Source organism: Triticum aestivum, chromosome 5D, assembly GCF_018294505.1.
Source record: "Triticum aestivum cultivar Chinese Spring chromosome 5D, IWGSC CS RefSeq v2.1, whole genome shotgun sequence".
In the NCBI taxonomy this organism is placed as follows: domain Eukaryota; kingdom Viridiplantae; phylum Streptophyta; class Magnoliopsida; order Poales; family Poaceae; genus Triticum; species Triticum aestivum.
The window spans coordinates 466,954,887-467,022,901 of record NC_057808.1 but is presented as its reverse complement, the minus strand read 5'-3'; the positions used below and the strand labels follow the sequence as shown (position 1 = coordinate 467,022,901).

Here is a 68,015-nt window from a genome sequence, read left to right as displayed (position 1 = left end):
AGGGCCCACCAGTGAAGGCCAGGCCCACGGGGGTATAGTCGGCGGCCCGGTCCATCAAAGCAGCACGCAGAGGCCAAGAAGAAGAGCACGGATTGCCCATTGACCACTGCTCGCTCGGCTCGGCCTCATTCCACAGGCGGAAGCCAAGAGGGAATCCTCCTCCAAGCAACCCGTCGCCGGCCGGGGATGTCTTCCAGCAGGTTCTCGCCGGCGCTGCAGGCGTCGGACCTCAACGACTTCATCGCCCCCTCGCAGGACTGCGTCGTCTCCCTCAACAAGAACTCCGCCGCCAGCCGCCTCCCGGTACCCTGCCCTGCCGCCCCTTCTCCCCCCTTTTTTTTGGCCTTTGCCCTAGTATTTGGCTCTGGGGCTGGAGCTTTTGCCCCGCCCTGCTCTTCGTACCCGCCCCGCGCCATCCGCCTGCGGCTGCAGAGCACGCGGTCTGAGTTCCTTTTTGCTTTCGGATGGTGATGCGCCATTAATCCCCGCGGTATGATAATAAGACTACTAGAAAGGATGAGAAACGATGAGCGGGATTGAGCTTTCTGTCCTGCTGTTTGGTTATCTTCGGAATTGAGCTTAGGGCTTGTTCGGATATATTCCCATCGGATTCAGTTGGAATTCCAGTTCTAATCCCCTCCAGCCTGAAGGGGATTGAGTCGGGTTATACAAACATGCCCGTATTCATTCATAGCCTTGCCAGTCAGTGGTACCCTTCCATGGAAACTACTAGAATAATTAGGTCTTGAGTTCCACACCAAAGAGCCATGGTATTTTATTTTACTTCATTCATTCATTCACAGCAAGCTCGTTTGAACCAAGCTAAAAGTTCAGCATGAGCTATTAGGCACAAACAGAATGGAAGACAAAGTGTGCATTGGTGCTCAACAAGATCATTGGTTTCTCCCAGCTTGTGGCATTGTGTAACAATCTTCAATAGCATCACTTCTTCAAATCATCAGCTAGGCAAATATGCTATGTGTGATGTTGGACATTGATCCTGGTGCTTCACTTGATGAAGTCCTGGTGCTTACGATTTCGTTCTTATTTACAACTTCCTGTGAGCTCAGCTTAGTATCAGGCGCCACACTTGTGTTGACTTATTAATCTGTCCTGTAAGGAAAGGGTACTATTGTACCTCAATGACCGGAACGATCTACCTGCTAAGTTTGACAACTTGGTCAAACCTCTGCCGAAGTTATAGATGCATTTCTGCATAACTAAACTAATCAATTGACTTCACATTAGCACAAACAGAACTTCGTAAATTCATCTTTCTTGCACCTCACCTAACCCATTTCCCTTCCACATGCAATTCCCATATATTCCTGACATTTCCATTTTACAGATTAAAAAAAAGCAAGTTGTGGTGAGTACAAAACCTCCAGAAGAATCGGTCAAGATTTCTCTCAAGGACTGTTTGGCTTGCAGGTTATTACCAATTTTGTTGCTCTCGCCTCAACTGTAAAAGTAGTGACCTGCCCAAATGTAAATAATGCTGACGGCTTCCTTTGATCTCATAGTGGTTGCATAACATCAGCAGAGACAGTTATGCTTGAGAAGCAAAGCTTGGATGACTTCGTTACTCGCATCAACTCTGGCAAAACCGTCATCGTATCTGTATCTCCCCAGTCAAGAGCATCATTAGCTGCATTATTTGGTCTTTCTCAGTCACAGGTATTTGTTTGTGCTTCACTTGACCACTACATAATCAAAATTGTCACCATAAACGGTGTTTTGTAATGTTTTCCGTAAATTAATGTCTTTCTGCTTTAGCTGAATGACAAGTGCTCTGTAAATAATGATAACAAAAGCAAAATGTAATTTTTGTTATCTTCAGGTTTTCCGAAAACTAACTGCCCTGTTCAAGTCGATGGGCGTGAAGGCAGTGTATGACACAAGTAGTAGTCGAGATCTGGCCCTAATTGAAGCATGCAATGAATTTGTTTCACGCTATAAGCTGAGTCAATTATCTAGTGACAAAGAAGTTGGAACCAGTCTTCCTGTGCTTTCATCTGCATGTCCAGGTAAAAACATTTACACAAAATATGTGTCACTTTTGCTACTATGCAGTTTCCTATATACCACTGATATTCCCTTACTAGTTAGTTAGCTATTTATATATCTTCTATAAATATATGTGAATCTCTTCCTCCTTACAGGCTGGATATGCTATGCTGAAAAGACCCTTGGTTCATATATTTTGCCCTACATCTCATCTGTAAAGAGTCCCCAACAAGTGATTGGTGCAGCTATCAAGCATCACATGGTTGAAAAACTTGGTCTCAAGTGAGTGATTTTCCCTAGTTCTAGATCTGAATATGTTATTTTCAGATCTTTGATCAGGCATGAGAAATTAGTACTTCCTCTTGTCCGAAATTGGAATCCTTTTTTACTTCACAAAGTTTTATCTTGTAGAAGTATAAGATCATGCAAGTATATTTCATGACAAACCGGGATATACAATTTTCTGGTGACCAGTCCAAATTATCTTGAGAGAGGCTTACAATTTTTTACGCTTTCTTGTGACCAAGTGTCTATGACATTAGATTTTTCCTGGTCTTTGCAATGTAATATCTCCATTTGCTGAATTGGATGACTATTTCAAATAAAAACCACGCTTATTATGAACTATCATTTTGTGATATTTTTGTTTGTAATCATACTTGAATGTATTATGTAGGCCGTATGATGTTTATCATGTTACTGTGATGCCCTGTTATGATAAAAAACTTGAAGCTGTCCGGGGCGACTTTGTTTTCTCAGTGGAAGAAAAGGAAGTTACAGAGGTGGACTCGGTATTGACAACCGGTGAAGTGTTGGACTTGATACAGGTTACTAATTTATTTCCTGCAGTTGCTTGCATGTTTTGAAAAACTGCAAGACGCTTATATCACTTTCATGGTTGTGCAGTCCAAATCTGTCGACTTCAAGACAATGGAGGAATCTCCTTTGGACAGATTGTAAGCACCTTGTATGCATGATGTTCCGTCCCGCTGGATAAAATTCGGACGAAATTCAATGCGGAAATATATATTTATATGTTCTGTTCAACTAGTAAATCTAGAATTTAGCGAAGCTTTGATTTAGTTGACTGTCGAGAAAAAGAAAGATAAAAGTAATTTTATATGGTTACATTTATGCTTCATCTCCTCTGAGAATTCACGTGTACTTTCACTGCAACACAGATTAACAAATGTTGATGATGATGGTCATCTATATGGGGTTTCTGGTGGCTCGGGTGGTTATGCGGAAGCCATCTTTCGTTATGCAGCACGTGTGCTCTTTAATAGGGAAATAGAAGGCCCACTTGATTTCAAAGTCTTGCGAAATTCAGATTTCCGTGAAGTTACGTTGGAGGTAATTCATTGCCCCCATCCATCCCTAATTGGCCTCGAAAGCCACTCTTGCTGTGGCCTTCGCATCATTGTGTATACATGTTTATGCTAACAGGTGGAGGGCAGACCTGTTTTGAAGTTTGCCCTTTGTTACGGGTTCAGAAACCTACAGAACATTGTTCGGAAGGTTAAGATGGGAAAATGTGAATACCAGTTTATTGAAGTTATGGCTTGCCCTTCAGGTATTTCATTTATGACACTGCTGCACGGTCGCTTTCAATAACTTCTTTCTGAGCTTTAGGATCTAGATACCCTCTACTATACACTGATTATCGCTGTGCAGGTTGTCTGAATGGGGGAGGCCAAATAAAACCTGCTAAAGGCCAATCTCCCAAGGATCTCATTCAACAACTAGAGGGTGTATACATGCAAGATGTAAGTTCTAGCATGCTCACTACATTTCATGTTGGTTGTAGGGCCTTGCTTCTGTTCGCGATTTTAATTTTATATCCCTACTGACCCATTCAAGTTTTATGCCCCAATTCTCTGCTATACTTCTGCAGCTGAGCTGCAGGTTGTGTCCATTTTGGGCCCAGCATGCTACTGACACAGTACTTTTTACCATTCAAGAAAAAGAGAAAAGGATGTTGAACTCTTAGTGCCTATTAAACCTTCTCATTGTAGTTTTGGGAAGCCGTGCGTAATTTCTGAACTCACTAGCCATTGATTTTTTTCTATTATCCTGCTCCAGTTTGCTGACATTGTACATTCCCCTTAATTAAGTGGAAAACAATTACTCGAGTTGGTTCCTACTACCTCTGTGAACTAATATAAGACGTTTTATAGATCACTAACGTCTTATATTAGTTAGTAGTGATCTAAAACGTCTTATTTTAGTTAGTAGTGATCTAAATCGTCTTATATTAGTTTACAGAGGGAGTACTTCATAACTGTCACTTACCACAGAATCTTGCTGCCATCACCACAAGGTCGTTTTTACTTGATGCCAGTCATTATATGCTGCCACTAACTTTAGACCTTGTGAACCAGGTATCAATATCCAACCCCTTCGATAACCCGATCGCGAAAAGATTATACGATGATTGGCTCGTCCAACCCGGTTCAGACAATGCAAAGAGGTACTTGCACACGCAGTACCACCCCGTGGTGAAAAGCGTGACTTCGCAGCTGCAGAACTGGTGATGCTGGCGAAGATCGGTTCATCGTGTCGAGAATTCAGTCATATGGTCTCCTAAGAAACCAAGAGGGCACACTGCCGAAACATCGGCAACACAGAAGATACAGGCATCATCATGAAGGGATGTTTTGCCCGAGGGCGAAATGAGTTTTGCTAGGCCATAGGTTTTCCACCTGCTTATCTTGGTGATCTTGTGTAATGTTGCCTCACACGAGAGATAAACAAACAGCGACAGATAGTAAATTGTACTAGTAACATGTAAAGATGAACAAAATAGGTGGCGATCTTTTTCCCGCGTCAGGAAAACAGCAGTTGATCTCTGGTGATTTCATGCCGCGTTGTCCTGTGATGTCTTGTTCCTTGTTTGACACAATCGTCTGGCAGTACCATCTAACTTTTCAACGGCTTGCAACTACTACTTCCTCCGTTCCAAAATAGATGACTCAACTTTGTACTAACTTAGTATTATTGTGGGATTATTCATTTCCTGAAGGACAGCGAGAGCACTGCATTGCCTAGAGCACCACAATCATTGGTTGGTTATGAATCTTGGACACACCTGGCGTTGGCATTTATCTGATGGGACGAAGGCATCAAATTGGACTTTGCAGAGCGGATTAAGAATTATATTCAAAATCAAAAATAAAAAGGATGTACAGCAGACGAATTCCTCCCCATTGTGTCTCTGTTACGTGCGTGCAACGGGGATAGTGAGATCAGCTGGTTTCCAATCCAATATGATAAAATGCATCGGTCAAAATTATTTTTTTAGAGAAACTGTGAGATTAGCTGCATTTTCTTTCTTTTCCTTTTTAGTGTATCTTGATTTAGAGTTAATTTTGTTTAGCAGCGCAAAAAACATGAACGCCGACCGTGGGGATCGAACCCACGGCCACGTGGTTAAAAGCCACGCGCTCTACCACTGAGCTAGGTCGGCTCATTGCAAAAAAGCAGGAGATTATGCCTTTATTCCAGACCCACCACTCCCTTCGATGCTATAATATGGATCGAAGGAAGTAGTATACTAGTTCAAAAAGACATGATATATAATCCGGTGCCACCGCACCGCACGATGACCTTGTAGAAAAATAGATGTCGATAAACAATTAAAATCTTTTCCCTCCGTTTCAAAATACTTGACTTTCATTTGTTCAAAAATGAATGTACCTATATACTAAAACATGCCTAAATACATCTATATTTTGACAAATGAAAGACATGTATTGTGAAACGGAGGGAGTAGTAACATGTAAAGATGAACAAGATAGGTGTCGATGTTTCTTTCATGCCACATTATCTTGTAATGTCTTTCTTCCATTTTTACCGTAAAGAAAAAATCTTCTTCCTTGTCTGGCACATTGTCCTGTGTGGCTGTGTTAGTGTACTATCATTTTAACTTTCCAACTTAATTGCTGCTTTATCGTGGAATTTTTTGTCTAAAGAAGAGCGAGCTCTGCATTACTCGGAACATTAATCATGTCTCATTATCCGACTTGCGCAGGACTGTCGTTGATATTTATGTGTTGGGGGGGTGAAGACACCAACCAAATAGGGCTTTACAAAAGCGCATTAAAACTACCAACATTGTACATGAGACGAATTCCTTCCCCGTCGTGCTAATTTATATTTCCTTTGCAAAGCGTGTTATGTACATGCGACGAGAATTGTGAGATAGCTGATTTCCAATATGAGAAATTGCTTTGGTAAATGCAAAAATTCTATTTTTAGAGCAAATGTGAGATCAGCTGATTTACTCCGTTTTTATGTGGTGGTTTTTTTTAGGCAAAGAAGGATCATGCAAGATCCATACGAGGCCAAAACAAGGCTGAGAGCCTTCACATCTTCGGACTCTAGACAGACTGGCAGTACATATTTTGTCGTAAGAGACACATAAAAGGGAAATTAAAAACAAGCTAAGATGCAGCAAGGACAAAAGGGAAAGCCACCAGGTGAGATGTGGTGTGTTTGTTGGACACTCTATTTTCTGAATTTTCTGAAGTACTCCCTCTGTACATTTTATTTTGCACAGAAAAAAATAAGTACGGCACAACACAAAATGAGCGCCGACCGTGGGGAATGAAACCACGGCCACGTGGTTAAAAGCCACGCGCTCTACCACTAAGCTAGGTCGGCCTTCGAGTGAATTTAAATCAAAATACCGTGGAATTTAGTTTCCATATATAGTTTCAAGAAAACACTGCATGTCGATCCTGTGTTGTAATTCCCTCCGGCCAGTGCTACAAATCAACCGGATGATAATAAGCTAACATAAGCCGCCTCGTCAGCCGTCAGATCGCCCGACGCGTCGCCGTTAGATCGGGTCAACGCAAAAGTCGCACGCAACCGCTCGCCCTCAATCCAACCACGCCTCCTCTGCAGTGATGCTGCTCGCCGTCAATCCCACCTCACCGTGGCGCCTGCACCGGCGACATGATAGCACTGGAGCCACCGCCGGAGCTCCAACGCAGTAGCACCAGAGCCGCCCGCAGATCTCCAACGCGGCAGCACCGGAGCCGATGGAAAAAACAAGTTTCAACTCGACACCGACGATGCCCGTGGAAACTCCACTGTAGCTCCATGGCAGCACCGCGGCGTGAAGAAAAGCTCCATGCAGCACCATCGGCGTCCCGACGAATCTCCGTGCAGCCCCGGCCGCTCTCCATTGTAGCCGCGACGGAGCTCCATTGCAGCCCCGGCTGCCCTCCATTGCAGCAGCGGCGGAGCTCCATTGCAGCTCCAGCCGCGCTCCATTGCAGTCACCGGCGCGCGGCGTTCCGGCGAACCTCCATTGCAGCTCGAGCCGCACTCCATTGCAGCCGAGACCGGGCTCCATTGCAGCCACGGCGGGGCTCCATTGCAGCCGGAAGCGACCATTGCAGCCACCGGCGCGCTCCATTGGAGCCGCGGCGGGGCTCAGTTGCAGCCGGATGCGCTCGTTGCAGCCACCAGTGCGCTCCATTGCAACGCAGCCGACGACGGCGGATCAGCGACGCAGCATGTGGTAGCCATGGCGGGACGCGGGATGTGGCAGCCACGGCGGGAGGCAGCGGTGGTGCCTATCCTCTAGAGCTGAACGAGAAAAGGGGAAAAGAAAGGAACTGGCCGAGGGAGATGATAAGGCGGAGGGAGACGATAAGGTGGGACCGGTGAGACGGCCCCGCTGGAGATAGAGATAAGGAAAGGGAACGAGAGGCGGTGGGTGGGCCACCACGGGACGCGTGGCGCACGTACGAGGAGGTTTACGCGAGAGGAGAATCATCCGGCTTAAAACAAGCATTTTCCATTCCGTCCACGGATCGATCATATAAAAAACAACCAACACGTACACGCAAATAACTTGTAGCCAAGAGCCCTTGTTGTGCCCTTATTTTTGACTCTTTATTGCTTTTCACTTTTCTTCTTCACGATACAATGATCTCGTGTGTACATATATATACACACGACCCAGCCCTATTGCTAACCTTGACCAAACCTATTCGCAAAAAAAAAAAAAACTTGACCAAACCTATTCGGACTGAATATGAAACCACACGACCAGACATAGACGTAGGGAAGTACTACTGCTAACCGAAGCCTAAACTTGTTTTCTACAGTAATGTATAATCACACGGCAACATTGATCCCTTATGAAACTAGACTCAAACACGTAGACCGTTACCCTGTAAAAAAAAGAGCCTCAAACACGTAGACTACTGGGAAAGTGATGAACCAGCCGCCGCATCTCCTCTAGGGTTTAGACTGTCCGTCAACAACCGCCGCAATCTGCGGTGATCCTTCTTCACAAGGGCGGATGACGATTCTCTGCGAAGCCTGCGATATTGGTCAACCTGACGCAAGAACAGAGCACACAACAGATCTCCCTTTGCTTGCGCCCACCGACGAGGACGATGAAGCTAGCAACAAGCAGGCAGCCACTATTGATGGCAAAGAGCAGTCGACGTGCCACGCGGCCGCCCGCGACGCCGAGGACGACGACATCAAGCAGCCGCCGCCGCCGCCTCGTGAGAAAACCTACAGTGAAGGTGACGTGGTCGACTTTTTCAAAGCCCTACGTTTTTGCCGACCCGGGCCCTCGGTGGAGCTACTGGCCGTGTACCCACACTGCTTCCCCTTCGTCGGCGACATCATCGTCGCCGACGAGAACGGCGGCCAGTACGTCTACCACCAGGAGAAGGCGAGCCTCTTCACAACCTCGACCCCGAGGACAATCTGGTGCTCACGGGGCCATTCCAGACCATCTCGGGATTCGGCAGCGCTGTCATGACAATCAAGATCCCCGACCGAGACAGGCCTGGCATTTGCGACACCGCCGACCTATGGTTTGGCCCAAGTAACATGGAGAACGACAAGCACACGAAGACCGCCTCATCACGACACGTTATGGCCGCCACCTCGTCGTGTCATATGTCACGATGAGGGAAGGCCTGGAGATCAATGTTCGGGTCAGCATCCGCCTCTTTGGTGGCGGCGATGATGCATCACGCACCATGGACGTGAACGGTCAGATCACCGCGCATAACCGGGTCTTTGAGGACGACAGTGTGCTCCTCTTCTTCTATGCGGAGGAGGAGAAGGTGCAGCTCACCCCCTCCGCTGGCGGCGATGGCAGTGTGGACCTGCGGCAGATGCAGCGGTACAATGTTACGGTGCCCATCAATCCGCAGCCATTTCTTACGATTAAGGTGAGCTTGAAGGTGACAAGTCCGAGCAACGAGGGGGCTACCATCACCTTCGAGGGCGATGTCGAGTTCCCTCTTGACATGGCCCAACGTGTTCGGGCAATCCGCACGGAGCTCGGCGAGGTTCAAGTCCGTATCTCGTACAATTGAAACATGGAGAAGTGGAAGCATGAACCAAACAAGTATTTTGTGTGAGATGTCTCTTCGAGTTATACTACTACGAATAAGAGTAAAAATTTGTCTTCCTTTGCGAGTTGTGCTTTGTTCCTTTTTATGGTTGTTGTTAACTGATGGAAGCTTTTCTTGTATGTTAAAGTTGTTATAACAATATATGAAAATTTCTAATATCGCTGATTTGTTTGCCAAGAAAGAGAAAAGATCATGTGTTCCCCCTGCTCCTTAGTTCTAGAAATCCTATGATCGAAGGAGCCTCTCGTGCGCTTCATTCTCTCTGTTTGTAATGCTGAATTTTCCGCGTCTTCCAATTATTATTGGTCCAACTCTGCATTTGTGGAATCGTTCGTTTTGGAGAACAACCAACTCCGCATTCAGCTAGAATACCAATCCTTTGTTCATCATCATACAGCTGTCTTGGGACATTTATCTGATGCGGTTAATACACCAAATTTTCAGCTGCCCAAATATCGGTAACGCAGAAGATACTGGCATTGTTTTGCTTGATGAGTTTCAAATAAAATAAGACCAAATCTCATAGGTACCGATGGCTTGCAAGTACACGAGATTTAGTTGTAGCCATTTATAAACAACAGTACTGACCCCACAAGGAGCAAAGGAATTGGACTATCGTCCCTTGTAGGGACTTACAGAAATGTGCCTGCAAGCAAAGCAAAGTGAGGGCGGAAGTATAATGATTTTTAGTAGAGTGCAGATTATAAGTAAATAACGCAAAAGAATGTAAATGAGCGCAGTGGAACAAGTAAAGCGTCGGAACTCGGTAATCCGGAATTCCCATTGGTATGTGCCTATCGCAACATATGCCGTAGCATAGTCATAGCTGGACACTTGAGTCACACTGATGTTTGTGATTGGACAGATCTGAGTATAGAATACGTTCAACTCAAGGTAGACTTTGTACCACACACGCCACTACCATAGTTTCCCCGCATCGGGTTTCTCCGTGGATGCGGACTCGCTAAGTGTTATATGTTATTCCCTAATCAATTGCAAAGGCGCAGAATTGAGGATTTTACTGTCACCTCGAATTACCTAGACATCTTAACCTTTACAACAACAATAATATGCCTCGTTGCCTTACGGCGGAAATATTGAGTGGGGCCCCTTCACAACATTCGTGAAGGATATTAAACCAAACATTCAATAGAGAAACTCATATCCTTATTTAACATTTCATCCCCCATATATACCAAAGTTCATCCATATCCTCGGGAACAAGGGGGGCTACCCGCACATGGATACAACGAAAATTGTATGAATAGTGGTCGTAAACATGAATGGGACAAACGAGTAATACACGTTGTTGGTGTCTAAGAACCTGACATTGGGTTATATGTAGCAACCATTTGTGACTTCGGCCAGGGACTAAACGCGTTAGGTTCCCTAAGTCATCGACCGTTGGGGATGGGCGACAGAAAGCAAGCTACACAGGAGCTACCCAGATTTAGGCCACCATTGTGGTGTAATACCCTACTCCTACCTTAGCATGATATTGCTTTGTTTACTATGGATTGGTTACAGTGCCCCCCTTGTTGGGTTGCATCCCTCCTCTATTTATACCACCCTAGCTCTTCCCTCATCTCCAGGGAGGGTTGCCATTGGCGCAGCATAGACAAAGGAAAAGGTGAGGGCCGTCTGTACCGACCCGATGTGGCACAATTGCCCGTACCGAGATTTGGTAGCTGTCGGCGCTCCTATAGCTGAGTGCCGGGTAGGTGAATTTCAGTTGCCACTCTAGATTTGGGGAATGGCACGCCTCTTCGGAGCCCATAACCAGAAAGGAGGGGCTCGCTGCATCCCATCTTAGCTACTGACGAGGGTAGTAGTGGCAGGGTAGTGCACTTTTAATGCCTCTATTGTAGTCATACCAGGAAGCTATCTCCTTCATCTTGGCCAATAGATCTGTTGGGAAACATAGTAGAAAACAAAAAGAATTCGCGCCTACGATCAACCAAGATAAATATGAAGATGCATAAAGGCTTGGGATCACGATCGTTATCGTCACCGAGTTGCAGCGGAAGAAGAACGTGTTGGTGTAGATCGTACTTGGAGTCCTCGAACCGTCCATGAACGATCCCTTGAACCAAAGACCGGACGAAAGCACAACTGCTCCCTGGGTGATTTTGGTAATTAATGCCAACATATCTCTTGTTGGACTAATAGTTTCACTAGTGTATTTCAGACAAGTCCAACAATGGCGTGGCAAGGACAAGAGGATGTGGAACCCCTTCAAAATGCTAAGGACAAATATTGGCAAAAGCTCAAGACTCTTCATCTTTATTTTAGTGATCCAAGATCACATTGAGTCCATAGGAAAGCCAATACTATTAAAAGGGGATGAGGTGTTGCTTAATGGCTTGCTTGCTCAAATGCTTAGTGATATTGCTCCAAAACCCTCAGCCACTTTCTCCATCCAAATATGTCAAAACCCTAAACCCCAACTCGGCCCCACCGATTCTTTCTACCCTGAACCACCGAGTTCATATGACATAGCCACAGCCAGAAACCCTAACAATTCAGCCTCACCGATACGGATCTCGGTCTCACCAAGATGGCTTTGCCAACTCTCTGTTGCATGTTGCAATTATTTCGGTCTCACCAAAATAGCAATCGGTCTCACCGAGATGGCTTGACCAACTCTCTGTTGCCTTATTGCTTCACTTCGGTCTCACCGAGTTGATGCAATCGGTGCCACCGAGATGCGGTTTGCCCTAAACCCTAGCACATCGGTCCCACTGAGTTGTTCTAGTCGGTCCCACCAAGATTCCTAACATTCAAATTTTTGAACTAATCAGCGCCACCGAGTTTAACCATTCGGTCCCTCCGAGATGAGTCAAATGTGTGTAATGGTTGGATATATACCCATCCACCCCCTTCTTCATTTGTGAGAGAGCCATAAGAACGTTCCTACACTTCCACCATACATTTTCTGAGAGAGAACAACCTACTCATGTGTTGAGATCAAGATATACCAATCGTACCACAAGAATCTTGATTTCTAGCCCAAGTTGCTTTCCACTCAAATCATCTTTCCACCATAGCTAAATCAGAGAGAGAGAGAGAGTTCAGTGTTGGGGAGACTATCATTTGAAGCACAAGAGCAAGGAGTTCATCATCAACACACCACCTATTACCTTTTGGAGAGTGGTGTCTCCTAGATTGGTTAGGTGTCGCTTGGGAGCCTCGTCAAGATGTGGAGTTGAACCAAGAAGTTTGTAAGGGCAAGGGATCGCCTACTACATGAAGATCTAGCCGAGTGAGGCAAGTCCTTCGTGGGCGATGGCCATGGTGGGATAGACAAGGTTGCTTCTTCATGGAACCTTCGTGGGTGGAGCCCTCCATGGACTCGCGCAGCCGTTACCCTTCGTGGGTTGAAGTCTCCATCAACGTGGACGTACGATAGCACCACCTATCAGAACCACGCCAAAAATCCCCGTGTCTCCATTGCGTTTGCAAACTCCAATCCCATCCCTTTACTTTCTTGCAAGTTGCATGCTTTACTCTTTCCGCTGCATATACTCTTGTCATGCTTGCTTGAAATGTATTGGGAGTGCCTTAACTTGTCTTAAACTCAACCTTAGCTTGAAGAATTTAAAAACTGCAACTTTTGCTTGTTAAGGGTCTAATCACCCTCCCCCTCTAGACCCATCTTCTAGATCCTCTCACACGGCCTCTCTACTTGGTTGCAAGCGTGCAACCTTCACGATCCGGCAGCGCTTCACCGTCCAGAGCTAATCATCACCGGAGACTTAGAGGGAGGAGATTAGAACCACATTGGCCTTTTAATTATGAGGACAATAGGATTAGACTAGATCTAATTAGTCAACTAGGACCAAGTAGAACTAGAACTAGAAGAACGAGAGGAGGTTCTAAAATGTGTATATACAATTGTGGCCAATACCTCAAGTATATATAGGTTGGAGGGGAAGAGGATGGTTGCCACCAAGGAGGAAAAGCCTCCTTAGGGCGCCGGTCCCCTTCCTTAGGGAAGGGAGGCACTTTCCTACTTGGGCCTTTTTGGCCCAAGTTTCCTTCCACCTCTTGGCCTTTTTAGGCCCGTTGATATTTAAATTAAATATAAAATGTCCTAAATATTTAAAGACCATTATATATATATATAAACATCTCCAGAAACTTTCTCCACCTATATATAATTTATCGGTAATACCCAGTATTACCCGATACTCACCGAAACCCTTCATGTGACCCCGAAACGCTTCCAGATCCTCTCGGAACTATTCCGAATATTGATGAAATAATTCCACAAATATATCTGCATGACTCTCATCCTACTAACACTCAACAGATCGTGATTGCCTTAAGCTTGTGACCCCGTAGGTTCGGTAACTCACATACATGGACAAAATCGTTTGTCCAATGACCGATAGCGGGACCGTGGACGTCCATATTGGTCCCTGTGAGTACACGAATGATATTCAAGTGAACCCAAGATGCATCGGTATCCTCCCGAGTCATCACCATGCTCACTATACCAAAATCCTTGTTACCAGTTTCGTTCTACTTTCTCGTTATTTTGTTCCAGCATCCCGTTACGAAGTCACTAGTGTCTGGCTAGACGATGATCGATGCCATCACACCGAGAGGGCCCTAATAATACCTCTCCATCGTCGGAGGATCAAATCCCACTCTCGAGCTACCCGGTCACTTGTCAAACTTTCTCATGAACCTGTAAGTTGTTGTTATGATCACCGTGTTACAGGTGACGTTTGAGCAACCCCAAAGCCCACTGTATGGTAAGAAGACCGTGATACTCTCATGGTCTAACGAGCAAAATCACACGTTAATACTTCGTGTTATTACAGTTGATTATAGGCGATATTATGTCAATTCATAACAAACAAGTTTGGGTCGATTCAATATGATCGTTCTTCCAACGTCATAATCTCAGTGTTGTTTTAGGACTATCGTTACACTTAACGATATCCTAAGATTTGCAAAACGTGATCACTAATAACACTTGAGCTAGTCTTAGAGGCGAGACTAGGAACCTTTACTTTATCCGTTTATCATTTCACATGTCCATATGAGTTTTCCACTGAATCACATATTCCAGGATCATAGCAATTATAGCATGAAATATAAACACTTAATTATGAATGTGAAAATATAATAATACAATATTATTGCCTCTAGGGCATATTTCCAACAAGATCAGCATCGCCAAACGCTAATGCCTCTATGAGCCCGTTCCATCCCTTACTAACGTCCATCTGTAAAAATATATAGAATTAAATTGTATGCAAACCTAAAGTAGAGAAATCATTGTGAAGATTATTGTATACTTATATAAAATATTTATATACTAGCATGTGAGAAAACTTTATTAGTATGAAAAAAGATCCAATTCATATCCATACCACTTTTTTATCAATTAATATTGTAAACATTAGCATCTATCTACATCAAATTAAACCTATCTATCTAGCTATGAAGCAAATCTTAAGTACAAATCCTTGTAAACATTATTGAATGCCTATATAAAGTATTCATACTAACATAATACAAAACTTAATTATTAGGAGGGAAAAGCATAAATAGAAGATTGCTCATCTCGGCCGGCCTGTGCGTGGTGGTTTCCCTAGGTTGCTGATGTCGGGTTTTGGTGGTGGATCAGGCGCTTGCATGCGACAACTAGATCTGTCAAGGAGAGGGGAGGGGAGTAGCGCGTGCGGTTGGGGGATGAATTTTTAGGCGAGGGAGGGCGCTGCGCGAGGTAGGTGAACGACGACCCACGTGTTATGCCTCCATTAATGGATGCAGCTGAATCCACATGATCACCTGAATCCGAACAACCACCCGTCGCCGGAACCACGTGTGAACAGGGGCGAACCCACGTTATGGTGAGTGGGGGCCCAGGCACCCACTGAAAATTTGAAAGTTTAGTAATATTTGCTTGTGTTTTCTGTAAAATATGCTTAAATTCTTTGAATTTCTGTAGAATATGCCCCCACTCAATTAGTTTGCCCCCACTCCAAACACTTTCTAGGTCCGCCACTGCGTGTGAACAACCACCGACCACTTGCACTCAAAGGCTAACGGGCCGCAATTACGCCGTGCGTGTGCTGTTGAAGGCACACGGCATTCGAGGGTGTCGCACGACTTACGTAAGCCACCATCACAATGTGGCACAATTGTACGCCGTGTGTTCCGTGATGACCTCAGCGTAGTGCTATGTACACCGAGCCCTTTGTATAGGCCCCGTGTCTTTTTGGTGTGTCACAGCGTACGTGGATGTATGCCGAGCCGAATGGTTTTGCTATGAGTCACATACTAGACACACAACTTATAGCCTTATACGTCGTGTGGCTAATAGAAAATGCTCAGCGCATGCGTGAGCACAAGGCAAAAAATGACTTTCATGTAGCGGGATAATGTGACCTCGTCTCATGCATCATGAATCAAACACGGACGTGTAATACGGATCGATGAACTAAAGGGTTGATATGCATACCTCATAGAGTTTGTGGTTGCCAATGCTAATGCTTCTCCTTAGCCATAGTTCCTATTGAAAGATGAATTTGGAGCAACCTACAACTTCTTTCCCGCACACCAGTTTTGATCGTTGGTATATTCACCATAGAGCCATCTAGAAGAATGCATTTTGAAAAGTGTTTGTGTCTTTCTGAGTTCTACAGCTGGCATGAAATAAGTAGGGGAGTTCGTTATACATATTAGTGGAGTAATCCATGGCACTTAGGAAAGAAATAATGATATATAGTCCTGACGTAGAAGTTGAGTGTGATTCACTTCGAAAGAGAAGTAAGAGTGACTAGGAAATCAGTGTTGACACTATATGAAAAAATTCAACGGTTTTCTCCACTAGTAATGCAGATAATGTAACTTGGAGAAACTGTGGTTTTGTTGTCCTTCGTTTCTTCACTTCTTTCGTTTCAAAAAATAGGCCAAACCCTTGTTTTGTAGTAGAAGGGACCAAACAGGTTCTGACGGCCCACAACTCGACGGTTTTTTAAACCCTACAAGTTGATAGAGAACTAAGAAAATAATAATCCATTCCAAACAAAACGGTTAAGAGAAGCAAACGTGGCATCCCGTGATTTAGCTAGTGATGCAAGAAGAAATGTACCTTAATTGGACCGAACTGCCTAACTATCTTGTACCAATTTTGATCGATGATGCAACATGCTTACTAGATAATAAAGTCTACATATATTGAAGTTGCCACGACAAGAAAACTAACAAATGCCAATATTCAATAAAACAGTCACAAACATGATTCACGAAGTAATATGATCTGATAATAATTCAACAAAATAATCAACAACACGCGCCTCCATCATCAACAATATTACTGCAACAAAAACAATATATTGAAATTGCCACGACAAGAAAACTAACAGAAGCCAATATCCAATAAAACAGTCACAAACACGATTCCCCAGGTAATATGATCTGATAATAATTCAACAAAATGGTCACCAACACGCGCCTCCAGCATCAACGATATTACTAGAACAAAAACAAAGGGCTATGCACAACCCTGTGGACGATGTTTTGGGGCGAGGACGGAGGGGTGATTGATGACCCACAAGTATAGGGGATCAATTGTAGTCCTTTCGATAAGTAAGAGTGTCAAACCCGACGAGGAGCAGAAGAAAATGACACGCGGTTTTCAGCGAGGTATTCTCTGCAAGCATTGAAATTTTCGATAATAGATAGTTTGGTAGCAAGGTAATTCGTAACGAGTAACAAGTAACAAGTGTAACAAAGGTGCAGCATGGGTGGCCCAATCCTTTTTATAGCAAAGGACAAGCCTAGACGAACTCTTATATAAAGCAAAGCGCTCCGAGGACACATGGGAATTATCATTAAGTTAGTTTTCATCATGCTCATATGATTCATGTTCGCTACTTTGATAATTTGGTATGTGGGTGGACCGGTGCTTGTTTGCTGTCCTTACTTCAACAAGCCTCCCACTTATGATTAACCCCTCTTGCAAGCATCCGCAAATACGAAAGAAGAATTAAGATAAATCTAACCATAACATTAAACATGTGGATCCAAATCAGCCCCTTACGAAGCAACACATAAACTAGGGTTTAAGCTTCTGTCACTCTAGCAACCCATCATCTACTTGCTACTTCTCAATGCCTTCCCCTAGGCCCAAATCATGGTGAAGTGTCATGTAGTCGACGTTCACATAACACCACTAGAGGAAAGACGACATACATCTCATCAAAATATCAAACGAATACCAAATTCACATGATTACTTATAACAAGACTTCTCCCTTGTCCTCGGGAACAAAAGTAACTAACCACAAAGCATGTTCATGTTCATGATCAGAGGGGTATTGAATATCATTAAGGATTTGAACATACGATCTTCCACCAAATAAACCAACTAGCGTCAACTACAAGGAGTAATCAACCTACTAGCAACCCACATGTACCAATCTGAGGTTTTGAGACAATGATTGAATACAAGAGATGAACTAGGGTTTAAGATGAGATGGTTCTGGTGAAGATTGGTGATGACGATGGCTTCAATTTTCCCCTCCCGAAGGGAAGTTTCTCCGATGGAATCGCTCTGCCGGAGACCTAGATTGCTTCTGCCCAGATTCCACCTCGAGACGGCGGCGCTTCATTCCAAAAGTCTTATCTCTATTTTTTCTAGCTCAAAACCCTTCATATAGCAGAAGATGGGCACCGGAGGCTGGCCAGGGGGCCCACAAGCTCAGCCCCCCAGGCTTATGGCCACTTGGTGGGTCCCCTCCTGGTATTTCTTCACCCAATATTTTTTTAATATATTCCAAAATAATTCTTTGTAAAGTTTCAGGACATTTGGAGTTGTGCAAAATAGGGATCTTAGATTTGCTCCTTTCCGATCCAGAATTCCAGCTGTCGATATTCTCCCTCTTCATGAAAATCTTGCATAATAAGAGAGAAGAGGCATGAGAATTGCATCATAAAGTGTAATAATAGTCCATAATGCAATACATATCAACATAAAAACATGATGCAAAATGGACGTATCAGTGATCTCCAGCATGACCCTATAGACGTGCAGCTTGATGTTGTAGTCATGGTCCAGGAGCTCGAACACGCACACGTCCCACTTATCCATGTTGTTCTCCATGGCGAACGCACCCCAGCCGACGTTGAATGCCGCGTGGGGACACTCGCTGCCAGTGTACTCGTACAACACCTTCCACGGCTTCGCTGTGGGTCCCATAGTGTCATCTTGCTGCTATCCTTTGGGAGGAAATTTTTCACGAACATGTCTAGGATGATCTGCGGTGTCCCAAGTCGACCAGTAAGCGAGCAATGCAGTTTTAGAATATGTGTATGCAGAGAAGAATTTGATTAGTTACCATGAAGTACGAGGCATAGACATCGGTTTGCTTCATTTCCTTGATCACGAAGGGCCTCTTGGATTGGAACCTCCGTGCCCTGTTCATGGCATCTTCCTTGTCCCTTTGGGTTACTCGACGTCTCTACGACTTTAATTCCGGCCTTCTCTGAACCTTGACGACAACTAAGTATAAAACAAGATGCAAATTATGAAGATAGTTCTGTTCAAATTTTGTTATATTCACTAATCAGTGGTATAGTGTGATAGAAGCACACCCTTACAGGAGGGAAGAAAGAATATTTACCTGTGCCATGTTGGGTCTCACCATTGCTCCTGTTGAACATCGGGAATTGACTCTATGATGCATGCTTGTTACCAAAAGATTTGTGCAACGTGGTTAAGTCCATACACATGGATTCTGGTGCAAATATACCTGTAGGAACTACATATATGTGCGCAAGTTAGCTCGATGACAAGAGCATATATATGAATCATTTTACAATGTAAAATACTAGCAGAGTCAAAACTGACACGACATTTAAGCCATCTCAAACAAATATATATGTAAAACATCACTACTTATTTTGAAATCGATTCTCGATTGGAGGCTCCGTCTTACTTACCTGCAAAACTATTACTTGATTATGCTCCTTTAGAAGCTGAAGCAGTAGACTTTTCCCCCTCAGCCTTAGACTTCTTGGGTGGACGAGGCTCTAGTTCTGCTTCCATTCGATGTGCAAGCAGGTACATGTTAGCTTGATAACAAGAGCATATAAATTCCGATGAAAATGAGCATATACATTCCGATTGAAGAAGAGCATATAAATCATTTTACAACATCAAGCCATCAAAATAGTTAGTTTGAAATCAATGGATCGAAGGGTTAATCTTAATTAATTACCTTTCAAAGCGACACTTGGTGGTCCTCCCTTTGAAGCCGAGTCTTGATAACCCACAAGTATAGGGGATCGCGACAGTCTTCAAGGGTAGTATTTTATTCAAATTTATTGATTCGACAGAAGGAGAGCCAAAGAATATTTATGAGCCTTAGCAGTTGAGTTGTCAATTCCACCACACCTGGAAATTTTACTTCTGTGGAAAAGTGTTTAGTAGCACAGTAACAATAGTGATAGGAACAATAACAGTAACACTAGTAGTTTGTAGTGATTGTAATAGTAGCAGCAACGAAAGTAACTTAGCAAAAACCAATATGAGAAAAGCGTAGGCATTGGATCAACGATGGATAATTTTGTTGGATTGTATTCATCATATAACAATCACAACCTAGAGCAATACACAATAGCTCCAATTCATCAATGTAATGTAGGCATGTATTCAGTATATAGTCATATGTGCTTATAATAAGAACTTGCATGATATCTTTTGTCCTACCCTCCTGTGGCAGCAGGGTCCATAAGGAAATCTAAGGGATATTAAGGCCCCCTTTTAATAGAGAACCGAAACAAAGCATTAACACATAGTGAATACATGAACTCCTCATACTATAGTAATCACCAGAAAGAATCCCAATTTTTTAACCTTGGGGTATGCGAATCATAACACATAATATGTGCATACAACTTCCAAGATAGGACCAAGAAATCAAATATATTCATGAAACATAGAGGGTTCAGATCTGAAATCATGGCACTCGGGTCCTAGTGACAAGCATTAAGCATAGCAAAGTCATAGCAACATCAATCTCAGAACATAGTGGATACTAGGGATCAAGCCCTAACAAATTGACTCGATTACGTGACAAATCTCATCCAACTCCATCACCTTCCAGCAAGCCTATGAAGGAATTACTCACTCCTGGTGGTGAGCATCATAGAATTGTTGATCGGAGAAGGGTTGATGATAATGACAACGACGATTTCCACCCTCCGAAGCCCCAAACGGACTCCAGATCAGCCCTCCCGATGAAGAACAGGAGGTGGCGGCGGATTCATATCGTAAAACACGATGATTCCTTCTCTCTGATTTTCTCCGCAAGACGATACTTATGGAGTTGGAATTAGGGTTGCCGGAGGCTCCAGGGGCCCACAAGCTCACCAGGCGCACCCTGGGGGGTGGGCGCGCCCCCTGAGCTTGTGGCTCCTGGGTGGTGCCCTCCAGTATATTCTGGAAATATTCTCCATAAATTTTAGCTCAATCCGAGAACTTATATTTCTGCACAAAAATAATACCATGACAATTCTGCTGAAAACAGCATGAGTCCGGGTTAGTTCCATTCAAATCATGCAAATTAGAGTCCAAAACAAGAGCAAAAGTGTTTGGAAAAGTAGATACATTTGGGACGTATCATTCTCCAGATGGAGACTTTGCCCCATCAGCCTTGGACTTCTTGGGTGGACGATGCTCCGATTATGCTTACAGTTCAATGTGCACACAGACACATGTTAGCTCGTTACCAAGTGCAGAGAAATCATTTTACAACATCAAGCCATATCATATCAGTACATATGTAAAAAGTACTACCACTTTGAAATAGATCGATCGATGGGAGGATTCTTCTTAATTACCTGCTAAACTGACGCTTGATGCTTCTCTCTCAGAAGCCAAATCACAAGGTGGAGCTTCAGGCCTTTTCCTCTCCGCAAACTTGGGCTTGTTTGATCGGTCCAATTCTACTATGATATCATCAGCCTTCCTGGACCTAGCCCTCTTCCTGACCACAAAACCATCGTCTTACCCAGTGACAGGGGCACGGTTGATCTTGGACCGATCCTCCTCATGTTGCTGCGATGGTTCCACTGTGTCGTTGTAGGACATGCGCCATTCACTTTCTTCCTTTTTATCTGGACTTTTTGAGAATGTGTTTTCCACTTCCTCTTGCGAAACAGTGTCATCTGCATCGATGCTCATGTCGTCGCCCCCTTCATATTCTTCAGAGGTTGGTTCTTCTTCGTCATCATCATCATTTTGTGGGGCACCATCTGCATTGGTGCACGTGTGCCCTTTCTCATCCTCAATGGCCATGGCAGCGTCCATGCGTTGCGGATGGTCGTGCAACGCATACGGGTCCTCGCAGAACGATGGCAAGAACACTTTCACTGAGAACTATGACTGCCCATCATAATAGAATACCAGCAGGCAGTCGTATACGACGCGATGGTCTGAGAGAAACTCCTTCCATCCACGAACAAAGCTTAGCTCCCCGGACATTTTATCCAGCTCTACTTGCCATTTGTTCCCGCTTGGACCTCTCAGGGAAACCACTCTGGTATACTCTTCCAAGTATTTGCGGAAGTCCAGTGGAATTGGCTGCAACATATGTTATCATTTAATTAATGTCTAAGAATATATGTATATATACACACACACACACATGTCGAGCTCAACAGATTAGTGATGGGCTCGGCACCCGTCAAAGGTGATCAATCCTAGCCCTTTATTAGTGACATGATCGATATTAGTCTTGGAGATTGATTTCAAGAGTTGGGTGATAGCTAGTGGTGTAAATAATCAATCTGAACTAATGCCAGGATTGGGTGCAAATCCCCTATCCAAACATGCATTATATTTTGGGGAAAATATTACATGTGTGTCTTTTCTTTACAATCTACAAAACAGTAAATACGAATAATATCAACTTTCATGGAGCAGATTATATTAGGATATAACATACTCATATATGTGTGGATATGTTATCTCTCTTTTACTCATTTTTAAAGTCAGGAAACACAGTATAGTCCATCTTTGAAACATATCAATAACTACTCGAACAAAAATTGTGATGAAAAAGACTATGTACAATCTTAACTTTGTCAAATTAGTAAGCACCATTCCTAAAGTGGACCTCAATGGAAAAGAGAATCTTGACAACAATCATGCAAATATGGTAGATAAAAATGGACCACCAAACATGAGTTAGTCACTTTAATTTTTTTATGAATCAAGAAAACCAACCACTTGTTCCATGGATAAATCGTCCTTTAGAATTGAGGGCAGAAAATATTGTCATTCTGGTCCTTCTCATCTCTTTCCTCCCCTTTATCACTCTCCTTCCTTCCCTTCTGCTCATCTATCTCCTTTTGTTGCTCCTCAATATATTTCTTATTTTCTCGCCGCTCCTTCTCTTCTTTCTCATTCTCATTCGCCTCCTCTCTTTCTTTATGTGCCTTCACCTTCTTCTCATTTTCCTCCCTTTCCCTCCGACCCCCTCCTCCTAAATTATTTATTCTCATTAGCTCTCATTTTCTTCTCTTTCTCGTCCTTGTACTTAGCCATCTTCTTAGAGGTCTTATGACTCTCCTCTTTTTTCTTATCACCTTCTTTTTTATTTTGCTTCTTTTTCTCTTTCATATTCATATTTTCATCTTCCGCTTCTTTTACCTTCACATTCTGCTTATTATCTACCTTTCCCAAAGTGCTATATTGTTTTTTATGACCTACCATGATTGGACCTTACATATGTAATGAACTTCTCTCCCTGCAATACAATATATAGGAGATATATGCATATATTAGTATAATACTTCTGCAAAGGTAACAATGGTATAAACTACTACTCAAGTTTTACTCAACAGCTGAATCTACATATGACACACTTTCCAAGTTTGTTTGCAATGGTCATTCCTAACTACATTACTTATTTTAAAGGACACTACTACAGACTCCGTCGTTATAAAACTAACAACCAACATAAATATAATTTCCATACGAGCTCCTGATATAAGAAAAAGAGTAAATGGCACTAGCGCGGTCATCAAATTTGTCTCGTAGTGCACTTTAGTCACACACTGGGCTGACTAGCTGGCTAGTTCTTTTCCTAAAGAGGTCACGCGCTGCGCACGTGACGTATTTTAGGTGTGATAATGGTCACACCTTTTTCACATGAGGGAGTGGGGCTGCCCATTTTTTGTAGAAAGGAATATATAAATAGAGAGTGGCTACATGCATATTTTGTGTTGTAGGCTAGCTAGCTACTTGCATTGCTTATCTGTATACATCCATCTAGCTAGGAAAACGGTTTTGACACCCTGTCTGATGTATCCACTAGCAGACCTCCATGTGCTCCCCTTTTTTATCCTTTACAGCATTTGCCAAAAAATACATTATTTTTTCTTGAAGAGATTTACAAATTCGATCATTCCGTTGTGCAAATTCAGTAAACCATGAAACATGCACATACGGCTTTCATATATTAATGGATGATTCAAATTTGCACCTTGTCTTGAGATAAGAAATGTATGGCCTAAGAACTAGCTAGCAACCTATGGACTATCATTGCAGAAGAGGTAGCATTACAATAATTGCCAATATTTTAATAAAACTGAATACAACATTAGGAATATAATAAGCGTCTAAGAGGCCCACAAAATCAGAAGAAGCATAAGTCAATCTTCTCAACTTGCTGAAACCTCTAGTTACATCCCACAAGTTGATCTATGCTGAACTAAAAAGTTCACGAAGAACTAGGAACATGGATACACCATTTCTTGTGGTGGGAAGCAGTAAAAAAGCAAGATGCACCATGGATTAAGTATAGAATCCTAAGCCGATTGAGAACCATAATGGTGGGAATGGGCTAAAGATTCAATTGCGCTAACATAGATCTGATAAACAGAACGTAGGCTTACCAAGCGTAGTGAAACAATTGAGATCTGGATGGATCTTCAAAGTTCAGACGACCTCGCCAAGGGGGCTTCGATTTAAACAAGAGGACAAGATAAGAAATCCATCCGATTCAAATGGTTGGTTGTGGCGGCAGCGGCTCGAGCGATTTTGCAGGATTTTCGGGTTATATATAAAGGGAATTCGGCAACGGGAAACCTTAGGTTATGAAGGGGATTGGGACATGGAGAAGAAAGGAAAGTATACATGCTTACCTTTTCCTTAATCCGGTAATCAGCCGCAACAACAAACACATAATTCTTAATGTTATGTTTTAACAACGACATGATGGAAAGGTTCATCAACGACACTAGATCAAAACGCCTATGAACGGATTATCACTCGTTTGTGCGAGGTTTTGGGGCAAGGATGCAAGGGGTGATCATCAGCACGACCTTCTGGACGTGCAACTTGATGTTGTATTCCTGGTCCAGGAGCTCGAACACGCACACGTCCCACTTCTCCAAGTTGTTCTCCATGGCGAGCGCCCCCCACCCGGCGCTGAACGCCGCGCGGGGACACTCACCGCCGGTGTACTCGTACCACACCTTCCACGGCTTCGCCTGCGGGTCCCACAGCGTCATCTTCCTACTCTCTTTGGGGAGGAATGTTTTCACGAACTTGTCCGGGATGATCTGCCGAGGTCAAACACGATCAGTCAGTGAGCAATGCAGTTTTTGAATATGTGTATCGAGAGAAGAAATTGAATTGATCAATTACCATGAAGTATGAGGCATAGACATCGTTGTGCTTCATTGCCTTGACGGTGAAGGGCCTCTCGGATTTGAACCTCTGCGCCCTCTCCATGGCATATTCCTTCTCCCTTTGAGTTACTGGACGCCTCTGCGACGTTAATCCCGACCTTCTCATAACCTTGATGAGAACTAGTATAAAAAGATGCAGACTATCAGGCTAGTTCAATTCAATTTTGTTCTAATTAGTACTAGCAGTGTAATAAAAGGGCGCGCTTACAAGAAGGAAGGAAGAAAGAAAGAAAGAGATTTACCTCTGCCAGGTTGGTTTTCACCATTGCTCTTGTTGAACATCGGGAATTGATTCTGCTTACTAAGCCTTTTACCAAAAGAGTTGTGCCACATGGTTAAGTCCGTGCACACGGATTCTGGTGCGAATACACCTGTATGAACTATATGTGGGTAAGGTTCATTAGCTCGATGACAAGAGCATATAGATAGGAACCAGTTTAGTTTACAGTATAAGACCAGTGCTATGTTGCTAGCAGAGAATATAAATAGCTCGATGACACAACATCTAAGCCATCTCAACCAATGTGTGTGTGTGCGTGTGCGTGTGCGTGTGCGTGCGTGTGTGTGTATGTGAACAAGTACTACTCATTTTGAAATTGATTCCTTACCTGCCAAATTGTCACTTGATATTGTTTCTTCTGAAGCTTTTTTGAGGGGAAGTCTTTTAGATGCTGAAGTAGAAGGCCTGGTATAAACAACTAAAGGACCAACAGAGCTTTTACCCTCGGCCTTGGACTCCTTGGATGGACGACTGTCCAACTCTGCTTACAATGGATGTGCACACAGGTTAGCTAGATAAGCCTATGAATCATGTGACAGCATTTAGCCATCACGATATATAGTTAATTTGAAATCAATCCATCTAATGGTTATCCTGAATTACCTGCAAAATTGTCACTTGATGTTGCCGCCTTAGAAGGTGAATCACTAGATGGAGACCTTATCACCTCAGCCTTGGACTCCTTGGGTGGACGATGCTCCGATTCTTCTACAGTTTGATATGCACATAGACAAAGGTTAGCTCAATAACAAGAGTATAAGAATCATTTTACAAAATGAAGCCATCTCATCCCAATATACACGTAAAAAGTACTACACGTACTAATTATTTTGAAATCAATCGATCGATCAGAGGGTTTTTCTTAATTACCTGCCAAACTGTCGCTTGATGCTGCTCCCTCAGAAGCTAGATCACCAGATGGACCTTCAGAGTTCTTCCTCTCCACAGGCTTGGACTTCTTGGATCGGTCCACTTCTGCCATGATATCATCAACCTTCCTAAACCTAGCCCTCTTCCCAAGCACAAAACCATCGTCGGTCTTGCGTAGATCCCCCTGCTGTTGTTGCGCTGGTTCCAATGCATCGTCGCTGCACATGCGACATTCACTGTCTTCCTTATTCTCCGGAGTTTCTGATAATGCGTCTTCAACTTCCTCTACCTCTTCATCTTCTGAAGCATCTTCTTCTAAAGCTTCATTTTGTGGTGTACCATCTGCACTGGTGCCAGTGTGAACGTCTTCTCCTTGAAGGACAGTACCATCTACATTGGTGCTCATGAGACCTTTCTCTTCCTCTCCAGCCACGTCGACGTCCTTGCGCTGCGGCTGCGCGAGAAATGCATAGGGAGCCTCGCAGGACGATGGCAAGAAAACAGTCACTGAGAACTGTGACTGCCCGTCGTAACGGAATACCAACAGGTATCCATACCCGATGCGATTGTCAGAGAGGAACTCCTTCCATCCACGCGCAAAGCGTAGCTCCCCGGAGATTTTAGCCAGCTCTACGGGCCATTTATTCCCGCTTGGACCTCTCAGGGAAACCATTCTTGTACAATCTTCCAAGTATTTGTGGAACCCTACTGGAATGGTCTGCAACATATGTCATCGTACAAATTAATTAGTAATGGCTGAACACGTAGAGCACAACCCAAACATGCATATATGGCATTTAACCTTGCCTTCCTATAGTGCAACCCCAGCTATCAGTCACTACTCAATTGGCATTATATTTTGTGGAAATATTACATATGTCTCTTTTATTTACGATCTACATTTTTTGTAAATACAAAAAATATCAACTTTAATGAAGTAGTTTATATTTTGGATATGTTATCTCTTTTATCCTTCTCAAAGGCAGAAAACATTGTATACTCCATGTTTCAAACATATCAATCACAAATTGAACAAAGAATCTATTGGGTGAAATAGATTATATATGTACAATTTTAACTATCAAATTAGAGAGCACCATTCCTAAAAGTGAATCGTAATGGAAAAGATAACCTTCACAACAATCATGCAAAAATATGGTAGGTAAAAATGGAACAACTAAAATGAGTTAGTCCCTTTCTTTGTTTATATGAATCAAGAAAACCTACCACGTGTTCCTTAAATGAATAGGATATGAGCGCCCTAAAGAAGTGAGGGCAATTTTTTTTGTCATTCTGGTCCTTCTCATCCCTTTCCTTCGAATCCTCTTCCTCTTTATCATTTTCCTTCCTTCCCTTCTGCTTATTTATCTCCTTTTGTTCCTCTACTTTCTCTTTCTCAATTTCTTGCTGCCCTTGTTCTTCTTTCTCATTCTCATTCTCCTCCTTCCTTTCCCTATGTGACTTCACCTTCTTCTCATTTTCCTTTCTTTTCCTCCGATCCTCCCTCTCCTTCTCCTCATCATCCTTTTTATCAACAACTCTCGTTTTCTTCTCTTTCTCCTCCCTGTTCTTATCCATCTTCCTCTTCGAGGAATTTTGCTTCTCCTCTGCTTTCTTACCACCTTCAGCTTTATTTTGCTTCCTTTTCTCTTTTGTACTAAGATTTTCATCTTCCTCTTCTTTTACCTTAACATTTTGCTTATTATCTACCATGCCCATAGTGTTATACTGTTTTTTATGATGTACCATGGTTGCACCTTCACTTATGGCAGGTACTTCTCTCTGCAATACAATAGGAGATATATGATACATTAGCGTAATACTTTTGCAATGGTAATAATAGCATATAATACCACACAAGTTCCACTCGAGATATGAATCTACATATGGAACGCTTTCCAAGTTTGGATTTTTGTTCCGACTATTCAATGATTATCCAAACTGCATTAGTTATTTTCAAGAACACTCCTATAGAGTCCTTTTATTACAGATCTAACAGCCAACATAAATATTATTTCCATATAAGCTCTTCATCAGGGAATAAAATAGAACACTATTTATCCCATATTTATATACAAATATTGGTCACACAAGTACACATCATACATGAATGCTACGAATATATATAGAGTGGCCGCATGCATAATATTTTGGCAAGGCACACATGCACATTTCTATATATTCATCTACCAGGCAATCCGGTTTTGATACCTTATCCAATCTATCCACTAATAGACCTTCATGTGCTCCCCATGCTTATCCTTCTAGAGAATTTGCCAAACAAACATTATTTTGTCTTGATGAGATTTAAAAATTCGATGATTCCATTATCAAAATTTAGTAAACCAAGAAACATGCACATATTGTGTATATTAGCATCCTTGTCTTAAGACAAGAAAGGTATGGCATAACTAGCAACCCAGTGGTTATCACAAGAGAAAAGGTAGCATTATACTAATATGCAATATTTTAATAAATTAAATTTAATATTATGAATATAAAAATTTATTTTTCCTAGTGGCCTAGTGGAGTTCTTTCTTCCATATATATAGGGCATTAGATCATTCTTCAAACATGGCCAAATTTCCAATGCGAGGATGACAACACCAACAACATTATTGTGTGTTTCACAAGAATTTATACCCCCCCCCCCACACACACACAAAGTGAGAAGACGGGGATACATCAATCTTATCAAGAAAACCTCTAGTTATATCCCACATGGATCTATGCACAACTAAAACATTTAGAAACTATGAACATGGATACATCCGTCCTTGTGTTGGGAAGAACAAAAGCATGATGCATACTGGATTTATAGAATATTAGGGCGAGACATAATCATACCAATGGGACAAAGATCTAACTGCGCTAGCATAGATCGGATATACCGTAGGGCTTACCAAGCCTCGTGAATCAATTTAAATCTTGATAGATCTGAATATCAGACCACTCCAAGGGGCATTCGACTCAACGGAGAAGACGAGAGAAGAAATTTAGATGAAGGCCCGCATGGTTGGTTGCGGCGGCGGCGGCTCGATGGACTTTGCAAGGCTTGGGGGTTATAAAGGGGTCAGAAAGGGGAAACCCTAGGTTTTGAAAGGGGTGGAACTTGGGAGAAGAAAGGAAAGTCCATTTTTATTTTTTCAGGCCCATCATCATCAGATGACAATATCAAATCTCGATAGGCCCAATTCCAGGCCCACCAGTTTTTCTTTCACATGTCAATGGTAACACTTCTACTGAGGGTCTATTTTAGGCCCGTTGGTTGAGGGTGTTCCGTAGAGGATCAATCTATAGTTTTTTTTTTCAAAATCATAAGGCCAAATAAGTTGATTTACATTCATCTAGTACGTATTTTCAATTTTGAAAATTGGTTGCTAAACTTACTTGTATTTTAAAAAGCAAACTTAATTTTATGACATTTTACTAAATATGTTTGGATATGGCACCGTGTTCTCCAGTAGAAACTACAGAACATCGATCGAACAAATAGACATTTTGTTGTATTTCCCCATCGGATTTTTTTATTCATGCGTAAACAAGGAGATCCATGAGAGTTTTTCTTCATATAATCAATATTGTGATAGGAAAATGTTTGTGGCCGGCGCGCCGGCTGAAAACTCAGTCGGTCACATGCGGGCCGGGGATCGAGGAGTGTAGGCCGCATGCCATCTGCTGTCACGCGGCCCCCGCATCGCTTTTATCCAGCCTTATCCTCCCTCTCGACTGTGTGGTCCACTCATTTCCCTCCCTCCTCTCGCCAGTAGCCCTCCCTCTCCGCCATCGATCCACCAACACGCAACAGCTCACCGGCCATGGCGCCGCACCACCCCCACGTTTCCCTATGTGCTGCAAAGGTCACCGTTGCCGGCAGGCAAGGTCTTCGACGCCCGGACTACAGGATGGCCTCTGGGACGATGAGCTACGTCAACGGCACACGACGGACATAGGAACGGCATGCCGCCTACCGTGCACCAACACATAGCATGTCGTCTTCCTCAGTCGCGGACGCCGTGCACTCCGACGGGGGTCATGCTAGATGGCGAACAATATATGGGAGGAGGGTTGTGACTGCAGCGGGGGCGTGCTGCAACCGGCAACTGAGGAGCTGGAACCGGCGGCGAGCATGCTGCAACCGGTGGCGAAAAAAGCTACGAGGGGTGTGACGTGCGACGACGCGGCTAAAATGCTGGAACCGGCGAACCGAGGTGCTACAACCGGTGTCGACAAGAGATGCGACATGCGTGCGACGGTCGACGACGCGGCGAGATTTGTGCTAGAACCAGCCAATTTTTGTGCTACAACGGTTATTGCGGCTAGCTGGAATCGTGCACGTGGGATGCTGCAATGGTCATCGCGGTGACCAGGGCTTGCTGGATTTTTGCTACAACGGTCACCACAGCCAGCTGGAACCGTGCACGCGGGATGCTGCAACGGTCACCACGGTGACCACGGCTCGCTAGATTTTTGTTACAATAGTCACCACGGCTAGCTGGAACCGTGCACGCGGGGTGCTGCCAACAGTGACCACGGCGAGTACGATATGCTGGAGAGCAGCAATGGCAACGCGGCGACACTGAAGAGCTGCAATGGCGATGACGGGGGCGCCTTAGTGGCAACAATGGCGACGGTGGCGAGCTGGTGGTTGCTGAAACCAGCAATCAACGGTGCTACTTCGTGCACGGCATTCTGCTGCAACCGGCCATGACATCTCACCGGCAGCCGCGACATCTTTCTGGCGGCCACGAGCTTTTTTGGCGCGACGAGATTTTTGCTGGAACCGGCATCCTCGTTTGCTACAACCGGGCACAAAATTTGCTGCCACCGGCCACGACAGCCCCAGGTGACATCTTCGCCGGAGCTCAACGACCAATGGGACCCGTCGACGGGGACACGCCGGAGGTGAGCAAGGTGGACCTTTTTTCCTCACACGAGATGTGTCAAGGACGACCGCGGTGTTGGTTGACTTTTTCTATTGTTTCTCTGCGGGTGAGAGGTGAACGAAGACGAAGATTAGGCTCTAATCAAATGGTCGTTAGCAGCATATCGGACGGCTACGGGCCGACCGGCCCAAATTTGGGCTGGTGCGCTGGCGCAGAGTATTGCCCGCACCGTACAATACACTTTTCTATGAAAGTGTTTTGTTTTATAGTGTTGCCGAAAGGTTACATTGGTAATGATATTACCTCTTTCAAATAGGGCTGGACCAGCAGATTCTTTCTATCATGTTCGTCTGCGCTGGAGGCGGAGATGGCAGCGTGTAAGAAGGGGGGTTAGTCTCGCTAAGGATTGGTCTGACAATCCGCTAATTATTGAGACTGATAGTCTCCAAGCTGTGCATTTTCTCCACGAGGATGGACTTAATCGGTCACCGGTGGCAACACTTGTAGAGGAGACGAAGAGGAGTCTTAATGAAGGATGTGAACATCAAATCATGCATGTCAAACGTGGAAGCTACATGACACAATATGGCCGCACCTCTCGCCATACTGCCGTATGGTTGGACTCTGGTCCTGATGACTTATGTAATCTCTGTCAAAACGAGTATAACTCCATGATTTAATCAATATAATCTCGTTTGACTCGCAAAAAAAGGGGCTGGATCAAAAGCTTGTAGCTTGCAAGCTTGATGAGCGCTCGATAGTTTAGCTCGTTAAACTCGTTAGTAATAACACAACACATATTTTCATTTTACGTGACAAAATTTTCATAGCACCTCAGCCCATTTATTCAATCTAATCTATATAGAAGGCAACAAACTAGTGAAGTTTTTTTTTGTACTCACCATCTTCCTTCTTAAAAACCACATCTACACACTCATCATGTAGATAGTAACACATCAAAATATGTTAGCGAGCGCTCGCGGGTGCTCACGAGCTTCAAATGAACCGTGCCGAGTAGGGTTTTCTGCTCGTTAATCTTAACAAGCTTAACAAGCCGACCCTTAACAAGCACAAGCTTAACGAGTCGAGCAGCTCGTTAATCCACCCCTATATGATGACAAATGGGTTTACTTAGGCCATAGGTTTTCACGCGCTTTTCTTGGTGGTGGTGTGAAATATATAATATTGCCTCACAAGAGAGATAACATGTAAAGATGAACATAATAGGTGTTGATCTTTTCTTCGCGGAAGAAAATAGTTGCTGAATTGCCTAGCTGATGATTTTCATGCCGTGCTGTCTTGTGATGTCTTTTTCCTTGTCAGGCACATTGTCATGTGTGTTGTACCATTTTACTTGTGTTGTCTTGGCCATTGTATCGTGGAACCACTCGTTTTTTAATAACTGAGCTCTGCATTACCTGGAAAGCCAAGCATTGGTTCGTTATTGTACTTGGGGTAGAGTTGTTGCTGACATTTATCTGCTGGGGTGAAGACACCAACCAAACTGGGATTCGCAGCAGATCAAGAATCATTCACTTCTGAAGGAACAACGAGAGAGAGAGAGAGAGTTTGGATTTGCCTAGAACACCAACCATAATTGGCACAGTTGTCACTATCATTGGTCTGAAGTTGGAGCCACCAAATTGCACTTCGCAAAGTGGATTAAGAATTCCAAAAATTAAGTGGATTGAGAATTAGTACAAAAGATGTATAGAAGACGGATTCCTTCCTCGTCGTGTAAATGTTCAACGAGGAGAGATCAGCTGGTTTCCAAGATGACAAAATGATGCATCGGTAAATGCAAAACTTAATAATATTTTTCTGCAATTTCATCAACTCAAAACTCTTGCTGCATTTCCTTAGTTTTTCCTGCGGTGCATTAAAGACTCTCCAGTGTTCAATCGCAAAGAAACGAAGACTCCTAGTGTTATTTCAAGAAAACAAAGACAGGATACTCATGCATTTTGCTCACTCTTAGGTTTAGAAACCCTACGAATCAAAGGAGCCCCTCGACCCTCTTGTGCTTCATTCGCTCTGGTTGTGGACCTGAATTTTCAAAGGTTTCCAGTTATGGCCGTTCGTTTGTGAAAAATAACGGCCGGAGTTGGTTTCTCAGGAGGACGCGTCCGCATTTAGCGGTGACGCCCGTCTGGTCGCGTCGGTCAGCGCCGCCCTCCCATCCGGTCACATCGCGTGGCTCAACGCCGACTATTGCGGCTTTGTGCCAGCAAGAATGTGGCGTGGGAAACGACGTATCCGTCGAAGAGAAAGCACATGAGAGGATTTTGGGCGAGTCCGGGGTGTCAGATGCGTGCGTGGCAGCGGTCCGGACGCCCGCAAAGCCACCCGGTTTGCTTTGTCACCAGTCCACGAACGGATGTAGGACAATGTTGGATTGGATGGCAAACACGCCCAGATCGCGCGGTCCGAACGGATGAGGAGGGTTTGAGGGTCAGTGTTAGAGATACCTTTAGTTATCATCAGATAATAAATATTGTACTCTTCCTTTATGGTTTCCAATCAGGTTTCTTATGAAAGGATTTTTATGAGGCAATAATAGTTATACCATATCGTTTTCTCATTATATTTTCTCCACCGAGTTTTAAAAGGAGTTTTCAATGGTATATCATGTTACTGTATTATTTGTTACATTTTTTCAGGGGTTTTTTGGGGGAGATTCTCAACATTATAAACAAATGATTCTTAGGATAGATGATGAGAGATAAGGTACTCAGACGCCCCCCCCCCCCCCCCCCCCCCCCCGCATCGCTCACGCGAGCGACCGGAGGGGAAACCCTAGCCGCCGGACCTCGGGTCCCCTCAGGGGCGGAGCCAGGATGAAAAATGAGAGGGGGCAGAGATATATATGTATTTTTTTCCAGAAACATCTGTCGAACTAATGGCTAAATAATTAAAAAAAACAACCACACAAGCATGCATATAGTGTGTTAGAAGCAAAATCACACACTTCCTTACAAGATAATGTCATCACACACGTAATTAATTAATTATGATAAGTTCATTGCAAAAGCAAAAGTAAACTAACCAGCTAAGGCACAATAACTTGACTATGCCGTTCCTTTTTGGTGGTACGTCCCTGATTTTCTAGCCTTCAAGCTGCAGGAAGATGAAACATGTTTGAATATAGAGAGCATATAAACATTGACAGATAAACATCTCTCCGTTAGCTTTCCTGTCAACACCAAATAGTTAACGTTAAATAAATTGAGACCGTGAAGGCAGGATATTACTATAGATTTCATTTTACTCCCATGTGCTCAAACTTATTCATATGGAATTATTAGGGGAACCAAGATTCAATCGACCTACTTACCAATTTGTATATTATAATTTATACACATGGATATTTGATACAGTTCACCACCTTTTTGACATGCATGGAAATCAGAATAAAATAATGATGGGGAAATTAGAAAGAAAAAAAGAGAGCTAAACGTAGGGCTTACCTTGATTGAGTAATTGATTAGTACGGCTTCTTCCTTGGGGATGGCAGGCCGGCCGGCCGGCCGGCGTGCGCAGTGCAGATCGAGGGTGATCGCTAGAGGGGCGAGGTGTATGTGCAGCGTAGAGCCGCAGGCGGCGGCGCGGCAAGGCGTCACGCGAGCACAGGCGACGATCACATCTGGAACTCCCGAAGACCTACTCCAGTACGTCTCTAGCAAATCGAGAATCACCTGATCGTTCTGGATGGGCCCCTGGGCCTATGACCTATCTAATTCTCATATCCGAGCTTTAAACATACAGCATGAATGTCTCAAAAAATAACATACAGCATGAAAAAAAAAGGAAAGCGGGGGCAAATACCTTGGGCTGAGTGGGGCAGCGCTGTATATTCTGGGTCTGGAGGATGGGGCGTCGACCCGTTGGAGCTGCCCAGCCCACCCGAGTTCGAGTCCCGGCTCGGATGCGTGGTGCTCGCGGAGTTTCTCTTATAGAAAAATGCCAATGAGGGTTAGCCCTTGGGTTGGTCTCATTTTTTTCTATATTCTGGGTCTGGTACACGTAAGCTGAAAAACACGAGTGCACCCCCCAACCTTGCACGTGGATTCGCCCCTGGGTCCCCTCCTTCCCTCCTCCTCGCCGCCGCCTGGTTGCGCTGATGGGCGAAGCCCAACGGCGTGCGCCGAGGTGGGGCTTTTTTCTCCTCGTGCTTAGGGGCGGCCGGCACGGACGACGGCCTCGAGTGGTGGCGTCGCGCTAGCGAGGGGCGTGGCGGCGCACGGTGGGCGCAGGCGGCGGGGTCGCGGGCGCTCGGCGGTGGCGTGGTGGGCTTCGTGGTGCGGGCGTGCTCGCGTCCGTGGAGGTGGTGCCGGCCTGGTCTGGGCTCCTCCAGATATGGGCGCTCCGGCGGCCGTGGACGGTGTGTGGTGCCTCGCCGGCGGGTCTCGTTGGGGATGGGCCGGTGGTGGCATGCTGGAGGCCCAGGTGGTGGCGCGCGGGCTGGCCATGACCAGTTCCAGCAGGATCTGACGCCGGCGGTTTGTCGTGCGGCTTGGCTCATGGCGTGCTCTTACCTTTGCTGCTGGGAAGCGGCGCCATGGTGGCGGAGCGAGCGTGCCGACCGGAACTTCAGATTTTTTCCGGTCGGTGGCGCGGGTTGGGGCATCAGCCTGGCGTGGTTGTTGCTCCGGTCGTGGGCGGCGGCGGCGAGATGCTCGGTCCTCTGCTTGGGGGCTTCCTTTCGCCGCGCCGGCATCATTACAGCTCGGCTGCGGCGGCGGCTGGATTTCCGGTGTCGGCTCGTTTGTAGGCGATCGATTCGACCTTCGATACCTGACCTCGGCGCCCGACGCTATCTTCGTCGATGGATTGGCCCTCCCCCAGTTGCGGTCCATCACTCGTCTCGCACCCCGGCTCCAGGACTGAGCTTGCGTCGCGCCCGGCAGTAGGACTAACCTTGTCTCGCGCCCGGCAGCAGGACCATGCTCGTCTCACGCCCAGCTGCAGGGCCGAGCTCGTCTTGCACCCGGTGCCGCAGGACAGGTCGGTGGAGGCCAGTTTTGGCCGGCCTATTGGGTCTCGACACTGGGGCCGCCCAAGGGTGCGCAAGTCGGGTCCTTTCCGCTAGTATCTTTGGTTGGGGTAGCAGCGGGTCTCGGGGTGAGATGGTGTCAAAGGTCTTGGATGCCGGACTGGCGCCCCTGGTGGTGGTTCCGCAGTGCTCATACGCAGAGCTCGTGGCTTGGTGCTGCCCAGTTGCCACGGCTGTGTGGGCGGCGTGGTAGCCGGGGTGTGGTGTTCGGTGGCGGTTAGTGGTGGCCGGGGTGAAAACCTCCTCCATCTTCGGACAGACCGATGGCGGCGAAGCTTGTTCCCTTTTTGAAGACGTCGTCGCGGCTCTCATTGTCCGTCGTGTTGCTTCAGGGAAAACTTGATCTTCGGATCGGGCGGCGGCGGCGCTCCGGTGTCGTCCCTTTTCTGAAGACGCCGCCTTGGAGTACATGGTTCGTCATATGCGACTTCACTTCTTATGTTTTAGGAGCGTGCGTTTGTACTAGATATTGTTGATCGTTGCTTTATACTATAAAATGGGGCGAAAGCGGTACAATATTGATACTTTTATAAGGTGTGTGATCCAAGGAATGTTTATAATAAATAGTCCAAATCAATGAGAATCAATCACTTATTAGTTTTTACTAATCACGGTATGCAGACACTCTTGGGTATTTTTTTGAATGTTGATTGTTGCTTTATACTATAAAATGGGGCGAAAGCAGTACAATATTGATACTTCTATAAGATGTGTGCTTCAAGGAATGTTTATAATAAATAGTCCAAATATATGAGAATCAATCACTTATTAGTTTTTACTAATGACGGTATGTAGACTACTCTTGGGTATTTTCTTAGGGAAATGATTGAAATCAACCGACCGATAAACTCGTTGCGTCCACCGCGTCCATCACCGTTTCATCTTTTTTTAATTGTGAAACTGGAGCATGCCACGTGTCTAACGAACCGTCCACACAAATCTTATCCTCCTGGAAGCCATCGTCTTCCTCTTTCTTTACTACCGGCGCTGCAAGCAGGCTGCACCACATGTACTGCTGGTGCTGCCGCCATGGCGACGGGAGATGTTGATGCTGCAATTGGAGATGCGCTGGTGGCCTCCTTTTGCGGGCGGGCACTGGTGTTGCCAGACCGGCCAGTGCTCACCTGTGTCGCCGCCGGCTACAAACGACGGGACCGCAACATCATCATTGTTGCGGGAATATGACGGTACGGCACTGCGACGCTTCTGCAACATAATCTCAGTTGTAAAAAAAATCCTGCAACAAGACCTTAGTTGCAAAAAAATCTGCAACAAGGCCTATATTGCAAAAGTGGAGCAAACCGCTCGGTCGCTCAATGCGCCAAATCTGATGGGTTGGGAGCCGGCGGATCTTTTAGAAAGATCCGTAGCCACGCGCTCTACCACTGAGCTAGGTCGGCTTTTCTTCCAAATAATCTCGATTTGTTCTGTAATTTCCGATTCCTAACAATCCTGCGCTGCCGCATCTAGTCTTTAGACTGTCCGTTCAAGAGACGCGTCTCAATCGTGAAGTATGTCGACGGGGATCGCCGGGGCACCGCCGCCGACGGAAAGAGAGTCCTGGTGGACATGTTTCTCACTCATCTCCGAGTCTCTCGGGATGACTTCGGTCTTCGAAACAATGAGGAATCGTTTTGACGATCTGCACGGGCCATCCTTCTTCACGAGAACAATGGCGATTCTTGGCGAGGCTTGCAATATTCATCGACCTAACGCAGGAGCAAAAGACGCAACAGACTCCCCTTTGCCACCCAGCTATGAGGATGATGTGACAGCCACTACTGATGGCAAAGAGCAAACGACGTGGCCGGCGGCTGCCGGCGACGCCGAAGACGACGACACTAAGCAACCCCTACCGCCGCCCCCGCCGCCGCCGCCTGAGAAAACCTACAGTGAAGATGACGTGGTCGACTTTCCCGAAGTCCTGCGTTTTTGCCGGCCTGGACCCTCGGTGGAGCTCCTGGCCGTGTACCCATACTTCCCCTTCGTCTCGTCGGCGACATTATCGTCTACGACTAGAACGGCGGCCAGTATGTCTACCACCAGAAAGAAGGAGAGCCTCTTCACAACATCGATCCCGACGGCAATCTGGTGCTCACGGGGCCATTCGTGACCATCTCAGGATTCGGCTCTGCTGTCATGAAAATCGAAATCCCTGGTATATTTGGGTACATATGTTTGATAGTCTAGAATTTATAATCCGTCTCCTACCTTATCTTTAGTAGAGGCGTCTTCCTCTTCAAGTCTTGTACTCAATATATATTCGCCCTCGACCGTCACGACGCTCCCGCTAGGACTGCGGGGGGATGTCAGTCCGTCGGCTGCTATTCTCTCCAGTCTGACCGTCCGCGTCGCTCCTGTTGTTCGCAACGCTGCCGCTACGACTGCGGGGGATGTTAAAGATATATTTGGGTTATATATGTTTGGTAGTCTAGGATTTGCAATACGTCTCCTACCTTATCTCTAGGGGAGGCGTCAAGTCTTGTATCTAATATATACTCGCCCTCGAGGCTCAATAATACATCCATCATATTCCGCAACAATCCCTCTCTCTCCCTTTTAACATCCCCGACACAATCGGACCTTGCTTTCCAGACACTGTCGACACGGTTGCGGACGACAAGTTTGAAGACTATCTTATCACAGTACACAATGGCCGCCGCCTCGTCGTGACGTTTGTGACAATGATGGAAGGCCTGGGGGTCGGTGTTCAGGTCAGCCTCCGCCTCTTTGGTGGCGGTGATGATGCATTTCACACCATCATCGTGCACGGTCAAATCACCGTGCATAACCGGATCTTCGGGGATGATAGCGTGCTGCTCTTCCTCCATCGGGAGGAGGAGAAGGTGCAGCTCACCCCCTCCGCTGGCGGCGATCGTGATCCTGAAGTAGATGCATTGTTACGGTGCCCATCAGTCCGCAACCGTTTTTTACAATTAAGGTGAGCTTGAATGTGACTAGTCCGAGCAACGAGGGGGCTAACATCGCCTTCGAAGGCGATGTCGAGTTCCCTCTTGACATGGCCCAACGTGTTCGGGCAATCCACACAGAGCACGGTGACGTTCAAGTCCGTATCTCGTACAATTAAAACATGGAGAAGTGGAAGCATGAAGGAAAAAAAAGTATTTCTGTGAGAATTCTCTTCGGGTTACACTACTGGGAATAAGAGTAAAATTTTGTCTTCCCTTGCGAGCTTTGCTTGTTTAACACGCTTTCTTTATGGTTGTTGTTAACTGCTGGGAGCTTTTCTGGTATTATGTGAAAGTCATTATCATGATATTAAAAATAATAACTATCGCTGATTTGTGTGCCAAAAAATAAATGTGTTTCCCCTACTCAGTTTTAGAAATCCTACGAACGGAAGGAGGCCCTCGTGCGCTTCATTCTCTATGTGTAGTGCCGCTGAATATTCAGCGTCTTCCAAGTATTATTGTGGAATCGTTCATTTCTGAAGAACAGCCAACTCTGCATTCAGGTAGAATACCAATCATTGGTTCGTCATCATAAGCAGTCCTGGACATTTATCTGATGCGGTTAAGACACCAAATTTTTAACTGCCTATCGGCAACACAGAAGATATAAGTATTATTTTTCATGAGGGCTTATGAATTTGCTAGGGCATAGTTTTTCACCTGCTTTGCTTGGTGGTGGTGTGTACCATACATACTGCCTCACACGGAAATAAGCAGTAGCAGTTGAAGTGTAACATGTGACGATGAACAAAATAGGTGTTGATCTTTTTTCGCGGAAGAAAATAGCTGTTGGTATGCTCAGCTGATGATTTTCATGCCGTGCTGTATTGTGAATTTCTCTGTTAGGCACATTGTCTATTCTACCATATAACTGAGATCTGCACTACTTGGAAGTTGGAAAGGTAATCATTGGTTCATTGCTGTGCTTGGGTAAGAGTTGTTGTTGACATTTATCTGATGGGGTGAAGACGCCAAATCGGACTTCGCAGAGCGGATTAAGAATCATTCACTTCTCAAGGAACAGCGAGACAGAGCTGGATTACGCCATTGGTTGGCTGGTTCATTATCATACTCGGGCACAGTTGTCACTGCCATTTATCTGAAGTTGGAGGCACCAAATTGCACTTCGCAAAGCGGATTAACAATTGCAAAAATTAAGTGGATTGAGAATTACACAAGACGGATTCCTCTTCCTCTTCCTCGCCATGACGCGTATGTTCAACGAGGATTGTGAGATCAGCTTGTTTCCAAGATGACAAAATGCATCGGTACATGCAGAACTGTACTTTGCTGCAGTTTCCTTTCATCCACTCAAAACCCCTGCTGCATTTCCTTGGTTTTTCCTGGGGTGTGTCGGACACGCTATGGTGTGTTTTATTGTGTGTTCTTTGGGGTGTGTTGGACACTCTAGTGTTGGTTCAAGGAAACATGACATAATAATACTCCTGCGTTATGATAGTTCGTTTCTCAAGAACAGAGAACTCTGCATTTTTTTAGCTACAATACCAATCGTTGATTGGTTCATCATCATACAGCCGTCGTTGACATTTATCTGAAGATGAGGGCGCCAAATTGGACTTTGCAATGCGGATTAAGAATCACTCAAGAAAATTGTACAGAAGACGAATTCCTTCGTCATGGCGTTGTTGTTGTTCCGAACGTGCAACGGGAATTGTTTGATCAGCTGGTGGTTTTTGATACAAGGTTCACAAGAACACAATTCCTCTCCCAAAGATGACAGAATGGATCGAAAATCCTGCTAAATGGACTGAGGAGGAGTGGAGGCGAGGATCATGTCGGGGATGGTCTCGAGCAGGTAGGTGAAGAGCCCGCCGAGCAGGAAGAGGAAGACGAAGGCGAGCCCGATCTTGGCGAGGTACAGGGAGGCGCCCTTCTTCCTCAGCAGTTCCCTCTCGCGAGCCCCCTTCCCCCCGTCTCCGGGCGGCGGCGCGTGGTGATGGGCGTCCGGCGCGTCCTGCTCGGTGACGGTCTGGAGGCGCCAGCCGCGGCCGTAGTCGGCGAGGGGCGCGGTGGGGCCGAAGCACACCGGCTCCTCGCCCTCCTTGGCCGCCTCCACGTGCAACGCCGCCGGGGCGCCGGGGGCCAGCTTGCGGTTCACCGCGTGCAGCGCGTACCGGGCGGTCGTCCCGGCCGCGAACCGCCGCACCTCGCCGGAGCTCCTGCAGGTCACCTCCAAGAACTGCAGGCCAATAATTGATCAGAGAGAATTCTACAGTAATCGGACAGGTATAATAGCTAGCTGGATGCTTGTGCTCTGAGCGGTTTACCGGCGGGGGAGGGGGGTTGCCGGCGCCGTCCTTGCGCGCCGTCCCGTCAGCTCGCCGCTCCGGCGCCGCCTCGTCGGGTCCCGGCGGCTTGCTGGCCTCCGGATTCGCCATGGCCGCGGGCGTGCAGGAGCAGAGGAAAGCAGGTAGTGGTTGACTTGTAAATTCACGTGGGTAGGTTGTTTATAGGTTCGGATCGGGCCGAGCGCGGCCCAGACCAAAACCGGGCCTCACACGATCCACTGGGCTTTCATGTGGATCCCACCTGCTGCTAGGGCCGCACGGGCCCAGCTCGCGGTGCGGTTACGACCCACCCGCACGGGCCGGCGGCCGCAGCGGTGTTCGTTGGCCGCGATCGCGCGCGCTGCTCCTACGTGTCGTGTCAGAGTGAAGCCGGTGACCGGCGTCGCTCCCCTCCCCGCCGGCAGCGATGGGCAAGGGCGGCGGCTGCGTGCCCAGCAAGAGCCAGCGCCCTCCACCCCCGCAGCGCCGCGACCGCACCTTCATCCCGGCCCCGGCCACTGCCGCACCAGAGCCGACCCCGACCACCGCCGCGCCGGAGCCGACCGCGACCACCGCCGCGCCGGAGCCGGCGCCAGCGCCGTCGCCACGCCAGGTCCGCATCTACGTCGTGTTCTACTCCATGTATGGCAACGTGCGGCGCCTGGCGCGGGCGGTGCAGCGCGGGGTGGGGTCCGTGCCGGGCGCGCGGGGGATCCTGCTCCGCGTGCCGGAGACCCTGCCGCGCGCCGTGCTGGCCCGGATGGGCGCGCTGGAGGCCGCCGCGGAGATGGACGCGGAGGGGATCCCCGTGGCGGACCCCGGCGGGCTCCCCGACGCCGACGGCTTCCTCTTCGGCTTCCCCGCGCGGTACGGCGCCATGGCCGCGCAGATGCAGGCCTTCTTCGACTCCACCGCGCCGCTCTGCCGCGGCCAGCGCCTCGCCGGCAAGCCCGCCGGCTTCTTCGTCAGCACCGGCACCCAGTGCGGCGGCCAGGAGACCACCGCGTAAGCCTTACTCTTTCAGGCCGCCCATCGCCGCCGCGAGATCGCGTGGTTTCGCCTCCGGCAAGCCGTAACCCTGTTCGTGGATTCGTGTCTCCTCTGTCTGTCTGCAGGTGGACGGCGATCACGCAGCTGGCGCACCAGGGCATGCTGTTCGTGCCCATCGGGTACACCTTCAGAGAGGGGATGTTCGAGATGGAGGAGCTCCGCGGGGGCTCGCCGTACGGCGCCGGGGTGTTCGCCGGCGACGGCTCCAGGCCGCCCAGCGAGCTGGAGCTGGCCCTCGCCGAGCACCACGGCAAGTACATGGCCACGCTGGTCAAGAGGATGGTGCACGGCGCCGATGCCTGATTCATCTACTAGCAGATTCTACCAAGAACCCTTTGCCGTGTCGCTGCTGCGTCGGGCAGCGTCGTTTTGTACATAAACAAACAGCATTGCTATTTAGCCTAGCCCCAGAATTCAGTTAAGCTTACTCTGCAAACGCATGGAGTGTGTTGAACTTTCATTAGTGAAGATATCATTTTGATTGACATCACCGGGTGTAGCCATTATATGCACAGCTCAAATTACCCAAAACACAATAAGGCACCTGAAATTATTCAATCTAGAAGCAAAATACGGCCAAATTGAAGTAACCGATAGTAAAAAGTACCTCAGGCCTGCCGGAAGACAGCCTCACAACCCACAGCACCTTTCACGGGGTTCACGCATAAAAACAAAGCTACTCCCTCACAAATGATCCGCCGCCGTACAATCCTAAGCAACTTAAAAAAAATGCAGATTCTGATAGTACAAAAGAATATGTCCGTGAAAAAGGTCAGGGGCCGCATCAACCCCAACAAATCTAACCCTGTTCGACCAACCTCATACAACATATGTCTGGCCTACTACTCTTTTCGCATGGGTAGATATCCTAAACACATCACAAACCTAACGAACACTCACTCATTTCCCACTCATGGAGCAGTCTTAACCGAATACCGAGCCTTGTAGACCGAAGGGCACCTCACTTCTTAGAAGGCGTACCATTTGCAATCTTTTGCTTGGAGCTTGCTTGGGGATCCTTCACTGTCTTGGATGAAGAAGCGCCATCTATGGCGATGTTCCCCAGCTCCGCTGCCATTGCATCTCTTTCATCGTCTTTCTCCTTGCCTTTGTTCTCTGGAGCACCATCAACTGGATTCTCAGCCGTGTCCGCCAGCGCTCTGGGCTGCCGTCGAAGGGGTCCAGCATCAAACCATGGGTGCTGAAGCAACTGTGCAGCTGTAGGACGCTTCTCGGGAACAAAATCAAGTATCGGGACGAGAAAGTCTGACATGGCAATGGCATCTATATCGCTGAACTCGTACTTCTCAACAAGCACCTTGCTGAGAGGCCAGAACCGCAAGCGACGGATGTGCCTCAAGTCCCCATAACGATTGAAGTAATCACGTGAATATCGGCCACCCAAGGCAATCTACAAAATGGAAATTCAATTTAGGATCTATCACAAAACTACGAATAATTATAGCATTTGATTAAAAAGGAAAATGCAAACACCCTTACCTTTCGAGGCATCATTCCAAGTAGCTCCATCATCAGCGCAAGGTGATCCTGCTTCAAGTGGGAATTGCTCAGAATGAACTCCAAAATGAGAGTAAAAATAGGCAATTTCACAATAAAAAAATTAGCATGTTTAGTCTACGCCTACTTTTAAAGTTATAATTTGCATATCGTGTTTCCAACTATGTTTCATGGTTGGCAATCATAAAGAGATTACTCAGCATACTTTTCAAAGAGAACTTCATAAATGAGATTCCAAATAATTTGAATAATATATATGTAGTGGAACTCAGCAGTTGAGTGCAGAAATGTGCAGCAGTCAATCAACTAAAACAAACAGCATAAAGGATTTAGTTTAAGCTCAACTCAAACAAATATAGTTTTCATCTTCTAACTGTCCATATAATAGTACAATATACCACAGCACAAAGAAGCCAAAGTAACTTTATTAAACATGTTGAAAATACCTTTAGCTTATCATGGTTAAATACCAAGATCCCAGTTCAGCCCACGGTGTGTAAAGTTAGCACAAATTCAAGAGGCAGTAGTATTTCACATAATTGTTTCCAGAAATTGCAAGAAGGAGCGAACGGTGACTATTTCATGATTAAAATAACAGCTTCATAACCAGATGGCTATTGACACCATAGCATTGTCTGCTATTTAGTTTATTACACTTCCATAAAGTGCAGCTGGGATAAATGGGTGTCTTAAAAAAACTAAGAAACCAAAATTACTAAGTAAAAAAACTGGGCCATGACTTGCGCACTCCCAGTAGCAACCAAACTGCATATACATCTTTCAATCCCAAGCCCAGCTATCACTAAAGGTTGGTGATGTTACACTTAACTAAAACCAGAAGAGATATATAATAGCATGACAATAACAATGCAAGTTTAACTGTAATTATTAAATTTTTGCAGCAAAAAGAACATGCTACAAGAGGCTTGGCTTTTCAAGTATAGCTTGGAGAAGTAAATGAAGGGTATGGAAGAAAAACTAGAGTGCTGGAATGTAGGTATCAGAGAGTCAGCTGTTGATTGCGATGACTACCTTTCTTAAGTTAAAATGGGGGATATCATTTACCAGGTGATACACAGGGCACAAATCCATAATGTTGAAAGTATGTTCTTAGTCGAAATCAAAGTGAGGAAATGAACAGAAATACCTCATCCCTGTCAAAGTTATCTCCACTATGCGGATCAAAGAGCACATCTCCTGAGGCAAGTTCAAAGCATATGCATGCAAAGGACCACAAGTCAGCAGATGTAGAGTACTTGGAGCCCAGAAGGACCTCAGGACATCTGTATTGCCTTGTTTGGATATCACTTGTGAACTGCTTGTACGTCCAACATGCATTTCCAAAGTCCACCAGCTTGCAGCTTAGTTCAGCTTCCATCGCCATCCTCTTCCTAGTCCCTTTGCTGCCCCGCCTATGTCCCCCTCCTCTCTTCCTGTCCCCATCCTCGCTAGGACTGCCCTCATTTGCTGTACTCAGATCTCCCTTATCATCCGATTCATCCGTGTCAACAGATGCCACTGCCCCATTGCCTTCTGAAGTTGAAGCAGCTACACGTTTGGCTTTCTTCCGGATCTTCTTCTTTTGGTTCCTGGTGAGGCCAGTACTTACTGATGGTGCAGCAGGTGCCCTTGGAGGTGGCTCGATGGCCCTTGCAGCAGGGGGCACCAGTGGCACACCTGACTTCCGGGGATCCTTCGAGGGGTCAATAGTGGACACGAGCAATATATTCTCAGGCTTCAGATCAGTGTGGATAATAGAAAGCTCGCGGTGGAGGTAGTCAAGGCCAATGAGCACATGCCGGCATATCTCCTTAACCATCGGAAGCGGAATCCCGCGATAGTCCGTGTACTTGATCAGGGTGAGCAAGTTATCACCAAGAAACTCAAACACCATGCAGACATGGCTCCCGTTGGGGCCTGAGTGCTTGAAGTGGTCAAGAAGCTTCACAACACAGCGGGAGTCTTCAGGGTCGCCATCGGCAATCTGCCTCAAGATCTTGATCTCATCCATGGCAGCCTCCGTGTAGTGCTGTGCGCTCTTCTGCACCTTGAGGGCCACATACCTCTGCACACATAACCAACAGATTCAGAAACACTGGACAGCAGCAGCCTGAACCAAGAGGAGTGAACTCGTGCAGGGTGATAGGATTGAGGGATAGAACAGTAATAATGATAAACGGACTTAGCATTTCTGCATATGCTCTGAGGCAAAAGAGCGAACAGTTGGTGGGCAGGCAAACCGCTGCATCCAGATCGATTTTTTTTTTCCTACATATCTTCCTCGCGAATCCTATAGGCAACGGAGTGATTCAACAGGGGATATCGAGGCGAAGGGGGTGGTCAGCACGTACGGAGTGGGCGGTGTCCCAGGCGAGCCAGACGGTGGAGAAGTGGCCCCAGCCGAGCTTGGACTGCACGACGTAGGCGCCCTGCTTGAAGGTGTCGCCGGGGCGGACGGCGTGGTAGCCGCCGCGGCGGTAGTCCTCCGTGCCCTCGTCCTCGGAGGTGTAGACGCTGCTGTCCCCGTCCCCGTCGGCGGCGGCCGCCGCCTCCGCCTCCTCCTCCGCGCGGCGCCGGCTCCCCGCCTCCTCCGCCCTGCGGCTCGCCGCCGGAGCCTCGGCCATCGCGGGCGAGGGCCGGATCTGGGCGCCGGGAGAGAGAGAGAGGCGGTGGCGCGCGGGGATTAGGGTTTCAGTCCCTTGTGCCGCGCCGCTTTCTGGTGGGGAGGCGGTGGCGCTCGTCCGTCTCGCTCTCCGCTGCTGGGCTGCCTCTCTCCCCCGCGACTGGACCGCCGTTTTATTTATTTTTCTGCGGGTGCGGGGACGACCCGATTAACCCACTAATTATAATCTACCTAAAAAATATCACTAATTAATCCTTGACTTATTGTTTAATTATATATTTTGAGAGGACAGACTAACTAATCTGTGGCCCCGGGGATTTTTTTTCTGAGAAACACATACATGGAGTACATTTGTGAAACTGAGCTGATAAATAGTACCTCCGATAGAGACACCACAGGCATCTTGCCATCGACAGCCGACTGACGGAATATTTCACCTTTATGAGATACGCATGTGTCAAATTTGAATGTGATCTCTGATGGACTAGGAGGACTAGGGGTATAACCGCCCTCCTAAGCCTTCAATTGCTTTAGGTGAGAGATCGAACCTTCACTTATTTTTGATTTTTGCTTTCTTCCTAGGAAAAGAGGATACGATACTTTTTGAAGAATGCAATCCTCGCATTCTGGCCCCGCTCACCAACATTTGGAGATCTACAGGTCATCATAGTTTCTCATTCACTAATAAGATTCCGTGATCAAGATGATGTGATCTGGCTGAAAAGATAGATACACATCGCAAGTTCACTCTCATGCTCCGTGCAAAAGTTATATTGTACCTCGTGGATACCATTGTTTGAACATTGGTGTAATGTTGCATTGTATGCATGAGGCTAAAGTCCACTTCATGAGTTTTTGCACTTGTCATTTTTTTCATTTTGTGGGTAAAGAATTGTATGAGTAATACTCAATGATAATGTCCTCACAAACGTTAGAAACTTTCATAAAGCACTCGGAGGGACAGAACCTAACCAGGTTGTGTGGTTCTACCCTCAATTCTTGCAAAGTTTGCTAAACAATCACTAATATCATTTTGAGTGCGCCTAAAATGAGTAATACAATTTTCACGAAGAGGCAACATATATTTAATTCCCTTGACAAGAGAGGAATAAATTGATCTATCCAATTCTCATGCTTGGATCATTTGCACTGCAACAAGCGAGTCCATCTCAACCTTTATGGGAGCACCATTTCTCCAGAATGCCAAAGAAATTCCCTCCATGAGAACACATAGCTCTGCCTCTAGAGCATCCCGACATGAGAAAAGTTGTCTGCAAGACGAGAAATCAATAACTCCATTGGGATCCCTTAGAACCGTACTCGCGCGCTGCTTGTCCATTTGTTGAGAATGAACCATCAATATTCAGTTCCCTCCATGATCCATCCATACTTTAGTGGAATCCATTTGGCAAGATTTTCAAAGATTGCCTGCATTTGTCATTTCAAATAGGTAGTTTTTGTGGGTACTTTTAGAAAAAAATACAGAAATCAAAATGTTAGCTTATGTACATGAAGTTGTTTTTCGAACAAAGTATTATAGGAAACAACAGAAAGGATCGAAACATATAAATATAATTACATAATATTCTTTAATAGAGCACGTGGGTATTATTATATTTTCATAAGTTATCATTCTGCCCTGTGACTTGCCCACCTTCCCCCTCTCCTAGCCCGTGCATAATAGGGTTGTGCGATCAGGACGATGAGACCGCGGACCACCTTACTGTTGGGTGTGTTTTCTCGCGTAAGGTATGGCATGGCATTCTCTCCCCGCGGCTTGGGACACATGGTTCCATTGCTGGACTCCACACCGTCAAATGGTGGCCGGAGTCTCGTGCGCGGATCCCAAAGTCGCAACACAGGGGATTCGATTTCGTCGTGCTTCTTACGGTATGGATGCTTTGTAAGGAGTGGAATAGGCGCATTTTTCAAAGGTCGACTGTGGTCACCCGCAAGCTATGGCGATAGATCTCGGTGAAGATTGAGCTGTGGCCGCGCTCTCCGGTGCAAAAGGATTGTTCGCCATATGGTGATTGTCTATCCAGACAACTAGCAACGTTCTCAATGGAGGCTGAGCTCTGGACCCTAACTAGGATCCCTTAGGTCGCCGCCAGCTGTGCCGGCGTTGTCTTTGTACTGCCTCTGTCCTGGTTTATTGGTCACCTTCGTATTTTGTGCGAAATTTTAACCATAAATTTAACTAAAAAAATGTTAGTGCGTGTCATAAAAAATTACATCGTTGGATTTTTATTTGAACATACTTCTAATTATATTTTTTTACATGCATTAACATTTTGTTAGTTAAATCTAAAGTCAAAAGTTTGACACAAAATACAAAAAAGACCAATAAATCAGGACGGAGTTAGTATATTTGTGCGGTTTCATGGCGGCCTCGCGATGGCGCATTCTTTGTACGGTTCTCTTTTCTTCTCCTTCTAATGCGTCGGCACAGAAAGCTTTTGCGTGTTTGAAAAAAAAACTTATTATTCATGTATCCAAATTAACACATAACAGTGACATGATTTTTGTCTTCCATTCAGCGAGTTTCATTTTCGGACGTATTTAAATTCCATCATAATGGAACAAATAGCGAACCGATTAAGTTGTACTTATCCGGCAACATTGTATTCTATTTTTGAGGGTGGCAACATTGTATTCTTGTCAACCTATGTTCGGTTAAAAAATTAGTACTCCGGTAATAAAAGTGGAAATATCATGCACCTGTCCGCAAATATCCGTGTAACCGCAAGGGTCGGCTCTGATACCAACTTGTAACGCCCCGGGCACACCCGCCGGTGGTCGTTACTCCTGGCAGGGTCTAGACTGGCCCCACAGATTAATACTAGTCTTTTATGCGCACTTTGTCCTCACTCGTGCGCACCCGGGAGCAACTTCCCGGCCGGTCATCCATCCTGAAAGTACTCCCAGCTGAGCACGCTTAACTTTAGAGTTCTTTCCGAATGGACTCCCGGAAAAGAAGGAATACCTTATTGATATGAGTAGTTTATCATCCCTAATAAGTCAGGCTATCGCACACCATGCCAGCTCCTGCTTTTCCATCCGAGGCGAAGGACCCGTCAGCAGCTTTACTCTCCCAGCCCTTGGCGGACACCACGAGGGAGCTTTCTCTATAAACAAATCTGAAGATAAGGCACCACAAGAATTGGAGTTTTACCTTTAGATGAAGACTATTTGATGATTCAAGGCCTGAATCGTGTGGGTTTTGTCAGTAACCGCGGTCTCGCGGCGGCGCATTCTTTGTACGTTCTCTTTTCTTCTTCTTCTAATGCATCGGCGCACAAAACTTTTGCGTGTTAAAAAAAACTTATTATTCATGTATCCAAATTAACACATAACAGTGACATGATTTTTGTCTTCCATTCAGCGAGTTTCATTTTCGGACGTATTTAAACTCCGTCATAATGGAACAAATAGCGAACCGATTAAGTTGTACTTATCCGGCAACATTGTATTCTATTTTTGAGGGCGGCAACATTGTATTCTTGCCAACCTATGTTCGGTTAAAAAATCAGTACTCTGGTAATAAAAGTGGACATATCGTGCACCTGTCCGCAAATATCCGTGTAACCGCAAGGGTCGGCTCAGATACCAACTTGTAACGTCCCGGACACACCCGCCGATGGTCGTTACTCCTGGCAGGGTCCAGACTGGCCCCACAGATCAATACTAGTCTTTTCTGCGCACTTTGTCCTCACTCGTGCGCACCCGGGAGCAACTTCCCGGTCGGTCATCCATCCTGAAAGTACTCCCAGCTGAGCACGCTTAACTTTGGAGTTCTTTCCGAATGGACTCCCGGAAAAGAAGGAATACCTTATTGATATGAGTAGTTTATCATCCCTAATAAGCCAGGCTATCACACACCATGTCAGCTCCTGCTTTTCCATCCGAGGCGAAGGACCCGTCAGCAGCTTTACTCTCCCAGTCCTTGGCGGACACCACGAGGGAGCTTTCTCTATAAACAAATCTGAAGATAAGGCACCACACAAATTGGAGTTTTACGTTTGCTTAGATGAAGACTATTTGATGATTCAAGGCCTGAATCGTGTGGGTTTTGTCAGTAACCGCGGTCTCGCGGCGGCGCATTCTTTGTACGTTCTCTTTTCTTCTTCTTCTAATGCATCGGCGCACAAAACTTTTGCGTGTTCAAAAAAAAAACTTATTATTCATGTATCCAAATTAACACATAACAGTGACATGATTTTTGTCTTCCATTCAGCGAGTTTCATTTTCAGACGTATTTAAATTCCGTCATAATGGAACAAATAGCGAACCAATTAAGTTGTACTTATCCGGCAACATTGTATTCTATTTTTGAGGGCGGCAACATTGTATTCTTGCCAACCTATGTTCGGTTAAAAAACATCAGTACTCCGGTAGTAAAAGTGGAAATATCGCTGTCCAATTGACCGTATCCGATCCGCGACATGTGTGCCATGGCAGGAAGGCGAGGCAAGCTGGGCCACTGGCACTGTCGCGAAGGTAGCAGCTGTGTGCGCTGAAATAAGTGTCGTGATGATGAGGTGTGGTGCACCGGCTCCACTTGCAATTTATGAACCATCGAATGCATTGTCAGCGAGAAAAGGAAAGCAAAATAAAAAACAGTGCGCATGTAGTGTAAGGGCATCTCCCCTCAAAACGTCTGCATTACATTCGAACAGAACTATTTGGACATAGTTTGTCTCTTCAACATGGACCCGTATTTGTCCGTGGATGTGTTCGTTTGTTCGAGTTCCTGCAAACTGAACGTAAACTGGTGTTCGGACCACCGCCATGTACGCGTTCGATACCGTGGCCCACTCAAATCCTCCTTCGTAGATCACTTTTCTTCCACTTTCCTCCCTGCTCCCTCCTTCTCTGCATCCACCACATCCCCCTTGTCGGACGTCGTTGCTCTGGGCCGGTCCTGAGATTTTGGGGGCCTGATACAAAATTATAACCTAGGGCCTTCTTAACATAAACATCAAAATTGTTTTTGATTTTTTTTTGGACTGTCTGCAACTGATGTATACTCCATGTACTACATTTCTTTACATCATTAGCATTGTCCTCTTTGTTTTTACTTTTTTGTGGCCATTTATTTTTACTTTAATGCAGGTGCTTGAATTGATCCTAATTAATTCAACAAAATTAATTGTATACTTTGCCCTAATAGTCAGCCTTGAAAAGCAGAAATTGCTTTTGGAGGCTGAGCTCCATGGAGGCCTCCAAATGCAAAATTAAAAATTTAAGAAAATTCATATATTTACATTTCAAAAAAATAAATAAATAAATACATATATTTTTTTAGACAAACTGCAAAGCTTTATTACTCCGTCACAATGTTTACAGGGACGAAACCGAGTCCATTGGGCTGGCCTAACCAAACATGGCGGCCAGCTCCTAATGATAAAGCGTGCTTTGCGAGCTTGTGAGCCTCGAAGTTCGAGCTACGAAATTCATGCCTGATATTACATGTATGAAAAGTAGACTTGTGCTGCACTATTTCATGCACAATTGCACCATATCTTCCCTTGCTCTTCTGCTGAATGTCGTCTACTGCAACTTTGCAATCGCTGGCAACCTGAATCTTCAGTTCGTAAAGATCATCAGCTAGAGATAGCGCCTCTCTTATGGCCATTGCCTCCAGTGTAGTTGGGTCTGACAAGTTGAGGAAAACAACAGCCGAAGCTCCCAAGAATAAGCCCTGATGATTTCTACAGATCACTCCAACAGTCCCATACGCTCCTCCTCTCCCAACAGCAGCATCAGCATTGAGCTTTGCTAAACCCACCGGCGGTGCAATCCAGTGGGTCGGTCGGCTTCTAGTCGCAGTCCTACTAGCTGTAGCCGGCTTCTGCATGGCCTTGAGTTCGCCTATATAAGATTGTATGAAACCGTTGATGGACCAAGGAGTCTGGAAAATATCCTCATACATGGCCTTCCTGCGTGCTGCGTGCACTCCATATTGCCCATAATGTGACCACAAACAGTGTGAAATCCTCCTGGCTCAAGTGCTCGTGCATAGTAAAGATTCATCTCTTCGCATTATCTTTTGCCGAATGAAGGCATAATGCACAAGTGTGTGATTTTCAGGACGAAATGCGTTCAAACGAGGTCTGTGCAAAAAAAAATGTGGAGCTTTTTAACACGTGATACTATTCATCCTCCCGAACCATGAATTTGTTTTTTTTTGTACAGGCCACATTTCAACGTATTTCATCCTGAAATTTTACACACATATGCCTCACATCCTTGTTTACTTGTACAAATTTTTCCAGATTTTTCTGAAACCGGAAATTTTGAATTTTTTTTTTTTCAAAAATTCAGCCTCCGTGGAGGCCGAGATACAAAACGCCCTACTCCTTGAAAAGGCCCATGTTAACGACTTCGCCCCAGTGGCCAGTGCCCTCCAAAAACATAGAGCCGGCCCTGAGATCCGCCGCCGCTCGAGCAGCTCCGGCGCTGCTCGAGGTAATCTGCCGTCGGGACTCCGGTGCAGGCCGGCCAGCGCCACGCCAATGGCGGCGGCGGCGAAAGGGGAGGTTAAGGAGACGGCAAGTCTGCGACGATGACCTGGATGCGGCGGCGGTTGGCAGGGAGACTGAGGCGACGGCAGACGGCGATGATGACCTGGATGCGGCGGCGAGGGGCATGTCTACTCCTCCTCTCGGCGGCGCCCCACATGTAGTAGCAATTAGAGGCAAGCTGCCTCACCCCTAAAAATGCAAGTTTCCTCCAAATTTATTACTACATGCAAGCGCCCTTTAATCTATGGGATCTGTACGTGATAAAGTGTAATTCATGTCAAATCCAAAAATCATGCCGCACAGCGAAGCACGCATCTTCCTTTATAAGTAAGTTATTTTGCCCGGCTGCGCTGATAACAGGGAAGCAAACCTCACTGAAAAACAAGTGCATAACTGATCTGTTGAAAGTAATTGCAAGCTGAAAAACAACTACTCCTAGTAGGTTGCAGGTTCCGAATTTTTCTGCCATTTTTGTCATAACGTGTGAACATTCTCATGGTTTGATGCTTCTTCAGTTGGGCTGCAATGCAAGGATGTGCCATCAGGAACTACAGGGCTTGGAAACCAACAAACAGCGCCAGAAGAGAAAACTACAGCACGAGGCATCTTTCATCAGGTTCTCGCCATCAGTTCAGAGTATGTCATGTACGTCTCTGGTGTTCATTTTTCTTCAAAAAACATTCATAACTGCTCACACCCTTTTGGGCAATGGGACAAACGAAATTTCACACTCGATACACATAATATGCTTGTATTTCGGATGAACATTCACAAGAAGCATGGCTTATAATATACAGTCTAAAACATCCACATTCCATAGTTCATAACAACCATTACTGCAAATTTTCACAAGATAAGTTTTTCACCTCGTAACAATTTACTTCATCGAACATAAAGAAAATTTCACTCACCCTCCTCCGAAATGGTAGTCAGCTCAGAGAGGAAATGGTAAGGCTCCACTACAGAGCTGTGCTCATCATCACAGAAGAATGGCCTTGAAGGCACCGGCACGCTGTCAACGCTCCCCTCGAGCATCTCTATGACTTCGCTCATCTCTGGCCGATCGTGAGACTTCATCTGGATGCAACACAGACCAACAAGGCACAGCTTCCTCTCCAATTCATGCATCTCAGCAGATATCTCACCCGGTTCATGTTTAGTTAGCCGGTCATACACCCACGATGGGTAGAATGCCTGGCTTGAGTTTGCCGCGTTCGGGTCTGCGTTCCTGCGTCCTCCAGCCATCTCCAGCAGCAGCATCCCAAAGCTGTAAACATCGGACTTGCTGGATATGACGCCAAAGCTCCGGGATATCATCTCAGGAGCTATGTATCCGATTGTTCCCCGTAGGGCGCTCATGGGCACAAAACTGTTGTCCCTTGGGTATAGCTTGGCAAGGCCAAAATCGGCAACTTTTGGGACAAAATTGGTGTCAAGAAGGATGTTGTGCGGCTTGATGTCAAAGTGTAGAATCTGCATGTCGCATCCTTGATGCAGGTAGTTGATCCCCCTAGCAATGCCCAAGGCAATCTCACTGAGCTTGTCCCAGGAGAAACTCTTCTCCGCAGAGAAGATGTACTTATCAAGAGAACCATGGGGCATATACTCGTAGACTAGCGCCCTCCTCATTTCCTCCGAGCAGAACCCGACCAGACGGACCACATTGACATTGTGGATCCTGCCGATGGTGGAGACCTCACTGATGAAATCTTCTCCATCGCAGCAGGATTTGCCGTCCAACATCTTGATGGCCACATGGACATCGCCTGGGAGCAGAATGCCCTTGTAGACGGAGCCATAGCCTCCCTGACCCAGCTTGTCTCTGAAATGGCCTGTGACCGCGACAATATCTGTGTAGGCATACCTTGTCGGGCCGATCATTTGCTGCATTTGTAGGAACTTCTCGACTGCATCGATTGTGATCCTTGTTTTCCAATACTTGTGTGCCAGGAAGAACAGTACCACTAGGGGAGCAACCACTAACCTGCATACTCCTGCACATATAGAACAATTTTATTTATGTGGGATTGCCAAGAAACTACTCCCTACATTCACAAATATAAGATGTTTTTAATATTTCAATATGGACCACATACGGACTGAAATGGATGAACAAACACACTAAAGTGTGCATATATACATCCAATTCGCAGAAAAGTTAGAACATATTATATTTGCAAACAGAGGGAGTACTAGCGTAGCTAGTTTATGTAATTCTATCAGCATACCAGCAACGAACTTCAATATTAACGGGGAGAATACTATCGCAGAGCGTAGTGAGTGAAGGTGCTGAGTGGAACGCAAATTATCTGCTCCAAATGCACAATACAGGATTTGAGAATCAACCGTAAGAATGAACACAAGCCATCGCACGAGAAGAGAAGCCACCGAGTCTCCAGGGTATGAGCTGCATACAATGGAGAAAATGTAGAGAAGTCAGGCATATGTGTATGTTCCAAAACAGAAGCACGGTGTGCGTATGTATAGATCACAAACTCACACACTCAGATCCTTTAGGCAGCCCGTGAAGCTCCCAGGCGTCGTGTCGTATAAAGGAAACAAAACACGAAACCCTCCTCTGAGGGATCGTACCAAAGTTCCGTGGCTTGCGTTATCATACCGCATGCTCCGATCACCCAAAGCAGCCATGGCCAAGTACCCGCAAGAAGGCTTAAGCTTCTCGACATAATAAGAGTTGACCAACACATAGACGAAAGAAGTGCTGGTGCTCAGGCAAGCCACCGGTTTGTAGTCACTGCTGTTCGTGATCGCCCGTGAACAATTCACAAAGTTTGCCCATGTAACCGCGGGGGGGAGCAAATCGATGAAGCCGTTGGGCCTCTGGAGACCATTTAGGTAAGGGCGCTGGTCCCAGCGAGGAAGAGGGCAGCTGCTGCTCATGTCCAGGTTGGCATCCACGACCCGGAAGTATGAAAGTTCGTAGTCGATCTCGGTGACCAAGTATGTCCCTGTGTTGATCTGAATTGTAGCCCGGTCGCCGGCGCAAACCAGCTCGTATGACGGAGAACCGCACTCAGTTGGATCGCCTCGCAGGCGGAAAGGGTAGTGGACGTCCTGGAGATGGCCGCAAGAAAAATGAGGGCAGGCGTACCTATCATGTCGCCCCTCAACATCCATGGTAAGAACAGCGGCCAGGCAATGCAGCAGCAACCACCATGAAGGCATCGACGATAGTCGATTGATTGTTTAGCTTTTGCTTTGGCTTCGTTGTAGAAGAAGGGTGAAAACAGACACAAAGGGACGCTGGAGAAAATTTAAAAAGAGCCTGTAGAAAGACCTGGTAGGAGACGGTGAACGTCCACATCACTGCGTCCATATATATGTCATCACAATGAAATACGTGCCAGATAGATATACATGAAAACATCACTGCTGCCATATGTCATCACAAAGAAGATGTGCCACATATATATATGATCCTTGTTGACTCGTTCTAGTTCGTATCATCTGGCAGAGATGCTGGCATATGCCGCTGCGATTTGCCAAGGTAGTTGATACATGTCACTGTCAGGTCTGGGATTCTAATGTAGTGATGTAGTCTACCGAAGCTTGATCTACAGCGACGCACAGCCAAAGCCAAGTACTAGAAAACGATATGTATAGGAGTTTGGTATTGACTCATGGACAGGGGAAGTTCTTGCTCAGGCAAGCACAGCTTAGGCTACTGATTTTCTTCTTCTTCTTCTAATGTCTTTGCAATCACAATACCAGGCTTACCTTCATCCACCTCTGCAGCGTAGCGGGAGAAAGATGAGTATATTTCTTGTCGCAGCCCTGGTGGCCTGCCTGGTCAGCCATGGAACCGGCACGGCCACGGCTTCGGCAGCTTGGGAGGATCAAGATTTCTTCAGAAATTGTCCGCCGTCTCGATGCACCAAAGAAGGACCCGAGATCCGGTTCCCTCTCCAGCTCCTTGATTCCAGTAACACATCATCATCGTCATCGTCATCCTGCGGCGCAGCCACATGCGTGAAGCTAGCATGCTCAGGCCAAGACACCATCATGCTTCACCCACTTCTTGGCCCATGCCGTGTCACCGCCGTAAATTACACCGGTGCCTCCCTCAGCATCACCCCGCTTACCTCCGCCTGCACGATGATTCAGAAGCTCGTCTCGACAAGTTCACCACCGGCCATCCATACAATCCCACAACATTCGATCACAGCTGACACCGACCACAGCTGTGCTCTGCACTACAGCGGAGCTGGAAAGCTCGTAGGCTGCTCAAGGGAGTTCACGCCAAGCGGGATCACTCAGTATCCTGTCTATGATGACAGAGGTGCTTTCTATGCTTCTGCCTCGGCCGCCGCTGCCATCGCTGGCCCAATCTCCTGCCTTGGCAACGAAACTCGCTTCCCGTATTTGGTGGCAACTGATGCTTTCATGTATGATCTTCCATTGGACTGCAAGGTCATCTCAGATACCAACATCCCAATATTTGGCATAGGATATTACGGCTCAGCATCCAAGCATGGTCTGGAAGAAGGAACCCTCCGTTATTACGACATAGCAGCTGACTGGAGTGAACAGGAACCGTCATCCGTTGCCTCTCAGTGCCAAAAATGCGAGTTGAATGGGCAACGCTGTGCCTTCAGCTCACGAAGGAATGAAACTTTCTGCTTGTCTCAACCTCATAAAGGTATTATCAATTACTACCAACTTGACAAAACCGAGGCCATCCTATATTATTGTGTTAATTCCTAGTCTTGGTAGTTAAAATCACTGAGAATTTCCTACTATTTAGAATGTACTCATAACTGTGCGGCCTTTCCAGGAGTTTTGTTGTTAAATTATTTTGCATAACAGCACGACAAAACATTTGGGTAGCTAGCTTGAGCAAACATATTATAAGCCCATGCAAATTCTCATCTGAATCTCAGAAAATTAAGAAACAAAAATGGGGTCACATATATTTTGAAGCTGGAGAAAAACTGCAGTTGTCAAAAGGTAAAATTTGAAAGAAAAAAAAAACTAAGCAACTATACCGTTTAGTATATCATGATAATTATTGCAATGACATGGGTTTATTTGATCAATTAGCGTTTAGCATTTTCATGATAATGCAGATAGACAAAAAAAAACATTTGGGGTAAACACAAGCAATCTCTCCATTGTAAAATATTTGCTTCAGAATTTCTTGCACCATATTCCTAGAACTTCAAGTTTATACTGTTACTACTGGACGTGAGCCAACAAGTTACAGACGTTTTTGTTTCTATTTTCCCTCTCTTTTTTCCCTGTGCCAACTGCATTCCTTAAAGTGTTTTACTTGCCTAGATTTAGGCTAAAGCATACAGAAAAAACAAAAACAAATAGGATTGTCGGGGGGTCGGAGTCAAAAATAGGATTCTTCGCTTCTTCCTGTAATGCAAAACTAAAAGGGTATATCCTAACCCACTGGCCATATAAAACATCTTACCTTTTATTTCCCAAGTTAATAGTTAATTTCCCTTTTTTGTATAAACAAATAACCAAATTGTATTCTCTTCTTTGCTATTTGCAGGTTCACGTGTCAAAGTCATTGCAGGTACCGCTCCAATCCACACTTTGCTTTTATAGTTTTATTCAAAAACAAAGGAAGAAAATACACTATTTATGTGCTAAGCATGAAGTAGTTACTAGTTACTCTCGCTCTTAACTTGTACCATCTCCATTACAATCACTAAGTGATGGCTCCCAACCCTAATGAATATGCTGATCCATGTATTCAGCTACATCATCGGCGGCCGCATTCGTTGTTCTTGTATTGATGGTGGCCACTGCTCTTTATCTTTCACTGAAAACAAGATACAATGAAGAGATACACTTGAAAGTCGAAATGTTTCTCAAGACATATGGCACATCAAAACCAACAAGGTACACTTTCTCCGAAATTAAGAAGATAACGAGACGGTTCAAGGATAAATTAGGACATGGTGGATTTGGAAGTGTGTACAAAGGTGAGCTACCAAATGGGGTTCCTGTGGCCGTCAAGATGCTTGAGCACTCTAATGGAGAAGGGCAGGAATTCACCAATGAAGTTGCAACTATTGGAAGAATCCACCATACAAACATTGTCCGCCTCCTTGGTTTTTGCTCTGAAGGGACAAGAAGGGCTCTTATTTACGAATTCATGCCTAAAGATTCATTGGAGGAATATATATTCTCAGGTAATTCTGTTATTTCTCGAGAACTCCTGGTACCGAACAAAATGCTAGATGTTGCTTTAGGCATTGCTAGAGGAATGGAGTACTTACATCAAGGATGCAACCAGCGCATCCTCCACTTCGACATCAAGCCTCGCAATATCTTACTGGACTACAATTTCAACCCGAAGATCTCAGACTTCGGCCTTGCAAAGTTGTGTACAAGGGATCAAAGCATCATCACCTTGACCGCAGCAAGAGGCACTATGGGCTACATCGCCCCAGAGATTTACTCTAGGAACTTTGGTGGGATATCCTACAAGTCGGATGTTTATAGTTTCGGCATGCTAGTGTTAGAAATGGTGAGTGGACGGAGGAACTCAGACCCAAGTATGGAGAGCCAGAACCAAGAATACCTCCCGGAGTGGATCTACGAGAAAGTAATCACTGGAGAGGAACTGGTGCTTACTCTGGAAGTGACACCAGAAGGGAAAGAAAAGACGAGACAGCTTGCTATCGTGGCACTTTGGTGTATTCAGTGGAACCCAAGAAACCGGCCATCAATGACAAAGGTGGTAAATATGTTAACTGGAAGCTTACAGAATCTGCAAATGCCCCCTAAGCCATTTGTCCCATCTGAAAATCACCGCATGCCATAGACAAACATGGAGATATATATCGTCCATTGGTACTACACATTTGAGGGACATAGTTGATTCACGTGTGTATTGCTCTTTACAGTAGCACGGTTTCTAGCATGGATAGAAAAATTATTGCCAAGTCAACTGTTTGTGTGTTAGCTAGCATACCTGGTATCCTGATCTAGTTCATGAGCCATTATATTGTATAATACTGGATTTGATGTGCATTGAAGTAGTTGAAAATGCCATTGCTGTGATTTTGATGAAGTTATTAATTTTCAGTTGTGTAGTATCCACTAGCCAAATGAACTCGAGTAATGTTCGATGATGCTCGCACAAACGAGTATATGCATATCCCACAATCACAAGAGGATTTTCAATTGTCTCTGTATCTAGTGAACGATTAAAAGATGCTTACCTCCTGCTATTTTGTTTTGGGACGCTAATCCCCAGCGAACGTTCACTTCCATGCATGACATTTTGGTGGCAATTTTAGTGTTAGGGGGTGGCAGTTTTCAAAACAAAAAAAATCTTTAGTTTCAATGCAATTTTCGTCAATTACTGTCATCCATCGGATCTGAATCGTGTGGCTCTGGAGGCGTTCGGTGGGATCTCACCCCCAGCGAACGTCAGCTAGTTAACACTACCATTGTTTTATATCAAGAAATGAAAGGAAAGACGATCCAAAATATCGAAGAGGCCACACAAAAGAAAATCTCAAGCCGAAGGAAAAAAGAAGTTGCAGTGCAGATAAGGCTACCGCGGTGCCACTCGCCAGAATCGGCCATGGCTTTCCGCGCTCCAACTGCCGCCACTGCCCATGGCCATGCCACTCCGGCTCCTCTACCGAGCTCATGGAAGCACAGTACCATCACCTTCCTCAGCTCATCGAGGCTAATCAGCGGCGGCGGCGGCGGCCAGAGGGCACGGCTCGCCACTGCAGCGCATGCGCTATCATCGGCGACTGCGGCGGCGCCCTTCCCTCCTCCGAACGCCGAGTACCTGGCCGCCGAGTTCTCCGGCCACGGCGTCACCTTCGAGGCCGTGGGCGACAGCTGCGCCGTGAAGATGGCGGTGCGCAACGGCAGCGCAGCGCACCTGCTGCTGCCCAGCGGGCTGGTCACGTCCTACAAGCCGGCCATGTGGCACGGCGCCGCCACGGAGGTGCTCCACACCACCGTCGGCGAGGGCCCCGGCGGGCGCCCCGTCATCCGCGGCGGCGTGTCCATGGACTTCCGGTGCGCGCGGGACGGTCCGTCGCCGTGGTCGCCGGGCGGGGCGTGGTCGCTCCGCGCCGTGAGGGGAGGCCCCACGGGGTCCATCTCCGTGGAGCTGGTGTCCGTGGAGCCGCCGGGGAGCGGGGACGGGGCGGAGGCGAGGTGCGTGGTGACGCTGCAGCCGGAGGCGCTGGCGTCGGAGTACGCGGTGACGAACGCCGCGTCGTCGCCGTCGGCCGTGGCGCTGTCGGGCGCCGTGTGCAACCACCTGCGCGTGAGCACGCCCGACGCCACCTACGCCGTGGGGCTCCAGGGCTCGGACTACCGCGGCAGGGAGCCCCTGCTGTCCGAGTTCAGCATCCTGCCGCCGGACTACTACGCGACGGCGCCGTCGTCACCTCAGCCGCGCTGGGTCAGCAAGGGCCTCGACATGCTCCTCTCCGGCGGCGGGGGCGGGCAGAGCGCGCCGCGAGCGGCGCCGGAGCCGGACGGCGAGGAGGACGACAACTACAAGCACCTGACGGCGGAGCTGTGCCGGGTGTACCGGCACGCGCCCAGGGAGTTCACCGTCATCGACAGGGTACGTGACAAATGCAAAACCGCAGAAGGATCACAAAACTGAAAAACTGATGAATTCTTGTGGAATTCATTGATGTTTGGGTGCAGGGCCGGAGGAACTCGGTTTGCCTGAGCAGGCGAGGGTTCGAGGAGCTGTACGTCTTCAGCCCGGGGTCCAAGTACGAGTGGTACGGCAAGTTCGCCTACGTGTGCATCGGGCCTGCCATGCTGGAGCCCGTGGTGCTGCCGCCGGGAGCTACGTGGCAAGGGGCGCAGTGCATCCGCAACCCAAACCTGTAGGCATAGCTTGTCTGGATGTACCACATCATTTGTAGATATACTGCAGCAACAAACCAATACTATTGCTCATGAGCAAGAAAATGCACATGTGAAACAGGGGATCAGCAGGCTTTGTAGTTGTAGTTACACAATAATTTAATACAATGTGTGCCGGAGAAGTGCATATGCTGCCGCACCTTCAGCTCAGCAGAGGAGATGCAGCAGACAATGGTGCTCAGGAGCAGAATCATGCGAGCAAAGGTTGCGATGACGCTTAATAGACATCACGATCAAAGTAAAATGGTTACCAGGTTACCAACACCTGGAACTATGATAGATTGTTTGCGGCGACAAGATACAACAACAGAACACGCCAAGCGTTTTTATCCTTCTCTAGAACAGTTGCGTCCTCTCCAGCATATACATTATTACCAAAATAAGAGCACGCTGTAAGTAATCGCCTCCTTACAAATTGAAACATGTACCATTTGGTATCCTCCTGTCCAAGAAAAGCTTCTGAGAGCCTCATGTTGAAGAGTCCTGCATGTTGCGGAAAGTCTGGGCCGACTGGAACCGCTCCCCTCATCAACACTGGTGAGCAAACGATAAATAGTTATTAAGGGAGAAAGAAGCTTTCTTAAAATGACCCAAGAATTATCCCGATGACAAGAGGCTGACTTCAAGGGACGTTACTTGAATGCGACTGCAGGTACATGTGAGGAAATGATTAAAGCATGCGGCGATTGACTACCAAGGTACTCCCTCTGTATCAAAATATAAGACGTTTTTTGACACTATGACTGTGTCAAAAAATGTCTTATGTTTTGATACGGAGGGAGTATTGAATTCCAGTCGCGGGCTATTAGATTTTGAAGAGAGTGGTAAAGAAGGATGTCATGTGGGTGTTTTTCTCAATAGCTTATGTCCGGTAATTAATTATAGGGCCTTTATGTGAAATTGCAGTGGGTGTTCCATATACCATGTATGTTAGTTAACAATCATGATTCATTGATATGTCTCTGGATAAGCTTAACTCTAGCTGTACACTATCGGTGCCTTGGGTCTGTTCTACAAACTTCTGCCTTTGCTTATTTGGCGTCGTCCCCTTTTTGGTGCACCTGCACTCCCCACGTCTACATGTAAAAAAAAAAAGGACCCAGTGCTAGAAGCTCCCACACCAGGTGGGTTCTAGGGAAGGATTAAATGAGGCGAATCTTAGTGCTTTACCCCTGCGCAGTGCAATGCAGAGAGGCTGCGTCAAACCCAGGCCCTCTTGGCAAAAGTAGGGAGTACTTCACCACTACGCCAGCTCTGTCCTTCCCCCACGTTCTACATGTAAGGTATATACAAAACTGCAAAATTTGAAGTGAGTGTGTGTTGGGGAGGGGGGGGGGGCATATTTGTAGGGTTATTTCGAGGTTTTGAAGGACTGAGTTAGATGGTTTTCTGAAAAGGAAAAGTTTGCACTAATAATATGAATCTATTAATTTGTGAAATTACTACTTTCTTATAACACGGTTATACAAATTCACATTTTATACAGGAAGATGGGCTTTATTTGGTGATTTACGTGATAAGGTAAGCTAAGATTTCTACAGATTTAAAGCAGTTGGTAATATTGCCTCTTACCAATTTAGGAGAACCTCTCATTGAAGATTCCTGCAAGTTGGGCAAAACCATTTCCCTTTGAATCTTGTTTCTGGTGTCAGACCAACGCACGAGTAGTGGAACCATTCGCCTCCTTCACACTGTAGGCAAGCATATAAAAAGTTAGCAATCGGTAGAGATGGATGACGTTCATATAACAAAACCCAAAATGTAAATCATACGATAACAAGCATCGGCACTACGAAAGTGATAGTGCAAGACACTACTTTGTAGGGCTCCATCGTGCCTTTTATCTAATGTTTTTCCTTCGGTGATTGTAGTTTCTAGCATAGACCATAGAGCATTGCACATGATCATGAGGATTGATGCACCAATATGATATACGACCATGAATTGTTAACAAATGTTTCTGTTCAATCTTGGATGATTGTGAAGGTTTCTTTATCTGTTTTACGAATAGTATCCAGTGCATCATAAAAATTCAGAGTCCCAAGCTAACATTACATGTAAAGAGTCGTACTCAATTTGAGAGGCCACAGGGGGTCTGTATTGCAATGAATACTTATAAATCTATTTTGTTGCTAGGGGAGATATTTGTGATGATGAATAAAACTAATAGAACAAGGCGGGGATTTGTAAAATGAAATTAATTGTTATTTTCCGTGAGCGGGGGTATTGGTGATAATGAATAAACCTAATAGAACAGGGTAAAAATCTGGAAATCATACCACTAGGCTTGAAGGCTACGCTATGACTTAATTCTATGAAGGAATTCCTTTAAACTGTACCGGAGGAATTACAGTGAAAAATTCCAACGCATTGACCACTAATTCTATTCCACTAATAGTTTGTAAAATGCAAGTACCAACTTCTAATTGCTCATGTTATACAATATCTAGAGAATGCAAGCAAGCATATACATTGACGGGCCCGATGTTACATCCTAGTAACAAGAGTAAAACAGTGAGCACATAATCCTCTTTCTGGACGACAAGAGAAAAAACTACAAGCATGAGATGACCAACCACCAGTCCAGCACAACATCATTGTTCAAAAAGCAATACAATAAGTTTGGAAAGCTCTAAAGCACTACTTAGGCCTGATAAGGGTAAATATTAGTAATTTACAACAGACAAGCTAAACTCCCACAAACAACTCAGAAGATAAGGCATCACTACTTAGCATCATAAAACTTACATTCTCATTGTCACAAGCAATCATATCACCATATGAAACCTGAAAATCAATTAAAAATAGGAACATATTTTCAGCAAACATATGAGAAAAATGCTCAATGTAGATATTGATGCAAATGCAAGTACCGGGAATATGAACATATATCAATTTCAAGCTTACCTGGTGGCATATACAATATGTCGGTTCATTTGGATCAATCATTTGATCCACATCCATAGATGCAACGGCCTTCTTGTTGCTGCTACCTGGAGGGGGCATTAAGTCGAAGTCCATACCTCTCTCCCTATCCCTCTCCCATTCCTTCTCTCTGACAAACTTCCTTGCTGCTTGGGGTGTACTAAAACTGGACCTCCGTCTTTCATCCCTGCCACCCACCGGCATTGGAGGAAGGATATGCGGTTCATCTGGAGGTATTTTTCCTTCTGCAAGCAAGAGAGAACAATCAATGTTCTTTTTGAGGAAAAACTGAAGACGGAATCTGATATTCTGTTTGGTGAAGATTCAATAATGGATTCCTAATGAACAAGTAAAAAAATGACATCACTGCTTATACCTTGCTTTAAATCTTCTGCAAACTGGCCTAGGTCTTCATCAAGACGTTTGATATGACTCTCTATCTGTATAATAATGCCAAAGATAATTAATAGTTAGATATCCATAAAAGTTTAACACTGAAGAGATAACTGCCAAAAAAAGTGCATCCATTTGTAGATTGGTTTGGATCCTCGACTACCCTTCTGTATTTCTATGTTGGTATAATGAGGTGCATTGTTAAGAACAGATTTAGGTTTGCATCCTGTGTTAGGCTTCTTGCCTCAATATAACAATTTAACAGCTGGGTGGTATATCACACAAGTAATACCAGGCTTTTCATATTCTAATCTGAATACAAATATCAAATTTAATTTCATGGTGCTGAATAATTTGTATTAATCACTCGGTGCTCTTTCCAAAAAAAACTTGTAATTTTAAGAACTCAACTAAGAATATGTTAACTACAGAGGTTCACATCTTTATCTGTTTTGTCTGGCATTTAATATGTTATTCTGGAGTCCAATTTGATTTCTAGAATTGCATATTACTGTACAAAGTCTAAAGTTTGGTACAAAATGATCAAGTTGACCTGGGAGTGGCAACCAAAGAGTTAACTAAGATAACCACCAGAAATTAAATTAAATGTATAAAGGCAGTAGGCACTAGCGACATTTCCATCACGGAGGAGAACTAACTGATATCCATAGGTCCATTATGTTGCAGGTGCAGGACTACAAGTTGAAGGAAGGAAGCAGAATCAGGGGGTAGCAACCCTGGAGTAACTAATATAACTACCAAACATGACATAACATGCGTAGATGCACTAGTTAAAAGTTTTGCATCCGTAATTCTTTAAGCTACAGGACAACTTGAAGAAAAAGAGGAAGGAAGCAGAACCAGGTCATAAGCTTGGCGCGCGAGCAACACTTTCTCCGTGCAGAGACTAAGCGCGTTGTCCTGGCTATTTTCAATATCCCTCGTCATCTTCTCCGAGGCATTTTCATCATGCACCACGTTTGGCCTGTCGAACCCATGGGATGGCACCCCCAGGAGAAATTTTATCTGCCCTTTAGTCTGACCCAAAATGCCTGCACCACAAAGATATATAAGACAGAAAACCACAAAACAAAGCTTGAGAAACGCCATCCACCATCATATACAACAGCCAGTCCTCTATCACTCGCGGGATTATATCTCAGGGTCGACAATTAAAGCATGGCCAGATTAATACGGAGTCAGGATGGAAAGCAAAATTCACTCCCCACATTGACTTTTTTATCAGATTCTCAAAATGGGTTTTTTTTTTTCCAAAAAAGAGAGTTGGCAAAATCATCACCATGGGCCCTCTCGTCGAGCTCGTGCATGGTGGAGAGGATCCTCTGCAGGTCGCCGGCCAGGGTGCTCGAATCTGCGGAACGATACGAAGCCAGTAAGGGCAAAAGGTCCAAAAGCACCTCCAATGGAAAGGAAAAGGGAAACAAGTCGGAGCCGGCAATCTCACACTCCAGGTAGTCGTCCACGTACACGCCAGTGCGAGCAATCGCCATGCCGGTCGATGGGCGGATGCTCTCCGCGGCGCCGGGCTGGGTCCGATTCTCCGATTTGGGGATTAGGGTTTCGGAGGAAGAAGACGGGTGGGGAAATCTCGCTACGAAGAGTTTTTCCCTGTGATGATTATTACGCCATTAATCTGGTTAGGAGACGATTTGCGCCGGCCACTGAGCCGCTGGGCCGTACGATGGAAGCCCTCTATGCCCTAATCCCCATCCATGGGCTCACTCTATTTAAACTTGGGGCCTCCGGACTTTTAACGGGTGTTTTCGCTGATTTTGTTGTTTTTTTTAACACAGTACAGACGTAAGCGCTCATATAAACGCACATACACTCACCCTATGAACGCATACATGCATATTTTAATTTTATGGGCATCTCTGAGGGACTGAGCCAACATATTATTTTGAGATTTTAGAAGTTATCGTAGTCGACGGGAACGTCTCCTCCCACTGAACGCGCATCCCCGAAAATCCTGGGATAAATCCTGATTTTGTTGCGATTTTTGTAGTCTCTCCAATCCATATTACTTGTTGAGGGAGTAGTTTTTTCTAACAAAATCGACTCCACCAACTTAGTTTATAAATTTTTAAACCGATGTGTAAAAGCAACATTTGGCGTAATGCCCACTCCCGACTATGACAAATTGTGCTACATTCAACACGTCTGTTTTCCTATAAATAATGAGAGGGAGATCATAGGTAGAAGCGCACAAATTAGCGAATGCTACCGGCTATGTCGAGTTATAGCATCATCAACACACCACAACTAATACCCCCCGTTTCTAAACATAAGTGTTTGTAGGGATTTTAATATGGACTACATATGAAGCAAAATGAATAAATCTACACTCTAAAGTATGTCTATATACATTCGTATGTAGTCCGTATTGAAATCTCTAAAAAGACTTATATTTAGAAACTAAGGGAGCACAAAATAACGTTAATTTTTCACCAAAAATATCAAAAGGGGTCAAGTTCATAAGACACTGCCACGTGAAATACAATGGTGAAACTTATCCATGATTTGGATGCTTAGTTTCAAAGTAAACGACATGTATTTATATTGTCTTAGGAAAATTTCAAGCCTCA

At 45.7% G+C, this 68,015-nt stretch overlaps 9 protein-coding genes, 2 non-coding genes and 1 pseudogene across 15 annotated transcripts; 4 read left to right on the top strand and 8 right to left on the bottom strand.

Moving 5' to 3' along the window:
- The first annotated feature begins 59 nt into the window (after positions 1-59).
- LOC123122826 (protein NAR1) lies at positions 60-4,867 on the top strand. Its single transcript, XM_044543181.1, has 11 exons — positions 60-303; positions 1,349-1,431; positions 1,524-1,677; positions 1,841-2,027; positions 2,163-2,289; positions 2,684-2,834; positions 2,914-2,963; positions 3,189-3,360; positions 3,454-3,580; positions 3,682-3,773; positions 4,389-4,867. The coding sequence occupies exons 1-11, from the start codon at positions 187-189 to the stop codon at positions 4,539-4,541; spliced, it is 1,413 nt and encodes a 470-aa protein (XP_044399116.1). The 5' UTR covers positions 60-186; the 3' UTR covers positions 4,542-4,867.
- A 534-nt stretch (positions 4,868-5,401) lies between these two features.
- TRNAK-UUU (transfer RNA lysine (anticodon UUU)) lies at positions 5,402-5,473 on the bottom strand. Its single transcript has one exon. It is a non-coding gene; the product is annotated as a tRNA-Lys (tRNA).
- Positions 5,474-6,597: 1,124 nt separating this feature from the next.
- Positions 6,598-6,669, bottom strand: TRNAK-UUU (transfer RNA lysine (anticodon UUU)). The gene has a single exon. It is a non-coding gene; the product is annotated as a tRNA-Lys (tRNA).
- Positions 6,670-18,308: 11,639 nt separating this feature from the next.
- Positions 18,309-23,322, bottom strand: LOC123120933 (uncharacterized; annotated as a pseudogene).
- Positions 23,323-24,554: 1,232 nt separating this feature from the next.
- Positions 24,555-34,902, bottom strand: LOC123125552 (uncharacterized). Of its 3 annotated transcripts, none has more exons than XM_044546022.1 (9): positions 34,630-34,902; positions 34,209-34,279; positions 27,504-28,058; positions 26,277-26,994; positions 26,010-26,114; positions 25,735-25,887; positions 25,369-25,497; positions 25,083-25,246; positions 24,555-24,997 (listed from the first exon to the last, which is right to left on the bottom strand). In XM_044546022.1, exons 3-9 carry the CDS (start codon positions 28,023-28,025, stop codon positions 24,701-24,703), a joined length of 2,088 nt encoding a protein of 695 aa, XP_044401957.1. In that variant the 5' UTR covers positions 28,026-28,058; positions 34,209-34,279; positions 34,630-34,902; the 3' UTR covers positions 24,555-24,700. The 3 variants fall into 3 exon arrangements, with proteins under 3 accessions (XP_044401957.1, XP_044401958.1, XP_044401959.1); XM_044546023.1 differs by having other exon boundaries at positions 34,209-34,355; positions 34,630-34,896; XM_044546024.1 differs by lacking the exons at positions 34,209-34,279; positions 34,630-34,902 and adding an exon at positions 29,180-29,304.
- Positions 34,903-40,740: 5,838 nt separating this feature from the next.
- LOC123122825 (uncharacterized) lies at positions 40,741-41,637 on the bottom strand. Its single transcript, XM_044543180.1, has 2 exons — positions 41,476-41,637; positions 40,741-41,387 (listed from the first exon to the last, which is right to left on the bottom strand). Exons 1-2 carry the CDS (start codon positions 41,584-41,586, stop codon positions 40,947-40,949), a joined length of 552 nt encoding a protein of 183 aa, XP_044399115.1. The 5' UTR covers positions 41,587-41,637; the 3' UTR covers positions 40,741-40,946.
- Positions 41,621-43,001, top strand: LOC123122824 (probable NAD(P)H dehydrogenase (quinone) FQR1-like 1). The gene is made up of 2 exons (XM_044543179.1): positions 41,621-42,480; positions 42,591-43,001. The coding sequence occupies exons 1-2, from the start codon at positions 41,903-41,905 to the stop codon at positions 42,826-42,828; spliced, it is 816 nt and encodes a 271-aa protein (XP_044399114.1). The 5' UTR covers positions 41,621-41,902; the 3' UTR covers positions 42,829-43,001.
- Positions 43,002-43,229: 228 nt separating this feature from the next.
- Positions 43,230-46,833, bottom strand: LOC123122823 (SRSF protein kinase 1). Of its 2 annotated transcripts, none has more exons than XM_044543177.1 (4): positions 46,395-46,833; positions 45,191-46,108; positions 44,026-44,076; positions 43,230-43,936 (listed from the first exon to the last, which is right to left on the bottom strand). In XM_044543177.1, the coding sequence occupies exons 1-4, from the start codon at positions 46,665-46,667 to the stop codon at positions 43,487-43,489; spliced, it is 1,692 nt and encodes a 563-aa protein (XP_044399112.1). In that variant the 5' UTR covers positions 46,668-46,833; the 3' UTR covers positions 43,230-43,486. The 2 variants fall into 2 exon arrangements, with proteins under 2 accessions (XP_044399112.1, XP_044399113.1); XM_044543178.1 differs by having other exon boundaries at positions 44,026-44,073; positions 46,395-46,832.
- A 7,263-nt stretch (positions 46,834-54,096) lies between these two features.
- LOC123122819 (rust resistance kinase Lr10-like) lies at positions 54,097-56,560 on the bottom strand. The gene is made up of 3 exons (XM_044543171.1): positions 55,698-56,560; positions 55,422-55,502; positions 54,097-55,187 (listed from the first exon to the last, which is right to left on the bottom strand). Exons 1-3 carry the CDS (start codon positions 56,377-56,379, stop codon positions 54,097-54,099), a joined length of 1,854 nt encoding a protein of 617 aa, XP_044399106.1. The 5' UTR covers positions 56,380-56,560.
- Positions 56,561-56,869: 309 nt separating this feature from the next.
- Positions 56,870-60,211, top strand: LOC123122817 (rust resistance kinase Lr10-like). Its single transcript, XM_044543168.1, has 3 exons — positions 56,870-57,853; positions 58,718-58,741; positions 58,926-60,211. The coding sequence occupies exons 1-3, from the start codon at positions 56,902-56,904 to the stop codon at positions 59,996-59,998; spliced, it is 2,049 nt and encodes a 682-aa protein (XP_044399103.1). The 5' UTR covers positions 56,870-56,901; the 3' UTR covers positions 59,999-60,211.
- Positions 60,212-60,669: 458 nt separating this feature from the next.
- LOC123122820 (protein NDH-DEPENDENT CYCLIC ELECTRON FLOW 5) lies at positions 60,670-62,151 on the top strand. Its single transcript, XM_044543172.1, has 2 exons — positions 60,670-61,777; positions 61,864-62,151. The coding sequence occupies exons 1-2, from the start codon at positions 60,767-60,769 to the stop codon at positions 62,053-62,055; spliced, it is 1,203 nt and encodes a 400-aa protein (XP_044399107.1). The 5' UTR covers positions 60,670-60,766; the 3' UTR covers positions 62,056-62,151.
- Positions 62,152-62,326: 175 nt separating this feature from the next.
- LOC123122821 (PHD finger protein ING2) lies at positions 62,327-67,122 on the bottom strand. 2 transcript variants are annotated; one of them, XM_044543174.1, is made up of 8 exons: positions 66,875-67,122; positions 66,710-66,781; positions 66,271-66,461; positions 65,393-65,456; positions 64,999-65,261; positions 64,840-64,878; positions 63,664-63,782; positions 62,327-62,625 (listed from the first exon to the last, which is right to left on the bottom strand). In XM_044543174.1, the coding sequence occupies exons 1-7, from the start codon at positions 66,918-66,920 to the stop codon at positions 63,681-63,683; spliced, it is 777 nt and encodes a 258-aa protein (XP_044399109.1). In that variant the 5' UTR covers positions 66,921-67,122; the 3' UTR covers positions 62,327-62,625; positions 63,664-63,680. The 2 variants fall into 2 exon arrangements, with proteins under 2 accessions (XP_044399109.1, XP_044399108.1); XM_044543173.1 differs by having other exon boundaries at positions 66,710-67,052.
- Between the last annotated feature and the right edge of the window lie 893 nt (positions 67,123-68,015).

Bases quoted from the DNA above. Each gene is read 5' to 3' on its own strand.
- LOC123122825 (XM_044543180.1), bottom strand. From the start codon at position 41,586: ATGGCGAATCCGGAGGCCAGCAAGCCGCCGGGACCCGACGAGGCGGCG. The intron at 41,388-41,475 runs GTAAACCGCTCA...ATTGGCCTGCAG, and splicing joins GCAACCCCCCTCCCCCGCCG to TTCTTGGAGGTGACCTGCAG.
- LOC123122824 (XM_044543179.1), top strand. From the start codon at position 41,903: ATGGGCAAGGGCGGCGGCTGCGTGCCCAGCAAGAGCCAGCGCCCTCCA. The intron at 42,481-42,590 runs GTAAGCCTTACT...GTCTGTCTGCAG, and splicing joins GGCGGCCAGGAGACCACCGC to GTGGACGGCGATCACGCAGC.
- LOC123125552 (XM_044546022.1), bottom strand. From the start codon at position 28,025: ATGGTACATCATAAAAAACAGTATAACACTATGGGCATGGTAGATAAT. The intron at 25,888-26,009 runs GTAATTCAGGAT...CATTGTAAGCAG, and splicing joins ATCAAGTGACAATTTTGCAG to AGTTGGACAGTCGTCCATCC. The intron at 25,498-25,734 runs GTAAGGAATCAA...TAGTTCATACAG, and splicing joins ATCAAGTGACAATTTGGCAG to GTGTATTCGCACCAGAATCC.
- LOC123122819 (XM_044543171.1), bottom strand. From the start codon at position 56,379: ATGCCTTCATGGTGGTTGCTGCTGCATTGCCTGGCCGCTGTTCTTACC. The intron at 55,503-55,697 runs GTGTGTGAGTTT...CATTTGGAGCAG, and splicing joins GGGCTGCCTAAAGGATCTGA to ATAATTTGCGTTCCACTCAG. The intron at 55,188-55,421 runs GTATGCTGATAG...CTATATGTGCAG, and splicing joins AATATTGAAGTTCGTTGCTG to GAGTATGCAGGTTAGTGGTT.
- LOC123122823 (XM_044543177.1), bottom strand. From the start codon at position 46,667: ATGGCCGAGGCTCCGGCGGCGAGCCGCAGGGCGGAGGAGGCGGGGAGC. The intron at 44,077-45,190 runs GTATTTCTGTTC...TCCCACTTGAAG, and splicing joins ATAACTTTGACAGGGATGAG to CAGGATCACCTTGCGCTGAT. The intron at 43,937-44,025 runs GTAAGGGTGTTT...TCCATTTTGTAG, and splicing joins TTGGAATGATGCCTCGAAAG to ATTGCCTTGGGTGGCCGATA.
- LOC123122817 (XM_044543168.1), top strand. From the start codon at position 56,902: ATGTCTTTGCAATCACAATACCAGGCTTACCTTCATCCACCTCTGCAG. The intron at 57,854-58,717 runs GTATTATCAATT...TGCTATTTGCAG, and splicing joins CTTGTCTCAACCTCATAAAG to GTTCACGTGTCAAAGTCATT. The intron at 58,742-58,925 runs GTACCGCTCCAA...CCATGTATTCAG, and splicing joins ACGTGTCAAAGTCATTGCAG to CTACATCATCGGCGGCCGCA.
- LOC123122821 (XM_044543173.1), bottom strand. From the start codon at position 66,920: ATGGCGATTGCTCGCACTGGCGTGTACGTGGACGACTACCTGGAGTGT. The intron at 64,879-64,998 runs GTAAGCTTGAAA...ATTGATTTTCAG, and splicing joins CATATTGTATATGCCACCAG to GTTTCATATGGTGATATGAT. The intron at 63,783-64,839 runs GTAAGTTTTATG...GCTTGCCTACAG, and splicing joins TTGCTTGTGACAATGAGAAT to TGTGAAGGAGGCGAATGGTT.
- LOC123122826 (XM_044543181.1), top strand. From the start codon at position 187: ATGTCTTCCAGCAGGTTCTCGCCGGCGCTGCAGGCGTCGGACCTCAAC. The intron at 1,432-1,523 runs GTTATTACCAAT...TTGATCTCATAG, and splicing joins AAGGACTGTTTGGCTTGCAG to TGGTTGCATAACATCAGCAG. The intron at 2,964-3,188 runs GTAAGCACCTTG...ACTGCAACACAG, and splicing joins GAATCTCCTTTGGACAGATT to ATTAACAAATGTTGATGATG.
- LOC123122820 (XM_044543172.1), top strand. From the start codon at position 60,767: ATGGCTTTCCGCGCTCCAACTGCCGCCACTGCCCATGGCCATGCCACT. The intron at 61,778-61,863 runs GTACGTGACAAA...GTTTGGGTGCAG, and splicing joins AGTTCACCGTCATCGACAGG to GGCCGGAGGAACTCGGTTTG.